The following is a 72,089-nucleotide window of genomic DNA, read 5'->3' on the forward strand; positions in this document are numbered from 1 at the left end:
CTCACGCACCTCTATACAACAAAGACAACATGTACACCTGCTACTGTGTTTAGAACGGTAAAGCTGCTTACCGAGCGACTAGGCTAACCCTTGCACCTAGCCCTTAAGGATCATACGGTACCCTTAACTTTAGGGAATAAATTACCACTACCAACAATACACTCACTGTTACACACTTTTTCTCTGCGCAGAAAATAAACGTTTAACCCAGATATTGGTAGATAGAAAAAAAATGTAAACCTCAATAGCTTTGTTCAAACACGTGGCAGCAGAACCGGAAGTGCGTATACGCTATTGTGCGATCGTCCGCATACACAATTATGCGACTACCACACAAGCGTATAATTACTTTTTTTAACTGCGTACGCAAAAATGCGTTTTAGCTGCGTACGCAAATACTGCAGCACCCCTCTAAACACAAGGTTCTATCAACAGAGGAAAAACAAACTTTTTTTTTTCTCTCTTGTCCCTGGATTCTAATCAGCGCTTCCTCTACACAATAACCGGCAGTACGCTCTCAGCAACACTGTGGTAATGAAAGACTAATGCGTCTCTCAAAAGGCGCCTCCACCCTTTTGCTGAGAGAGGACTGACCGAGTGTTATCGTGTATCAGATAGTGTGATAAACTACGAGCCCCCAACTGTTGAATCGTCAGTATTAACCTTTAATATATATATTCCTGCCTATAAACCTCTAAGATTCACCTGCCTAGAACCTCTAAGACAAAAACCTGCCTAGAACCTCTAAACAGAACGCTAATTGCGTACGCAGTATAACCGCAAATAAAGACAGGAGTGGAATCTGTGTTTCCAACGCACAAGTATTATTCAGGTAAAAGTACAGTCAGTTACACGCAATCTATACATACACAAGTTAGGCGTAAAAGGAAATAATACAGACCCAAGTACAGTTATACATACGCTGCGCCTCTGGACCCAGAGATAGACCTCAGACTTGATATCCTCAGTTCACCCAATATTCAGCATGAACTGGCAAACCAGTGTGCGGACACATGTATTTATTCCCCCCCAGACTGAAACAGGACAAAGGGAGAACTTCCTGCTGATCTCATTGGTTCCCAGAGGAGAAGCATATGTAATGACACATTTAACAGGTTGTTTCAAATAGACTTTCCCTGCCTCTAACAGCCGGAGTCTTTCTGGTAACGCCTCCTGTAACATTCCATCAACTAAACATTTTGTTGCTTGTAAGTTCTGCGATCCGTAACTTGAGTTTGCATGATGCGATCTCTCCACCGATAACACCGGGATGCTGTAAAAAGCATACGCATCAGAACTAAACCAAACACACCTTGCTTATCATGTATAATACCTTAGTTATCAAAAACCTCTATTTCTTAGCATTTAAACTAACTTAACCAACTTGAATCATACAATTTGATGCTAATGGAACCTTGTGTGCGAATATGTAATGTGTGAGTATTCGGGGTTTGATATAAGGACGCTAGATAATTTGGGGCAGATGCGTGCGCATAAAGCTACTTTTTCAGCGGTTTCATACTAAGTCTCATGCATTCGCTAATTGCGATTATTTAATAGCGGCCTTGTGGGTATAATTGTGCGTATGAAAAATGGTGAAAGAAGGGATCGCATAGTGCTAATAAAAATATCGCCACATGTACTATATTGTGAGTTCACCAAAAATGGCGCTTAGGCGGCCATTCGCAAAATGGCGTCTTGCGATCGAATTTCTAAAATGGAGTCTTGCGGCCATTCGCAAGATGGCGTCGCTGCGATTAAATTTTAAACTGAACTTGTCTCACTTAAGTATTCAGCTTCGACAGAAGGGAGGTTGCTGCCGGGCAGGAAATGAGATCCAGTGGAGCCAGTCAGGAATAAACACTGCGCATGTGCCAAAATCAAGAAATAAAAAAAAAAAACCACTCGTCAGCACTACTAACATAAAATAACAGCGCTGACAGGCAGTCAGCACTCGCAAACAACATAATGATTAATAAATACAAGCTGAAAAATGATTTAAAAAACGCGGCAAGCGCAAGAGAAAACTATCACTAGCCATGAAACTCGTTAGTAAATGGAACCCTATTTGTTTCAGGCTCAGCTCAGCAGCAGGTCATCCATCCCCAGTTGGATGGCTGATCTCCAGCGCCCTGCAACAGTCAGGAGGGGGGAGGAGGAGATCTGAGTAAGGGGGACTATGGCCCTCATTCAGAGGCGCTCGCAAAATGCGAGCGCTCGTTCTGAATGTGGGCGGCCGCTTCTCTTTTGAAGTGCGGCCTCCTGGTCGCTAGCTAAGCTGTGGGTTACCACCCCCAACTTTAGCGACCGATCAAGTCTTGACCATCGCGACCATCAGGGCTTGCGACAAGACCTTGAGGTTGGGTCTCGGCAACCGCAAGCCCCAGGGAATTTCCTGCTCTGATCGAGCAGGAAGCTTCCCACTGACATCATTGTTGATGTCAGTGCGGCCGCCCACAAAATGGCATGCGTTCCTTAAGGAACGCCCTCGTTTGTGAAACCACCCCCCCCGCCACGCCTACAAAACGGGACGAGCTGTCGATCACCATCGACAGCCGTCTCTTTTGTAGTGAGCTCCGGAGTGAGAGAGAGGGTGTGTGTGTCTGTGTTAGGAGGGGAGATCTTTGTGAGGGGCAGATGTGTGTGCTGTGTGTGAAGGGAGGGGGATTTGAGTGAGGGGGGAGAGAGCTGTGTGTGCGGATCTCAGCGAATGGGGAAAGCTGTGTAAGGACGTGGCTGAGTGAGTGGGGAAATCTGTGCATGACTGTAAGGGGAGCTGAGGGAGTGGGAGAGCTGTTTAGGGGTTAACGTGAATAAGGGGCATTATTGTTAGGCATAATGTGAATAAGGAGCACTACTGTAGCATAAAGTGTACTATAGGCATTACTGTGGCATAATATGAACTGTGGGGACTACTATGTAGCATAATGTGAAAATAGCCGAAACTGAGGCTTAACGTGAATTAATGGATACTACTGTGTGGCATAACGTGCATTGTGGGCATTACTGTGTAGCATAATTTAAATAAGGGGCACTACTGTGGCCTAATGTGAATAAAATACACTATTGTGTGGCATAATGTGAATAAGGGGAACTACTGTGTGGCTTATATTTTATTGGTGGAATTACCTTAGTGGTTTGGAATATATGTAGCCCTCCTTACCCCATTTTGGTAATGTTTATTTTTATTTACCTTTAATTTGCTCCTACATGCTGGACATGCCCCATCCACCAATCAACACTTGTAGCACCCGGCAGTGAACAACAGTGTAGAATAGACAGGAGTAGGATATAGCTAGCGGCGGCTGGTGGCAGGCAGAGAATACTGGGCGGCCCTTCTGATTGAGCCAGGAAGTATCCTCTGCCTGCCTCCTGGCTTGTGCGACCCCAAATGCCTAATAGTATACCAGCCTGGGAGGCAGATGGCACCCTGCTCCCCCAGCCCAGCCCACCTGGGGGGGGAGGGCCCCGGGACCCGGCCAGGAGGGGGTACAGCAAGGGGTGCTGACAGGCGCAGCGGCAGCAACAGCAATGATTCAGCAGCATGGAGGGTGCCTCCTTGCAGTGCAGACTATGCTGAGTGGGATGCGCCGGCCCTGATGAAGAGGTACCGATCCCATTGTACCACTGATATTCAGGTGTCATTGCGAAATACAGTGTGAATCCAATGGCTGAAGTGATGATACAATAATTATGCAGTATAACTGACCAGCTCTAGATGTAGGAGAGCGCTGGTGAAGCAGCTCCTGCAGCAGGATTTGTCCATCAGAACAGCTATGCACAAGCCTGGAGCCGGCAGTGTAGATTACTAACTGAAGGTATAGGAAGAGTGCTGCTTGTAGTGTATATGCAGCAAATATCAGCGGTGGGGAGATCTGTGTTTTTTACCCTGCACCCGCAGCTGAACTCACCGGCAAGGGTACTCGAGGTGTGCTGGCAACACTTGGGTTGGAAATTGGTGGCTGTGTTCAGGGCTGCCATCAGAAATTGTGGGGCAGATAGCTGTGTGTGTTAAATAAATAAGGAAGCGACTGAAGGTGCTTGCGGAGGTGGCCAGATGGAGGGGGAGTCAGTCAGGGAGACAGTGATGGCCAGGAGATGTATGTATGGGGCAATGCTGTAGTATATACTGAGCGTAGGGAAATACTGTATATGAACACTATACAGGCCTGGGAAATATGCTGCATACTTAGCAATATTTATTAATTATTACATCATTAGGGCAAACTGCTTCAAGTCATAATCTAAAATCTTACACATAAGTCTAATCATAACAGTAATCCAAGCACAAATCCTAATCAAAGTTACCATGTAAATTGTTAATAATTGTATTGCATAGGTGTATTAGACTGATATTTGCTAAGAGCCTGCTAATATCTTACAGCACTTATGACAATAATAACAAGATCTAAGTTTACAAAGTACATAAGCCCCACTAACTCAATTATATACAGCAGCAGCTCCTGCCCTCTTACCTGAGGGGGGATGCCGCTGCTACTGGCTTGGGTCCCGGCGCCTGCTCAATGAATCTGGCAGGCGCCGTGGCGCCGCGCATGCTTAACACCAGCTACTTGGGGCTGCATTGTTTGCAGCCCCGAGAAGCCCTGTAGGGCTGCCCGAAAAGCAGAGCAGCTGATCACAGCCTGGACTGGCAGTCCCAGAGGGAGGAAACACCTCTCCCTGACTGCCTGTCTCCAGCGTGACTCACAGGGGGTGCCTCCAATAGGAAGCCACCTCCAGTCACAGTGAAGCCTGAAGTGGCAAATTTTACTGGGGAGTGGGGGGGGGGGCTGTAGCCCCGCAGGTCCTAGGTAAGATCTGCCACTGCTTATATATGTTAATTACACTATAGCAGTAATATACATACTGTATATAACATGTTTATTCTGGGAAAATAGTTTTACACTAGGTATCGATCAGGTATTACTTTATTTGTTGTTGACTGGGAAAGATAAAGGAGCCATAGGCTTATCTCTGGTATATAAGCATACTTGCCTACTTTTGAAAATGCATTTCAGGGAGATTGTGAAAACAGCACCTATGAGAAAGGCGATAAAGTGGGCGTGTACTGCTACATCTGAGAGGTGTGTCATAAAATGTACTTACATCCAAATGTACATGAGCCCCAAAGCAGTTAGTAAGATCTACTTGTTGATGAAAACACACTGATACTTTTCGGACAATGCATGTAGCCATAGGGACCATAAGGCCCGCTCGCAAGCGGGTCGATGGTGCCCAAGTGCGCATGCGCACGACGGAGGCGGCTCCGTCATGCGCGAGACCCGAATAACGACGGCCAAACCATCGTTATGGGTCTCGCACCAAAGGGGGCGTGCTGTCGATGGTGATTGACAGCACGCCCCTTCTGGTGGGCGTGCCGGGGGCATGGCTGCCCAGACGGAGGCGTTCCCATGGGATCGCCTACCGTCTGGGGCCGGCCCCACTGACATCACTAGTGATGTCAGTGGGAGTGCTTTTGGCTCTAATAGATCCCAGGATCCCATTTGAATGTATATATATTTTTTTTTTTTTTTTTAATATAGAACAGCTACATAATGGGGGTAAGATGCAATCAGGGAAATTGTTAGACTTTTCAGGGAGTCAGGGAGATTTATACTATTTCAGGGAGTCTCTCTGACAATTGGGGAGAGTTGGAAAGTGTGTATGTAAGTGAATTGTTAATCACTAAATATGTTCTATTTGCAACTCTTAGCAATATTAATAAATAAGCCACACTTTTTGTTAGCAGTGATAGGGTTAATTTTAATGCTGATACTAATATATATTGTTTAAACACGATTCCTAAAATTACTGTTACACAATCTGCAGTGTACTGGTTTGTAATTGTACATTATATGAGAGCCAAACATTCTTTGGGTCACACTGACCTAGATTCCTCTCAATTCTTAGATTAGAGTAAAAAATAACCTTGTCGGCCTAGCGTTACTTTGCACACAGTTCAGGAGCACAACAGAAATTCACAAGAAAAAGGGGCATAATACGCACCAATTTATTTATTATAGGACTGTTTAATGTTTTGTCTTGTTCTGAACACTGTGCCTGATTCAGACCCGGTCGCAAGCACTGAGCGCTCGCAACCGGGTCAATGGTAGGCCAGTGCGCATGCGCACAACGGAGCCGGCTCCGTCGTGCGCATGCGCGAGACCCGGATAGCGACGGGCAAACCGTCGCTCCGGGTCTCGTACCAAAGGCAAACCGTCGCTCCGGGTCTCGTACCTTTGGTGGGCGGGCTGGGGGAGTGGCTGCCCAAACGGAGGCGTTCCCATGTGAACACCTCCATTTGGGGGCGGCCCCACTGACATCACTCGTGATGTCAGTGGGAGAGATTTCTCTCTGTGAGAGCCGAAATCTCTCTGGGGCTTGAGACCCTACCACAAGGGTCTCGTCGCAAGCCCGATGGTCTTGACCATCGCGACCATCTTCCTGGCCGCTCGCTATAGCTGTGAGTGGTCACCCACAGCTATGCGAGCAGCCAGGAGGCCGCTCTAAAAAACAAGAAGGCCGTCCCTGATTCAGAGCGAGCGCTCTGTCAGAGCGTCTGGCTCTGAATCAGGGCCACAAAACACTGTTTGTGAATTGTCATTACAGATTTCCTAGTGCTGAGAAGTAGATATAGGGAAACATTGTTCTTGCTATAACACTTGGGAAAGATGACCATAAATTGCAGGCATTCAGACCATTTCTCCAGCCATTAGAGGCCACCAGCATAGCAGATTTTCTTTTGCAACTAGTGTTGCGCAGGAATATCTGTAATGCTTCTATTTAGTTTTTGGCAATACGCATATATATATTGAATCTCTCCTTCCCACCCAACAGTGAAATGTGCAAATAAATCAGAACTCCAAAAATAATGTTTTGAAGGATCATAGTGCAAGCGATGTACCCAATACTAAAATACAGGGGGCTACTGGTTATTAACAGATTAGTATAATACCCCTTTCACACATGACCATATAGACCTGGGTTTTTGCTGTGTGTGAATGCAAACAAACAGGGACGAAGTCCCGGGTCCACGACTGTGCTCTTCACCAGGGTCGGACTGAGACCCGGGAATTTGCCAAGTTGAATTTCCAGGAGCTTGGGGCAAGATTCATACCAGCTCGCTAGATGCGTTCGCACACAGCCGTCAGCTGCCAAAGTATGCAAATCCCGTGATCGCACGGCAAGGCATTAGCACACCCACTATGTCTTGGCGTGCGATCGCGGTGTGTATATAGACGCCCACCAGCCTATCTGAAGATGCCCACTTTCCCTTAGTAATATACGTCATCTCCAGGAAGTGTATTCAACAATCGGTAACTTCGTATAACATCGGACCCATACGCAGCACTTGTGGCTGACCATACCCTACCGCAAGCACTGCCAGTGCTTCAGTGTGTCATTCAGCCATGTGACATGCATAATGACGCCGCGTCTTAATTATGCACACCTCTGAAACGGCATTAAGATGCACAGACACGCCTGTGTTCGCACCACCACACCCCCTTTTCCATCGACCAACCCATCACCACCCACAAACGGCTCGTCCTGTCACTCATTCTAGCAAGGTGTCTTTGTGCAGGGTGCGAGCATTTCCCTATCGCATGGACTAGTTCGCGCACGTGTACTGCATCTTATACGAATGCGCATATTGCAAACATCGGCAGGCTACGTGCGAACGCAGCCTAGCGGGCGGGTCTGAATCGGGCCCTTGGTCTGAAAGGAGTATAATTGAGTCAGAAGGAAGTTGACTAAAGAAGTAATTTCATGGAATTAAGTGGCTTCAGCCATGTGTGCAGACAGTTGAAGGCCAAAGTAGGAGAACGTTTCAAAGCAGAGTTTTAAAATTGCTTTTCTTAAACATATACATAGATTCAGGAATAAATTATTGCCTTGTTGTGCAAATAACGCGTTTATTTGTCACAGCCTGAAATGGTCCAACTCCGAGCTTTCTATAACAATCTGAGCTGACAATGCTAGGTTATAGAAAGTGCTGTATGATTGAAGCCTGAGCTTCCATTTATATATGTGGTCGGGAACTGGTAAATTGTACCCTGTTCATTTTATACACAGAGCTTGTTTGACTATTACTGAGCTTTTCATTTAACTTATTACACATAAGATGCATCAAGATGGCTTTTATCTCTATTGTGCACACTTAAAAGGAGTTCATAATGTCAACTTTGAATGGGTGCTAAATAAAGATCTTTGGAGTGACACAAAAGCTGCTCAACTCCACGTAGGGAACATCTTCAATTCTGCCTTATCTCAGTTCTTTATATCTAGTTATAGAATCTCAATTACATAGCGGGTAAGCATTGTTCATCTAGTGCATTACATTGATTTAATTTTTTTTTTTTTGCAAAAGGAAGACCGCTTCACCATTGAGAATATTTTTTATCTGTGTGAAAGGCACCATCTTGCCACACAAATCCATCCACAAAGACCGACACAAAAGGTGCAAAAGTAGTTCCGGTGCATCGCCATGGAGCATAAATTACTTGAATGCTCATTAAAGCTGCGTTTTTTAAATGCACCCCCCCTCCCTCCACCTGCAAGACAAGTATGTACAGGGTCTTTGTTGTGCTTGCTAGATGTTACAGGTAAAACATTGTAAGGCACAGCAGTAGCTATAGACTATGTGGTTTTTACTTACTAAGCCCTGGATGGAGATAAAGTGAACAGAGATAAAGTACCAATCAACCAGCTCCTGTCATTTTTCAAACACAGCCTGTGACATGGCAGTTAGGAGCTGGTTGGCTGGTACTTTATCTCCGTCCAAGGCTTAGTAAATAGACCCATATATTTGGAAAGCCGCAAGCAATGTAAATACATTGGAGGGCCATAATATACTTTCAGTGTAGTACTCTGTAAAATCCTCTTCTACATAGTAAGGGCATAGTGTAGAAAAATGAAGTGTAGGTGTGAAGCATTTGTTCTGCCTACAGAACTGTGCATGGATGTGCACAATAAAATGTAGAGCAACTAAATATTGCACATTGACTATGAGCTGACCTAGGTGAAACATTGGTGTTCTGAAGTGTTGTGGGATAGGTGCAAATTGCAATAATGCATTCTTCTATGCAGAAAATCTTCAAAAACTAGAAGTTGGCAGGGGCAGAAGCTCAGAATATCTAACATATTAATTTAAAGCTTTAAAGTCATGTGAAATAACTAGTAACACACACAGCTAGAAATGGGCAGACATACTGGGAGTGACTGAAGACCAGTGGTCGGTACATTCACATAAGTGTATGACCTGATCCTATCTGTGCAGGTGAGGACTAGTATTCACCCGATCAGTGACGGAAGCATGATGGGATACAAAAGTTCTGATTACATATTAAGCACTGAGAAACAGAGCATGGACTATGGCAGATAATCATATTCCATTTATTTGGTTACGGTCCATGCTCTGCAGCAAACAGAACAATGTGTTGTCATGCTAATTGGTGATGCCTCAGTCTGTTTTATTGTCCCTGTGGATCCCATATGTGTGTGCCCCAATATCAGCAGCCATGCAGTGAATATAAAAAAACATAATAATGCAAAATCATCTTTTATAGAATAAATAAACATCTGTACACAGGGAATGAAATTAGCTATGTTTTGGAAATATTTTACTTGAATTAACACAGTTTCCAAATCGGATCAGTTGTATGAGAAGGTGCACAAAAGAGGGTTTAATTTCCTTACATAAACATTACAGTATAAATACGCAAGGTTGGTACAAGCAAATTAGCAAATTGTATGAACATTTTCTGACAGTAAAAAAACACAATATTACATTCAGGTACACAAATGGTTGGAGGTAAGATTAGTAAGAACAAGAAATTCCCCAACAGATTATGAGGTAGATTCAGTAGAACAATAGTTTTTTGATAACTTATAGTTTAGGATTTCAGATTGCTACACACAGGGGGCGATTCAGTTCATTGTGATGTGAATAGCGCCAGGATGTTGGTCCCGGAGCTACTCAATTCATAGCAATGTCAAGTCCAACTAGAAGCACTTAATTTGGAGAATGCCAGTTCTCGCGACTTTAACCAAGTGTTTAGTTGTGAGAACCGGCATTCTCTAAACTGCCGGCCACGAGGCTGTTAGCACAGTGCTAAGCTGGAAAACAGCCCCGCACTTTAGTCGGATTTTACCTCACACCCACAGTTACTCTTTATTTACAGTTGGAGTGTAAAAATTACATTTTCATTAATTCTGTTAAAATAGTGCTTAAGGAAAAATATTTAATTCCAATTAGATGTAGTAAATTTCAGACTTTAAATGCAATAATGTATGAAGTCAAGTTATCAGGAAATATGGATTTGCTCAATGCAATAACACAGTACGCATCCCCAGTTCAGGCAGTTATCTATAAAATGTTAAGGAGTACATCGGGGCCTTTAAGTATATTTGTACATAGATTCTCGATGAGTTCATGTGGGTTTCATCAGGATGCTCAACACAGATGTATCAACAAACACCTATCCTCAAATCACACCAGTAGCCCTGTTTTGCGACTTACATGTGCCATGTGACCTTTTCTTAAAATATGCTTTTTAATCTGCTACTTTACGCCAATCATTTTGCGACAAAATACTTATCATAAACTAATTGGTACACTATTAGTGAATCAGGATGCAGAATTCAGGAAAAAGTACTCAATCTGAATATAAAGGCAAAAGAAAGAGGTCCAATACAAAGTGACCTGCGCCAATGCTTCACGCCACTCTTCGTTAGTCTTAATCTGCTGTGTTATACCAATTCCTTAGATACAAATAAATCTAAACCTAAATACAGTTAGCTGCTTAAGACATTATTAGCTAAGGGTTGGGTATGATATACTGACAACTGGAGTGTCGGCTGTCAATAGACTGACAGCGGCATCCCGAGGACTAAAATCCGGACGGAAAAATGCAAGTAGTGTTCCTCTGTCCTATTTACCTCCTAACCCTCCTTTACTGTACCCTAATACTAACCCTCCCTACCCTGCACCCTAAGTCTAACCCTCCCGGTAAGTGCCTATACCTAACCCTCCCCCCTTAGTGCCTAACCCTCCCCCTTAGTTGGTGCCTAACTCCCCCTGTCTAAAGCTTAACCCTAATCTCCACCCTCCAACAGCCTAACCCTAAGTCCCCCCCGGGTCGCCTAAACCTATCCCTCCACCCCCCAGCAGCTAACTCCTACCTGGCCCCACTATACCTACGTTCGATATGCCAGCTGTCGCGATTCCTGCGTCGACATCTCCAGCCATGTCGGGATTCCATTGCCAGTCTTCTCATACTGATCAAAATTCCCGGCGCCGGGATCCGCAGTCGTCATCCCGTCCGTCGGTCAATTTTCCGCATTTCTTAGCTAAATAAGACACATTTGTGAAAAAGTACTCAGTCATAAGAATCGTTATACACTGCGGGGCATCTAAGTCGCATCAGGTGTATTTTGGTAAATGGAGCAAAAAGAATTGTACGAGGACACATCTGTAGCTTGAATGACCAGTGTATTAGAGAATTCAGATGAAGTTCCACTGAGGCAGGGACTGATATAAATGAATAAAAAATGTCTGTAAAGCACTGCATAATAATAACGGTCACTGCTTCCAGTTTAATCATATATAGGGTGAAGCAGCCAGTGAGTGAACACTACCAGTGAATGAACATTGTCAGGTGTAATACAGTAATCTTACATTTTAGTGCATACAATCTTAGATTAGATCTACTGATAGGTAATTTCTACACCTCTCCTGGTTTGATAATAAAATTCTAACTATTCCTTCAACCTTTAAACCATAAATGTAAGTATACATACAGTAGTTCTAATAATAGCACGTCTATAAATAGTTTTTATGTTGTATCTTCTACATACACCATCTCCTTAAATATGAGATTTCCCTTCACTGTTCATTCACTGGGCGACTCACCCTACCTTTTCAGTACTTTAAAAAAATGTAGCACATTACCAAAGTGGTAGGATTGTTTAGTCCTTCTGCTAGAGTCTGCTTTTAGGGACATTGGTCTGCAGACCATGGAGGAAACTGATCAGTGTGCTGGTGTACTCCTGAGTGTGTCTACGTAGATGCCCTGCATGCACAGAGTCCTCCCATTTCTTGCCCTGTACTTTGATCCCATGTTTCTCCCAGTCCTGCATGAGCTTTTCCACCGTTGTATGATCGCTCATTGGATCATTCATGCAGTAGAAGAAGAGCGCTGGGCTGTTGATTGGGTTGTTAAAAAAGGTTCGAATTCCTTTTTCATAATAGTCTGCAGTTTGGGCTTTTAGGAGTGAGAAGTAAAGCAGCGTTCCACGCACCACCAATGACTCCAGACGAGGGATACTGATCATGCGAGCAACACCTGCAAGAATGTAAAACAAAAAGAAGTGTGAGTTCCATAGAGAGGACACAACTACTTACACCAGTATATTCAACACACACATTCATGAGTCAACCGAAGAAAGACTTTATTTCAAACACACTTATTGTTAAGTTCTAAAACCTGGAAAGTGCACAACATTGGTTTAGTTTCATTGAATCTAGAACATTGTATACAGTAATTCTTACATGGTATTTTTTTCTGTTAGAAAAATTAGTAGAGAACTGTCTTGAGTTTCAAAAATGTATTGAACAATATGAAAAAAAAAATCAGATACAGGTTGAAACCAAGGAAACAGACACCATTGCTGGGATCACAGATGCAGCAAGGAGGTGTATGTTTCCTACAGACACTTCCTGCTGCATCTGCATTTTCGATATACGGAATTGCACAGCCGCTCTGCAGTTCCACCCATCTCTGAATCAGGCCCTAAGCTCCAGATATAACTCCTGCTAATAGTTGTCCTTAAAAACTCACAAAGTTATTAACAATCTTGATTAGAAGGGACATGGTATTAAGGTTATTCCCTTGGTTTCAACCTGCATCTGATTTTTTTCCATATTGTTCAATACATTTTTTAAACTGAAGATTTGCGATGGTTGCCTCTTTGGCCAGGCTGTGGTAGCTGGAGCTTACAGCAGCCTGACTGGGTCCAGACAGCTGCGAGACCAGGAAATCTGCGTCCACCAACGCAGACCCTGGCCTTGTCCCGTCCGGAAAATGGGGGGAACCCACCCCTAGTTTCCAGGAATGCTGCCTAGGTATGCCCCCGCTCCAATGGGAGGCACTACGAGTGGACTCGCAGATGGAGGGCTGTACATGCACAGTTCTGTAACAATCAGAGATGTGCGCTAACCATCAGGTTAGCGTACATCTCTGAATCAGGCCCTTCGTGAATTGAGAAATATACCAAAACAAATAATTAGATCATGGTAACAAACCTAATAGCTGCTATCGCTATAACCATAGGGTGTGTTTGACCTGCAAACGTGACCAAAAGAATGAGATCCATTTCAATAATTGTAATTTTCTACTTCAGGGTCCATAGGGGTCCACAGGGTGACCTTGGGGTATAGCTGGATCCTCGGGCACCACGGAGTTAAAGCTTTTAGCTGCTCCCAGGATGCACTTGGGTCCATCCTCCCCTATACCCCGCCCCTGAGCCACAGGCACCTCAGTTGTAAGATGGTGCCCGGCCGGGTCACCCTGGGGGGGGGGCTGCAGGAGCAGCCCCCTAAAGCTTTTTTAACTTAGTTAAATTTATTTATTTTTTTAACTATAGTTTTTTCTCCAGAGCGGCAGCGATGGGCTGTCTGTACAGACGCCCACGCTGCCGCTCCTTCTCCCTGCTGGCGCCGCGACGCCAGCACTGAACTGGGGATCGCGGCGGGGGAAGCCATATTGTGTAATAGCCAGACTCTGGTTTCCCCCGGGACTGCTGCCGGAGACGCCGGGGAGATCAAGGTAAGCCGCGCACCGCTGATTAGCGGCGGTGCGCGGGTTCCTTTTAAATGCAGTCCCATGCCCCCGGTCTAGGGGACAGACCGGGGGCGCTAGCGGTGGCGGCGGGCTCCCCCTCCATTGGAGGTATACCCCGCCAGATCACTAGACCACCAGGGTGAATAATGCGGCAAGCGGGATGCCGGCAACCCGGGGGTTAATATGCTAGACAGGGGCTAGCCTCCCCTCGGCTCAGCGCGCCTTTCAGCTAGTAGTCTGGCGTCGCTGAGCTGCAGATACTCGGCCAGTCCTTCTCTGAGATCTCCAGCAGCCATTTTCTCCAGTGGCAGCGCAGATACTCTCAGGGAGCACGCGGACCGATCCCCCTGTGTACCTCTCCCCCAACAAGGACAGTGTACACAGCACTATAGCCCTCCCAGACACTGAATCTGGGCAGGTTGATTGTAGTGGAAAGGTGCAGTGAGTATATCTTCCTGCATGGTATGTGAATTTTGCTAGTGCTGCCTGTCTGTGCTAATTTCTACTTACTGTCAGCCTATACCTATCCCTTTCCTTCTCCTACAAGCCCTACAGGTGTGCGGGGGAAGGGTGTTTCTACTGACCTCACTTATATAGATCACGTATTTGTGAGGTCCGTCACATACAGTGGTGTGCTACACAGGGCCATATTGTGGGCTGTTGTCCAGCACACTGGTGAGTGCGCACGTTTTCTTCCTATGTCATAATTGTATATTTAATTATATAGTCTGTCATGTCTGAGGAGGAGATTGAGCACTCCGTGGCTCCGGTATTGTTCTCCTGCAGGCGCTGTTCTGCAGGAGTGGATAGGCAGGATTTGTCACAGGACGGCCTGTGCGGACGGTGCCAGGCGGTCCCTGGTACGTCTAAACCTCCTATGTCGCAGGAGCCACCATGGGCGATGTTTTCCCAGGTGCTGGTGTCCATCGTGGACAGTCTGTCGGTCCCGACTGCCGTCCCTACTAGGGCGTTACCCCAGCCTACCATCCCCCATTCCCCGGGTGTCCCACAATTATTGCAGACTCCCCCGGGGTCTCAGCCTGTTGGTCTCTATGCGGGGTTGCCAATGTATATACAGTCCACCCCTGTGGCGCAGCAGGCTGTGGTGCCGTTTCAGGCTCCTGTGGCAGCTCCTCCACCCTGGGTGGATGCGCTTTCCCACACTGTCCAAGATTTGGCGGCAGCATCTTCGGCTTTTCAGTCGATGTTGCGCAGTGACGTGCCCTCCAGGGCGTCTAAATGCACAGTTATGGCGCAGGCTGCGCATTTTTCGGACTCTGAGGGGTCCTCGGATGATGGTGAGGTGCATGATGACTCAGCCTCAGATGCCTCATTCCAGGAGGTAGACACGAAGGGCTCTATTTATTAACATTATTTTTACTAAAATAAAGTGAAAAAGGGTGTTTTCACATCCTTTTCACATTATTTTAGTTTCACCTGTAGTTATTACAGGGCAATTGGAGTAGAATTAGTAAAATTCGCGATCGCTGGGGGCGGGGCTTAGCGCCGGGCGGTGGGGCTTAGCGTCAGTGGGGGGGTAGTAGCGGTGGTCGGTCAGCGCATGCGCGGGCTCTTAGTCGCGGTATTTTTTCCGAAAATACCGCGACTAGAGTGCGGATGGGATCCGCAGGGACAGAGCTTTATCGCAAGCTCTGTCCCTGCAAGGGATTTATAGTAAATCCCTGTGATATTGCCTGAATTCGCAATGCGAATTCACTCATTAATATCACACTACAATCCGCATTCAATATGCGGATTGTAGTAAATAGAGCCCTTAGTCTTCCATCAATGTGCGGGCTCTGGTTAGAGCGGTGCGGGCCATTCTTCTGATTGAGGATGAGGCACCCACTCCCAAGTCGAGGTATCCTAGTTTTAAAAAAGCTAAGGTTACTTCTGCAGTGTTCCCCTTGTCTGATCAGTTGACGGATCACATGGCGGTGGCCTGGCAAACGCCCAGTAAGCGATTCCTGCCACAGAAGCGGTTGGCGTCCAATTATCCGTTTCCGGAGGCGCATTGTAAGAAATGGTAAACTCCGCCTGCGGTCGATTCCCATGTAACACGCCTCATCAGGAGTGCTACTTTGCCATTGCCGTCTATATCCTCGCTGAAGGATCCTACGGACAGGAAGGTGGAGACTTGTCTAAAGTCTATTTACTCTCTCTCAGGGGCTGTAGCCCGGCCGTCCATGGCCATCTCCTGGGTGGCCAAGGCCATTGAGGGTTGGGCCAACGCCTTGGAGGATACGTTTACGGATGAAGCTCTGGATGTCCAGAGGGCGTTGTTAGGACAGATGAGAGATGCTGCTTCCTACATTGGAGAAGCATCTTTGGATGCTAGCCTGCTGACCTCTAGGGTTTCGGCGGCAGCAGTGTCTGCTCGCAGATCCTTGTGGTTGAGGTCTTGGAGAGCAGACGCTGATTCAAAGAAAGGCTTGGAGGCCTTACCTTTTAATGGAGAGTTACTATTTGGTCCGGACCTGGACAAAATAGTAGATACCCTGGCAAAATCCAAGTCAGCCTTCCTCCCTTCAGCTACGACACCTGCTAAAGGTCCAGAGCTCGGCCTTTCGCTCCTTTCGGGTTCAGGGCAAGGCAAAGGGTCAGTCCTTCTCGAGGCAGTCTGCAACCAAGACCGCCTCAAAGCCAAAGAAGCAAGCCTGGAGTGCTAGGCGCCCTTCTTCCAAGCAAGAAGATGAGCCTTCTGCATGATGGGACGGGCCTCCCTCTGGGGGACCCCAGAGTGGGAGGCCGACTTCTTCAATTCGCCCAGTGCTGGCACAATCCCACCACGGATGCCTGGTTGCGAGAAGTGGTCTCCCAGGGGTACGCCCTGTCTTTTCGGCACAGACCGCCTCGCCAGTTTTTTTGCACGAGTCCTTCTCAGGACAAAACCAAAGCCTTGCAGGTTCAGGAAGCCATAGAGGCCTTGCTGATGGCGGGGGTCATTATACCCGTACCACAATCTCAATGTGGGATGGGGTATTACTCTACGCTGTTTCTGGTGCAGAAACCCAATGGCTCTCATCGCCCCATCCTCAATTTGAAGTCCCTGAACAGGTTTCTCAGGGTTCCCAAATTCAGGATGGAAACTTTGCGTTCCATCATTCTGGCGATGGAACCGGGGGATTATATGGTCTCCCTGGATATCCAGGACGCCTACCTCCATGTGCCTATAGCAACATCGCACCAACGGTTTCTGCGGTTTGCTATTCTCCACAACCACTACCAATTCAGGGCTCTACCCTTTGGCCTCTCCACGGCACCAAGGGTATTTACCAAGGTGATGGTGGTCATGGCGGCTCACCTTCGGAGCCAGGGGATACGGTTGCTACTGTATATAGACGACCTCCTCTTGCTGGCAAGCTCCCCGGAGGTACTGATCCAGCATCTCCACCTGACGGTCGCTTGTCTACAGGCGCACGGGTGGTTGATCAACTGGAAGAAGTCCTCCCTCATCCCATCACAGCGGATGGTTCATTTGGGGGCCCTGCTGGACTCTCGTCAGCAACGGATTTTTCTGACTCCAGAGAAGGTCTCCTCCTTACAGCTGCGGATTCACAGTTGTCTGAGCAGGGGCAGAGTGTCGGTGCACTCAGCGATGAGAGTTTTGGGGTCCATGGTGTCGGCATTCAACATGGTGGAGTTTGCCCAGTTCCATTCCAGGCCCCTCCAGAGGCTGATTCTTTCGGAATGGAACGGATTGCCACACAAGATCCGCTCTCAGATGCTGGTGTTGTCCTCGGAGGTGCGTCTGTCCCTGGCCTGGTGGCTACAGACGGCTCATCTCCTCGAGGGGCGCCCCTTTTGGATCCCGGAATGGGTTCTGCTCACGACAGATGCCAGTCTCCGGGGGGGGGGGGGGGGGGTGACAGGCTCCTTGTCACTTCAGGGTCGTTGGTCGGCGGAGGAAGCGATTCTTCCCATCAACATCCTGGAACTGCGGGCAGTGTACAGAGCCCTGCAGTCATCCGGTACCGCTCTTCACGGAAGGGCCGTTCAGATGCAGTCAGACAGCGCCACCACGGTGGCGTACAATCAATCACCAGGGAGGGACTCGCAGTCGAGCTGCGATGTCGGAGGTGTCCCGCGTCCTGGCTTGGGCAGAGTGCTATCTTCCAGCTCTCTCGGCAGTCTTCATCCCGGGAGTCCTCAATTGGGAGGCAGACTTCCTCAGCCGTTACGACGTGCATCCCGGGGTATGGTCGCTTCATCCAGAGGTATTCCCACTGCTCGTGGACAATTGGGGGCTGCCAGAGTTGGACCTGATGGCGTCCCGTCACAATCACAAGCTACCCGTGTACGGTTCAAGGACAAGGGACGCAGGCGCAAGTCTGATAGACACGAAGTCGGTGAAATGGCTGTTTCACCTGGCTTACTTGTTCCCTCCGATATCTCTGCTGCCTTGGGTCCTGCGCAAGTTCAAGCAGGACGGAGGCACACTCATCCTGGTGGCCCCAGCGTTGCCCAGAAGGCCGTGGTACTCCGATCTGCGGAGCCTGTCCATCGACGCTCCGTACCTCCTACCTCAACGGCGGGACCTGTTGTCTCAGGGGCCCTGTCTTCACCCGGATCTGGGTCGACTATCTTTGACGGCATGGCTCTTGAGACAGCCGTCCTGAAGTCTCGAGGCTTTTCTAGCTCCGTTATTACCACCATGCTGAGGGCGCGCAAGCCTGCTTCCGCGAGGATCTACCACAGAGTGTGGCACACTTACTTTCAGTGGTGCGAGGCCAGAAAATATGATCCCCAGGTGTTCCGGGTTTCGCGTATTCTGGCTTTCCTTCAGTCGGGTTTGGACTTAGGATTACGTCTTTCCTCACTGAAGGTGCACGTGTCTGCTCTGTCGGTGTGGTTCCAGCGCAGGATTGCTGCTATGCCGGATGTACACACCTTTTTCCAGGGTGTTTTAAGAATCCAGCCTCCCTTTGTGCCACCTGTGGCCCTGTGGGATTTGGCGGTGGTTCTTTGGGCCTTACAGGGTCCTCCTTTTTTCCTCATCTCCTTACTGAACCACAAATTAAATAATTAGAACCACCTGAGGATCTTTAAAAATGTGGCCCTCAGTAATGAATGCACCTGTGCTCCATCAAGGAGCACTGATCTATAGGAGTACAACCAGCTTCATCAGCTGGAAGAAAGTTAACAATATTAGTTTATGGAAAGTACGTTCCTAAAAACCTAAATAATCTCTAATACTACTAACAAGAGTTCCATGCAACAATAACCTTTCAATTCTAACTCAGACCCAATTAGCATTAGTGGTCCTACATATGGTCTAGGGATGACTATGCTCCTGTAAGCGCTAATTAATAGTATTTACTGTACACTGTCACTTTTGATATTACAGCACAATTTTCAGCCTATTACAGTAGGCGGATTCTGCTCACACCCCCATAGGGTGCAAGCAGAATCAGCATCTGTGAGTTAACATGTTCCAGCGGCTTCTACTCTTACTTGATAAATATATATATATATATATATATATATATATATATATTAGGGGTGAGCGGGTTCGGATTTCTGAAATCCGAACCCCCCTGATCCGAGGCAGATCCGAGTCAGGCTCGACTTTTCCCGCCTGACTCGGATCTGAAATCGAGGCAAAACGTCATCATCCCGCCTTCCGGGTCTTGTGGGTTTTGGATCCTATATAAAGTACCCGCGTCGGCGCCATTTTCTCACTCGGCTGTGGACAGTGAAGAGGGAGGGTGGGAGTTAGGGCTGGCTGGGCTGTGTAATGTTGTGCTGTGCTGCTGTTGTCCATAGGGGCTGTGTCCACTACTTCAAAGTCCATAGGGGCTGGCTGGACTGTGTTGTGCAGTCAGTTGTCCATAGGGACTGTCCACTCCAAAGTCCTGTGCAGTGTCCCAGTCCTAAAGGGGTGCTGTAGTGTTGTCCAGGGGGTGCTCTGTCCATCAGGGTTGGTGCCCCCAAGTGCAAAAAAATAATAATATTTTTTCTGTGTTTGTGAATTGTGTGCACTGTGGCTGCACGTGCATCAACAAAGGAGCAGCGCCAAGCGTGCGCCTGTGTCCCATAAGTAAAGGCCGGCTGGCTTGTCCGTTAAAGGGTGCTGTAACCCCCAAAGGGCACTCCAAACAAAATAAAAAAATATATTTTTTTGTGTTTGTGAATTGTGTGCGCAGTAGCCGCACATGCATCAACAAAGTAGTGCCAAGCGTGCGCCTGTGTCCCATAAATAAAGGGCCGGCTGGATTGACCGCTAAAGGGTGCTGTAACACCGAAAGGGCACTCCAAACAAAAAAAAAAAAAGTTTTTCTGTGTTTGTGAATTGTGTGGGCTGTAGCTGCACGTGCATCAACAAAGGAGCAGCGCCAAGCGTGCACTTGTGTCCCATAAGTAAAGGGCCGGCCGGCTCATTTCTTAAAGGGTGGTGTAACCCACAAAGTGCACTAGTCTCCAACAAAAATAAAAAATTATTTTCTGTGTTTGTGTGCGCCTTAGCCGCACGTATATATCAATATAACATAAATGGAGGACCAAACTTTCTCCGATAAAAATAAAATAGGGAAAGATCAAGAAGCACTTCCTCCTAGTGCTGAAGCTGCTGCCACTAGTCATGACATAGACGATAACATGCCATCAACGTCGTCTGCCAAGGCCGATGCCCAATGTCATAGTAGAGGGCACATACAATCCCAAATGACAAAGTTCAGGAAAATGACCTTGAAAAAAACATTTAAATCATCTGAAGAGAAACGTAAATTTGCCAATATGCCATTTACGACACGGAGTGGCAAGGAATGGCTAAGGTCTTTCCCTATGTTCATGACTAGTGGTTCAGCTTCACATGACGATGGAAGCCCTCCTCCCGCTAAAAAAATCAAACGAGTTAAGCTGTCAAAAGCACAGTGAAGAACTGTGCGTTCTAAGAAGATATCACAAATCCCCAAGGAGAGTCCAAGTGTGGTGGTGGTTGCGATGCCTGACCTTCCCAGCAGTGGACGGGAAGAGGTGGCTCTTTCCACCATTTGCACGCCCCCTGCAAGTGCTGAAAGGAGCACCCACAGTCCACTTGCTGATATGCAAATTGAAGATGTACTTCAACAGTGACAACAGGATGAGGATACTGGTGTAGCTGGCGCTGAGGAGGAAGTTGGCGAGGAGGATTCTGATGGTGATGTGGTTTGTTTAAATCAGGCTCCGGGGGAGACAGTTGTTGTCCATGGGATGAAAAAGCCCATCACGGTCATGCCTGGGCAAAAGACCAAACATTCCACCTCTTTGGTCTGGCAATATTTCTATCCAAATCCGGACAACAACTGTCTTGCCATATGTACCATATGTAAAAGGTGAAATAAGTAGGGGTAGGGACGTTAACCACCTAGGAACATCCTCCCTTATACGGCACCTGCAGCGCGTTCATAAAAAGTTACTGTCAAGTTCAGAAACTTTGGCTAAGACCGTAAGCAGTCCAGGGACACCTTAATCCCTTTTTCCTGTTTTATACAAGGAATCGGTGGATGAGGAGGATGAGGATGACATCTTGCCTCCGTAGAGCCAGTTTGTGCAGGGACACATTAATTGCCAGCTTGTTTTGTGGGGGCCCAAACGAACCAATCATTTCAGCCACAGTCATGTGGCAGACCCTGGCGCTGAAATGATTGGTTTGTTAAAGTGTGCATGTCCTATTTATACAACATAAGGGTGGGTGGGAGGGCCCAAGGACAATTCCATCTTGCACCTCTTTTTTTTTTTCTTTGCATTATGTACAGTTTGGGGCCTAGTTTTTCAAACTGCCATCCTGTCTGCCACTGCAGTGTCACTCCTAGATGGGCCACGTGTTTGTGCCGCCCACTCGTGTCGCTTAGCATAGTCATCCAGCTACCCTGGTGCAATCTTTTGGCCATAAAAACAATATTGTGAGGTATGAGGTGTTCAGAATAGACTGGAAATGAGTGGGAATGAAGGTTATTGAGGTTAATAATTGCATAGGAGCAGAAAAACCCACAAATTCTGTGATTTAAGCTGTTTTTAAAAAAAATACAGATCCAAAACCCAAAACACGGAAGGGTGGTTTTGGCAAAACCAATCCAGATCCAAAACACGAAGAAAGATCCAAAACCCGAAAAGTGGCCGGTGCGCGCGCACACACACACACACACACACACACACGTCCATAAATATTGGGACATTAACAGAATTTTCAGATTTTGGCCCCTATTCACCACCACAATGGTTTTGAAATGAAATAAACAAGATGTGCTTTAACTGCAGACTTTCAGATTTAATTTGAGGGTAATTACATCCAAATCGGGTGAACGGTGTAGGAATTACAACGGTTTCCATATGTGCCTCCCACTTTTTAAGGGGCCAAAAGTAATGGGACTATCAACTCAAAAGCTATTTCATGGACAGGTGTGGGCTATTCCCTCGTTATTTCATTATCAATTAAGCAGGTAAAAGGTCTGGAGTTGATTCTAGGTGTGACATTTGCATTTGAAATCAGTTGCTGTCGACTCTCAATATGAGATCCAAAGAGCTGTCACTATCAGTGAAGCAAGCCATCATTAGGCTGAAAAGTCAAAAAACAAACCCATCAGAGAGATAGCAAAAACATTAGGTGTGGCCAAATCAACTGTTTGGAACATTCTTAAAAAGAAAGAATGCACCGGAGAGCTCAGCAACACCAAAAGTCCCGGAAGACCACGGAAAACGACTGTGGTGGATGACAGAAGAATTATTTCCCTGGTGAAGAAAAACCCCTTCACAACAGTTGGCCAAATCAAGAACACTCTCCAGGAGGTAGATGTATATGTGTCAAAGTCAACAATCAAGAGAAGACTTCACAAGAGTGAATATAGAGGGTTCACCACAAGATGAAAACCATTGGTGAGCCACAAAAACAGGAAGACCAGATTAGAGTTTGCCAAACAAAATCTAAAAAAGCCATTACAGTTCTGGAACAACATCCTATGGACAGATGAGACAAAGATCAACTTCTACCAGAGTGATGGGAAGAGAAGACTACGGAGAAGGAAAGGAACTGCTCATGATCCAAAACATACCACCTCATCAGTGAAGCATGGTGGTGGTAGTGTCATGGCGTGTGCATGTATGGCTGCCAATGGAACTGGTTCCCTTGTATTTATTGATTATGTTACTGCTGACAAAAGCAGCAGAATTAATTCTGAAGTGTTTCGGGCAATATTATATGCTCATATTCAGTCAAATGCTTCAGAACTCATTGGACAGCGCTTCACAGTGCAGATGGACAATGACCCAAAGCATACTGCAAAAGCAACCAGAGTTTTTTAAGGCTAAAAAGTGGAATGTTATGCAATGGCCAAGTCAATCCCCTGACCTGAATCCTATTGAGCGTGCATTTCACTTGATGAAGACAAAACTGAAGGGAAAATGCCCCAAGAACAAGCAGGAACTGAAGACATTTGCAGTAGAGGCCTGGCAGAGTATCACCAGGGATGAAACCCAGCGTCTAGTGATGTCTATGCGTTCCAGACTTCAGGCTGTAATTGCCTGCAAAGGATTTGCAACAAAGTATTAAAAAACAAGAGATATGGTAAGAACTTACCTTTGTTATCTCTGTTTCTACGAAGTCCATAGGGTCCACAGGGTGACCTTGGGGTATAGCTGGATCCTGGATCCTCGGGCACCACGGAGTTAAAGCTTTCAGCTGCTCCCAGGATGCACTTGGGTCCAACCTCCCCTATACCCCGCCCCCGAGCCACAGGCACCTCAGTTGGTAAGCAGCCCAGGCCGGAGGAGGAGACGAAACAGAGAGAAGGAAGACTGGAACACACAAGAACCATACTCACAGAAATGGGAGACGGAAAACCGGTGACCAGTCACAGAGCCCATATGAAGCCAGGTGCGTCAGGGCGGGTGCCCTGTGGACCCTATGGACTTCGTAGAAACAGAGATAACAAAGGTAAGTTCTTACCATATCTATTGTTTTCTACTTCAGGGTCCATAGGGGTCCACAGGGTGACCTTGGGGATGTCCCAAAGCAGTCCAACTAAGGGCGGGGACGCTCCTGTGCTGATAGAACCCAGCGCCCAAAGGATGCATCCTGAGAGGCAAAGGTGTCAAACGCATAGAACCTCAAAAAGGTCTGAATGGAAGACCAGGTGGCCGCCTTACAGAGCTGAACAGCAGAGGCGCCACGGCTAGCAGCCCAAGAAGGGCCCACGGACCGAGTGGAATGAGCCTTAACAGAGGCTGGAACAGGTAAACCCTCCTGCATATAAGCCTCAATAATAACAGAACGAAGCCAACGGGCTAGAGTCTGTTTGTTGGCAGGCCAACCCCTCTTGTGAAAACCAAAGAGGATAAACAAAGAATCCGACTTCCTCACAGAACTAGTCCGGTCTACATAAACCTGGAGTGCCCTTACAACGTCTAAGGAAGTCTCCCCAGCCGAAAGATCAGGTGACTGAAAGGCTGGTACAACAATTTCCTGATTAATGTGGAACCTGGAAACCACCTTAGGCAGGAAATCAGGACGAGTGCGAAGCACCGCTCTGTCCTGATGAAAAATCAGAAAAGGGGGACGACAAGAAAGCGCCCCCAAATCTGAAACCCTCCTGGCAGAAGCAATTGCCAAGAGGAAAACAGTTTTAAAAGTTAGCCACTTGAGCTCCACTGACTCCAAGGGCTCAAAAGGAGGACCCTGTAAGGCCCTAAGAACCACCGCCAAATCCCACGGGGCCACCGGTGGCACAAAGGGAGGCTGGATTCTCAAAACACCCTGGAAAAAGGTGTGTACGTCCGGCATAGCAGCGATCCTGCGCTGGAACCACACCGACAGACCAGACACGTGTACCTTCAGTGAAGAAAGACGTAATCCTAAGTCCAAACCGGACTGAAGGAAAGCCAGAATACGCGAAACTCGGAACACCTGGGGATCATAGTTTCTGGCCTCGCACCACTGAAAGTAAGTGTGCCACACTCTGATAGATCCTCGCGGAAGCAGGCTTGCGCGCCCTCAGCATGGTGGTAATAACGGAGCTAGAAAAGCCCCGAGACCTCAGGACGGCTGTCTCAAGAGCCACGCCGTCAAAGATAGTCGACCCAGATCCGGGTGAAGACAGGGCCCCTGAGACAACAGGTCCCGCCGTTGAGGTAGGAGGTACGGAGCGTCGATGGACAGGCTCCGCAGATCGGAGTACCACGGCCTTCTGGGCCACGCTGGGGCCACCAGGATCAGTGTGCCTCCGTCCTGTTTGAACTTGCGCAGGACCCGAGGCAGCAGAGATATCGGAGGGAACAAGTAAGCCAGTTGAAACAGCCATTTCACCGACAGCGCGTCTATCAGACTTGCGCCTGCGTCCCTTGTCCTTGACCCGTACACAGGCAGCTTGTGATTGTAACGGGACGCCATCAGGTCCAGCTCTGGCAGCCCCCACTTGTCCACGAGTAGTTGGAATACCTCTGGATGAAGCGACCATTCCCCGGGATGCACATCGTAACGGCTGAGGAAGTCTGCCTCCCAATTGAGGACTCCTGGGATGAAAACTGCCGAGAGAGCTGGAAGATAGCGCTCCGCCCAAGCCAGGACGCGGGACACCTCCGACATCGCAGCTCGACTGCGAATCCCTCCCTGGTGATTGATGTACGCCACCGTGGTGGCGTTGTCCGACTGTACCTGAACGGCCCTTCCGTGAAGAGCGGTGCCGGACGACTGCAGGGCTCTGTATACTGCCCGCAGTTCCAGGATGTTGATGGGAAGAATCGCTTCCTCCGCCGACCAACGACCCTGAAGTGACAAGGAGCCTGTCACCGCCCCCCAACCCCGGAGACTGGCATCTGTCGTGAGCAGAACCCATTCCGGGATCCAAAAGGGGCGCCCCTCCAGGAGATGCGCTGTCTGCAGCCACCAGGCTAGGGACAGACGCACCTCCGAGGACAACACCAGCATCTGAGAGCGGATCCTGTGTGGCAATCCGTTCCATTCCGAAAGAATCAGCCCCTGCAGGGGCCTGGAATGGAACTGGGCAAACTCCACCATGTCGAATGCCGACACCATGGACCCCAAAACTCTCATCGCTGAGTGCACCGACACTCTGCCACTGCTCAGACAACTGTGAATCCGCAGCTGTAAGGAGGAGACCTTCTCTGGAGTCAGAAAAGTCCGTTGCTGACGAGAGTCCAGCAGGGCCCCCAAATGAACCATCCGTTGTGATGGAATGAGGGAGGATTTCTTCCAGTTGATCAACCAGCCGTGCGCCTGTAGACAAGCGACCGTCAGGTGGAGATGCTGGATCAGTACCTCCGGGGAGCTTGCCAGCAAGAGGAGGTCGTCTAGATACGGTAGCAACCGTATCCCCTGGCTCCGAAGGAGAGCCGCCATGACCGCCATCACCTTGGTAAATACCCTTGTTGCCGTGGAGAGACCAAAGGGTAGAGCCCTGAATTGGTAGTGGTTGTGGAGAATAGCAAACCGCAGAAACCGTTGGTGCGATGTTGCTATAGGCACATGGAGGTAGGCGTCCTGGATATCCAGGGAGACCATATAATCCCCCGGTTCCATCGCCAGTATGATGGAACGCAAAGTTTCCATCCTGAATTTGGGAACCCTGAGAAACCTGTTCAGGGACTTCAAATTGAGGATGGGGCGATGAGAGCCATTGGGTTTCTGCACCAGAAACAGCGTAGAGTAATACCCCATCCCACGTTGAGACTGTGGTACGGGTATAATGACCCCCGCCGTCAGCAAGGCCTCTATGGCTTCCTGAACCTGCAAGGCCTTGGTTTTGTCCTGAGAAGGACTTGTGCAAAAAAAAAAAACTGGCAAGGCGGCCTGTGCCGAAAAGACAGGGCGTACCCCTGGGAGACCACTTCTCGCACCCAGGCATCCGTGGTGGTATTGTGCCAGCACTGGGCGAATTGAAGAAGTCGGCCTCCCACTCTGGGGTCCCCCAGAGGGAGGCCCGTCCCATCACGCAGAAGGCTTATCTTCTGGCTTGGAAGAAGGGCGCCTAGCACTCCAGGCTTGCTTCTTTGGCTTTGAGGCGATCTTGGGTGCGGACTGCCTCGGGAAGGACTGACCCTTTGCCTTGCCCTGAACCCGAAAGGAACGAAACGCCGAGCTCCGGACCTTAGCAGGTGTAGTAGCTGAAGGGAGGAAGGCTGACTTGGATTTTGCCAGGGTATCTACTATTTTGTCCAGGTCCGGACCAAATAGTAATTCCCCATTAAAAGGTAAGGCCTCCAAGCCTTTCTTTGAATCCGCGTCTGCTCTCCAAGACCGCAACCACAAGGATCTACGAGCAGACACTGCTGCCGCCGAAACCCTAGAGGTCAACAGGCTAGCATCCAAAGATGCTTCTCCAATGTAGGAGGCGGCATCTCTCATCTGTCCTAACAACGCCCTCTGGACATCCGGAGATTCATCCGTAAACGTGTCCTCCAAGGCGTTGGCCCACCCCTCAATGGCCTTGGCCACCCAGGAGATGGCCATGGACGGCCGGGCTACAGCCCCTGAGAGAGAATAAATAGACTTTAGACAAGTCTCCACCTTCCTGTCCGTAGGATCCTTCAGCGAGGATATAGACGGCAATGGCAAAGTAGCACTCCTGATGAGGCGTGTTACATGGGAATCGACTGCAGGCGGAGTTTCCCATTTCTTACAATGCGCTTCCGGGAATGGATAATTGGACGCCAAGCGTTTCTGTGGCAGGAAACGCTTACTGGGCGTCTGCCAGGCCACCGCCATGTGATCAGTCAACTGATCAGACAAGGGGAACGCTGTAGAAGTAACCTTAGCTTTTTTAAAACTAGGATACCTTGACTTGGGAGCGGGTGCCTCATCCTCAATCAGAAGAATAGCCCGCACCGCCTTAACCAGAGCCCGCACATTGATGGAAGACTTAGTGTCTACCTCCTGGACTGAGTCATCCTGTACCTCACCATCATCCGAGAACCCCTCAGAATCCGAAAGATGCGCAGCCTGTGCCATGACTGAGCGTTTAGACGCCCTGGAGGGCACGTCACTGCGCAACATCGACTGAAAAGCCGAAGATGCTGCCGCCAAATCTTGGACAGTGTGGGAAAGCGCATCCACCCAGGGTGGAGGAGCTGTCACAGGAGCCTGAAACGGCACCACAGCCGGCTGTGCCACAGGGGTGGACTGAATATACATTGGCAACCCCGCATAGGGACCACCAGGCTGAGACCCCGGGGGAGTCTGCAATAATTGTGGGACACCCGGGGAATGGGGGATGGCAGGCTGGGGCAACGCCCTAGTAGGGGCGGCAATCGGGACCGACAGACGGTCCGCGATGGACACCAGCACCTGGGAAAACATCGCCCATGGTGGCTCCTGCGAAATGGGAGGTTTAGACGTACCAGGGACCGCCTGGCACCGTCCGCACAGGCCGTCCTGAGACAAATCCTCCCTATCCACTCCTGCAGAACAGCGCCTGCAGGAGAACAATGCTGGAGCCCCGGAGTGCTCAATCTCCTCCTCAGACATGACTTAGGAAGAAAACGTGCGCACTCACCAGTGTGCTGAACAACAGCCCACAATATGGCACCGTGTAGCACACAACTGTATGTGACGGACCTCACAAATACGTGATCTATATAGGTGAGGTCAGTAGAAACACCCTTCCCCCGCACACCTGTAGGGCTTGTAGGAGAAGGAAAGGGATAGGTACAGGCTGACAGTAAGTAGAAAAAAGACACAGACAGGCAGCACTAGCAAAAGTCACATACCATGCAGGAAGATATACTCACTGCACCTTTCCACTACAATCAACCTGCCCAGATTCAGTGTCTGGGAGGGCTATAGTGCTGTGTACACTGTCCTTCTGCAGGGGAGAGGTACACAGGGGGACCGGTCCGCGTGCTCCCTGAGAGTATCCACGCTGCCACAGAGAAAATGGCCGCTGGAGACCTCAGAGGAGGAGTGGCCGTGTAGCTGCAGCTCAGCAACGCCAGACTACGAGCTGAAAGGCGCGCTGAGCTGAGGGGAGGAGCCGCTAGACAGGGAAGGCTTCCTCCCCTGGCTAGCATATTTAACCCACGGGTTGCCGGCATCCCGCTTGCCGCTTAATTTACCCTGGTGGTCTAGTGGTCTGGCGGGGTATGTCTCCGCTGGAGGGGGGGCCCGCCGCCACCGCTAGCGCCCCCGGTCTGTCCCCTAGACCGGGGGCATGGGACTGCATTTGAAAGGAACCCGCGCACCGCCGCTAATCAGCGGTGCGCGGCTTACCTGATCTCCCCGGCGTCTTCCGGCAGCAGTCCCGGGGGAAACCAGAGTCCGGCTATTACACAATATGGCTTCCCCCGCCGCGATCCCCAGTTCAGTGCTGGCGTCGCGGCGCCAGCAGGGAGAAGGAGCGGCAGCGTGGGCGTCTGTACAGACAGCCCAGCGCTGCCGCTCTGTAGAAAAACTGTAGTAAAAAATAAATAAATAAATTTAACTAAGTTAAATAAAAAATTAAAAGCTTTAGGGGGCTGCTCCAGCAGCCCACCCCGCAGGGTGACCCGACTCCGGCCGGGCACCATCTAAAACTGAGGTGCCTGTGGCTCGGGGGCGGGGTATAGGGGAGGTTGGACCCAAGTGCATCCTGGGAGCAGCTGAAAGCTTTAACTCCGTGGTGCCCGAGGATCCAGGATCCAGCTATACCCCAAGGTCACCCTGTGGACCCCTATGGACCCTGAAGTAGAAAGTGAAAGTTAGATTTAGGATTGTTTAGTTTGTCCCATTACTTTTGGCCCCTTAAAAAGTGGGAGGCACATACAGAAACCGTTGTAATTCCTACACCGTTCACCAGATTTGGATGTAATTACCCTCAAATTAAATCTGAAAGTCTGCAGTTAAAGCACATCTTGTTTGTTTCATTTCAAAGCCATTGTGGTGGTGAATAGAGGCCAAAATATGAAAATTCTGTCAATGTCCCAATATTTATGGACCTGACACATATATTATATATATATATATATATATAGTCAAATTGCTGGCACTCCACATAAATGCAAAATAAATTACTTGCCTTGGTGCCTTCCTGGAAGTTCAATAGAACACCCACTTACATATGTAGAAAGGGAAAGGCGGCACTCACAGGTCTGAAGAAATGAAAGAATCAAACTTGACAACTGTGTCTGCCTTCTTCAACGCTTCAGTCTCACATGACTTTTATCAAGAACACTATGATAAAAGTCATGTGAGACTGAAACGTTGAACAAGGCAGACAGTTGTCAAGACCTGCGAGTGCTGCCTTTCCCTTTCTACATATATATATATATATATATATATATACACACACACACACACACACACACACACACACACACACACCCACACATCTATATACATACACACACACATATATATTGATTTTTATTATATGGTTATGTTTGTTAAACCCATTTTTAATCTGAAGTCAGTTCTCTGCTAGTTATTATCTATTAAAAGTTTATTGGTTACCGCAACGGCACTGGGTGTTTTGGGGATTTGTGGGATATTTCTATTTTTAGGGTAGAACCAATGACTTCTACCCATATTAACTGCAGCTGTGGAATCCTTGCTAATTAGATTTAATTAGGTTTCTAGTGCTAATTGAAGCTTAGTTGGTGTGTGTGTGTACCCACAGTTACCAGGGCTTTGAAGACCCATTTAACTCTGCCCACTCATTTCAACACCCTGTACTTTAAATGGAGTTCATACACTAAAATGTAGCAGCCTTTCGAGTAAATGGGCCATAGAAAAATGAAAAACCACAATGCTGGTTAAAGCGCTCATGCTACCCTCAGTAACATGCTAAAACTGTGGCAGGGCATTCTGAGATTTGTAGTTCCACAACAGCTGGAGGGCAGCATTCTGAATACTCCTGATGTAAACAACGCACTCAGTCACCTGTGCTGTGAAATGCCTTGAATGCACTGAAGTGGAACAAGTAGCCATGGAGAGAAAATAAATAAAAACAGAAACTCTAACTGCACAAATACTAGCATGAAGTTTGGCTTGCCTACCCTCCCGATTTGGCCGGGAGCCTCCCGAATATCGGGTGCCGCTCCCAGCCCCCCCGGAAAGGCAGGCAAGCCTCCCGACACCCGCCAGAGTGAATGTAGAAACCCTGGCAGCGGGGGGGCCCGGTGATTCGCGCTGAATCGCATCCTCGTGGCCCCGCCCCCTGCTTCACAATGCTGTTTATGCCGCCATTGTGAAGAGGGGTTGGGGCCGCGATCACGCCCACGGCCCCGCCCCCAACACGGCAGTATTTTCTGGCCAGGCCCCCCACTGAAAGCAGACATTCAGCTCCCTCCTGGAAGGAGGGAGCTGAATGTCTGCAAGTATGGCATGAACGCAAATAGAAAGAAATCAATGGAGGACACATGGAGAATGTTAATAGAATAAGCAGCCTCCAAAATACACTGCTGGCAAGGCTCTGACTGCAGACAATACCTGGTATGGGATCAGTGTAACCACAAAAAGTTTCCTACCCATACTATATTACAATAGTTAATAAAAATGCATGTGAGAAGGATGATTTTTTTTAAAGTCATTGGACTTTAGGCAAGAAAATTGACCCTTTCTACATCAGGGTCCATAGGGTATCCACAGGATAGGTGATGACGTCAGGCATCGGGCACCATAGAGTTAAAGTTTTCAGCCTCCCAGGATGCACTAGGGTCCCCCTCCTATACCCTGCCCCCGAGCTAAGGCATCTCAGTTTTCGTTGGTGCCCGGCAGGAGTCGGATGCACCTGTTTAGAGGGGGGCTAAGATTAGCCCCTGAAGTTTTCTTCACAGCAGCTGTGGCTGCTCATCTGGAAGTACAGCATGGACAGTCAATGCTGACGTCCATGCTGTCTTCCCTACACCCCCGCCGGTACCAGAACGCCGGTACTGATCCGGGGATGCTGGTAAGCATCTGGGGGTCACAGCTAGCGGTGACCCCAGATGTTTGGGACAATGGCTGGATTCAAGGGGGCAGCAGGTAAGCAGCGGGGTCCCGCGGTGGGTCACTGCTGAGCACATGGTCCAGAGTCTGCTGCCTGTACTTTCACTTTCTACTGTCAGCCATTTCACTGTCCCTGCTCTTCTTCTGCTAAAGCCATTGCGGTGCAGTGATTGCAGGGTGGTTCTCCCACTATACTAACAAGTATCAGTGAGAGGGGTCACATACTTACCATCATATCTGAGAGTGACTTTCCTCTCCAGCTTATGTGTACTACGTGTAAGGTACCAATAGTAGGGTGGGAGGGTAACGCGGAGGGGCTATGTCGGCAGTGTTATTTATTGGCGCAGCCAATTACTGTCACGGCTTCGGTACAGGAGCCGCCCTGGGCTTGTTTCGCCAAAGCGCTTACAACCCTGGTGGGCCAATTAGCTCCGCAGCCTGCGTTTTCACAGATGGGATTGTCCCAGCAGTCAGTGGTGTCGTCACCCATGCAGGGTTTCCCGAGACAATTGATGGTACCCCACAGTCTCCCTATTTCCCCTCCCCAGGTCTCTCAGAAGCCTGCGTGGGTTAATTCACTGACAAGTTCTGTACAGCATTTGTTGGACGTGTTACAAGGGGAGTCTGTGTTGCGGCCACATAAGCGGCCGGTGGCGTCTTTGTCCGCTCCTTATGAGGATGACGACGCGACGTCTGATGATGGGGAGATTCTGGATCTTTCTGACCAAGAACCTCTCCGTATTAAAGAGTCGGACACTAAGTCCAAGGTTTATATTCCTGGATTTATTCGGGCAGTCCGTACGGCTTTAGTGATTGAGGATGAAGATCCTCCGGTGTCCAAGTCAAAATATGCCTTTTTTAAGGATATTAAGGGTGACGCCACAGTGTTTCCTCTTTCGGGTCAGTTAGTAGACCATTTAGAGGAGGCGTGGAAACACCCTGGTAAACGGTATCAACCTCAGAGACGCTTGGCGGTGGCTTACCCGTTTGCAGACAATTATTTTTCTAAGTTGGAATCCCCTCCACAGGTGGATTCTCATGTGACACGCCTGGTCCTAAGTGCCACGTTGCCCATGCCCTCCATGTCCTCCTTGAAGGATGCTACGGAACGTAAGGTGAAGATCTGCCTAAAGTCCGTTTATTCCCTCGCGGGAGGGGGGGCAGCCAGGCTGGCTATGGCCATTTGTTGGGTAGCCAGAGCCATGGAGCGCTGGGCGGATAGTTTGGAGGCGTATTTGGATTCCGACTGTTCGGCTGAACAGACCGAGTTGGTTGGCAATCTCCGGGATTCGGCCACTTACATTAATGAAGTGGCCTTGGACATCAGTACCCTAACTTCTCGGATTTTTTCGGCAGCTGTAGCTGCTCGTCGCACCTTATGGTTGCGATCTTGGAAGGTGGACGCTGATTCCAAAAAGGGCTTGGAAGTTTTGCCTTTTAATGGAGAAGTCCTATTTGGTCCGGATCTGGACAAAATTGTAGCCACGCTGGCGGCAGCCAAATCTGCATGTCTCCCGTCTGCTGGAGTTCCTTCCAGTTCAGGTACATCGTCCTTTCGGCCTTACAAGGCCCAGGGTAGGCCTAAAGCACAGTCTTTTCCCCGACAGGCTGGCCCCAAAAAATCGGCCAAGCCCCGGAAACAGGCCTGAAGTACCAGACGTCCGGCCCCTAAGTCAGATGACAAGCCTGCGGCCTGACGGTCCGGGCCTCCCTTTGGGGGATCCCAAAGTGGGAGGCCGCCTGCTGCAGTTCGCCCAGTGTTGGTCGGTAACCACGACAGACAATTGTGTTCACGAGGTGGTTTCTCACGGGTATGCCCTCTCCTTTCGGCACAGGCCCCCATCCCGATTCTTCACCACAGGTCTTCCATCAGACCGGAACAAAGCCATGGAATTGCGGAAGATTTTGCACACTATGCTCCAGACTGGAGTTATAGTGTCTGTTCCATTCTCCCAGAGGGGCCAGGGTTTCTATTTCAATCTGTTTTTGGTGCAGAAACCCAATGGGTCGTACCGTCCGATCCTCAACCTCAAAGCACTCAACAAGTCCTTGCGGGTGCCGAGGTTTCGGATGGAGACCCTACGGTCCATCATTCTGGCGCTGGAACCTGGGGATTACATGGTGTCGTTGGACATACAGGACGCTTACCTGCATGTCCCTATTCTTTTACGCCATCAACAGTTCCTCAGGTTTGCAATCCGCAACGATCACTTCCAGTTCCGGGCGTTACCTTTTGGCCTGGTGACAGCACCACGTGTGTTCACCAAGGTTATGGCGGTCATGGGGGCTTCCCTGCGGCTGCAGGGAGCCCGCAAGTTGCCGTACCTAGACGACCTTCTGTTGGTAGCAGGATCTCCAGAGCTCCTTCTACGCCATTTGGATCTGACGATTGCGATACTGCAACGGCACGGCTGGTTAATAAACTGGCAGAAGTCCACCCTGATCCCGTCTCAGAGGATTCTACACCTCGGAGCCTTATTGGACTCCAGACAGCAAAGGATCTTTGTGACGGGGGAAAAGATCTCTGCCTTGCAGTTGAGGGTGCGCAGTTGTCTGCAGAGTCGCCGTGTGACTCTGCACTCGGCGATGAGGTTACTGGCCTCCATGGTGTCAGTATTCGACATGGTGGAATATGCCCAGTTTCACTCCAGACCTCTGCAGCAATTGATCCTGTCCAAATGGAATGGACTGCCTCAGAGTCTAAAATCCCAGACGATGGTGCTCACTCCAGAGGTTCGCCTGTCCCTCGCCTGGTGGTTGCAGACGACCCATCTCAACAAGGGTCGTCCATTCTGGGTGGCGAATTGGGTCCTGTTGACAACGGACGCCAGCCTTCGGGGCTGGGGAGCAGTCACGGGTCCACACTTGTTCCAGGCAGAAACAGAGCTTCCAATAAACATCTTGGAGCTCCACGCGGTTTTCAATGCTCTCCAGCAGGCACATTGGGTTCTCCAAGGTCACCCCGTGCAGGTCCAGTCGGACAACGCCACCACCGTGGCCTACATAAATCGGCAAGGAGGAACCTGAAGTCGGGCGGCACTCGTAGAGGTATCCCAAATCCTGGTTTGGGCGGAACGCAATCTCCCGGCCATATCAGCAGTATTCATCCCGGGAGTCCTAAACTGGGAGGCGGACTTTCTCAGTCGCCAGGACGTTCATCCGGGGGAATGGTCTCTGCACCAGGACGTCTTTCAACTTCTGGTGGACGGATGGGGTCTTCCAGAGATTGACCTCATGGCGTCACGGCACAACAACAAGTTGCCGGAGTACGGGTCTCGCACAAGAGACGAAAAGGCTTCTCTGGTGGATGCTCTGTCCGTCCAGTGGACGTTCCGGTTTGCTTATCTATTTCCTCCGTTTTCCCTTCCACGGGTAATCCGGAAATTCAAACAGGACATTCCTCTGCGGTTGCCGTTACGACCGGGCCTACTGTCACAGGGTCCTTGTCTTCACCCGGACCTGACTCGGCTGTCTTTGACGGCGTGGCTGTTGAGACGGCCATGTTAAGGACCAGGGGGTTTTCCAGCTCTGTAGTGCAAACTATGCTAAGGGCTCGGAAACCATCTTCTGCAAGGATATACCATTGTGTGTGGCATACGTTCTTCCAGTGGTGTCAACCAAGAGGTTATGCTCCTGGGGAGTTCTGTCTGTCTAGGGTGTTAGCTTTCCTACAGGCGGGACTGGACCATGGGCTTCGCCTTGCATCTCTGAAGGTGCAGGTGTCTGCCCTGTCTGTCTGGTTCCATCATAGGATTGCTGCAATCCCTGATGTGCGCACCTTTATGCAAGGTGTTCTCCGAATTCAGCCACCTTTTGTTCCACCGGTGGTGCCTTGGGATTTGGCTGTGGTCCTGAGGGCTCTCCAGGGACCGCCGTTTGAACCACTGGGCTCAGTGGACCTCAAATGGCTGACAGCTAAAACAATTTTCCTTCTGGCCACTGCTTCGGCCAGACGTGTTTCTGACTTAGGGGCTCTCTCCCGTAGACCCCCTTTTCTGATTTTTCATAGGAACAGGGCGGTGCTGCGCACTCGTCCTGGTTTCCTTCCTAAAGTTGTTTCAAGTTTCCACATCAACGAGGAAATCGTTGTGCCGGCTTTTAGTTCACCTGATCTTTCAGTGGGTGAGGCCACTTTGGACGTTGTGCGGGCCTTAAGGATTTATGTTGACCGCACTTCTTCGTTTAGGAAGTCGGACGCCTTGTTTGTCCTCTATGGCTTCCGTAAAAAGGGTTGGCCTGCTTCAAAGCAAACTTTGGCAGGTTGGATTCGTATGGCAATTTCTGAAGCTTATCTTCATGAAGGCCTTTCGGTTCCATCCTCTGTAAGGGCTCATTCCACTAGGTCTGTGGGTCCTTCGTGGGCAGCTAGACGTGGTGCCTCCGCAGTCCAGATCTGCAAGGCTGCCACGTGGTCCTCTGTCCATACCTTTGTGAGGTATTACGCGTTTGACACCTTCGCCTCTCAGGATGCTTCCTTCGGGCGGCGGATTCTCCTTTCAGCACAAGAGCGTCCCCACCCTTAAAGGATACTGCTTTGGGACATCCCCAAGGTATCCCGTGGATACCCTATGGACCCTGATGTAGAAAATATGAGATATGGTAAGAACTTACCTTTGTTATCTCTATTTCTAAGAAGTCCATAGGGTTCCACAGGACTCCCGCCCTGTCGCACCTGTGCTGCAGATGGGCTTTGCTCTGGTCACCGGTTTTTCCGTCTCCCTCTGATGAGAATGTGATTCTTGTGTGTGTCCAGATCTTTTTTCTCTCTCTTCCTTCTCCTCCTCCGGCCTATGGCTTGGTACGTAACAGATGCCTTGGCTCGGGGGCAGGTATAGGAGGGGGACCCTAGTGCATCCTGGGAGGCTGAAAACTTTAACTCTATGGTGCCCGATGCCTGACGTCATCACCTATACCCCCAAGGTATCCTGTGGAACTCTATGGACTTCGTAGAAATAGAGATAACAAAGGTAAGTTCTTACCATATCTCATATTTTTGCTTCCAGGCGTCCATAACATAATTGCACCTCAGGGGGCTCCACCATTTTGTACATTTTCATGTGGTGTCAATTTTAACAAATAAAAAAATTATATTTGTTCTAGAAATCAAATAAATATCTTTAATATATGGACATGATACAGGAAAAAACTGTTTTCCCTTGACTCTGCCAGGAGTTAATTTTCATGAATTCAACCCACAAAAAAAACCCTTATTTTATTGTGTGATTTTGAAAGCTTACAGGTATACTACATAGGGTTGATGTACAATACTGTATGGTTTGATTCATAATAAAGTATATTTGCAAAAACCGCAGATGTGGGTCTATCGTTTAAAATTAAAAATTTTTTAAAAACAAAAATGTTCTCACATGTATGTGGGGCATAGCATGTTATTAGATACAACATGTAAATAAATGACCTTACACTAATAGCACTGTGGCAGTGATTATCTGTACATGTAACTAATCATTTATTTTAGACATGGTAGATTATTATACAACACCATGAAATATAAGTCTCTTATTCACCTGTTGCCATCTTTTCCATACTGCCGGCCACGAGGCTGTCGAACACCTGCCCGTAAATCCTCTCCAGCATATCCCGCTGTTCCTTGGACGAGCGCACCAACATCTGTGCAAACATATAGCCTCCAATGGAAATTGCATGGACGTAAAGTCTGCGGGAGCAAAGGTCCTTTTCTCCCATCAGTAGATCTATTAACTGTCCTGCATACGCTAGCCCTGTTTTGGGCCATAGAAAGTGCAACATTGAGCTCTCTGCCACGAGCACATCAAAACCCAATTTAAAGTACAGCTGAATATACTTTTCATGGGATCGAGACTTTGAGCCCAGCCAGGGAAGGAAGAGTAAAAGTGGACGGGAGGTCTGACAGCTTACAGAGTCTGAGGGATTGGTGTGCAGCGATACCAAGTTGGAGTATTTCTTCACATTTGGAGGCAGCAGTGAGGTAGTCTGAGTTTGACCTTCACGGACAGTTCCAGAAGTTATATTCACAGCCAGGTCAAGAGGCATGGTACTGGTTTGGTAACGGAGGTAATGACCCTGCAGTAATTAGAGAAGAACATATACAATAAATTGCATATTATCACACTGGCCTGAACTCTTATCCATCCCATCTGTGTCAGTAATGTTACTTCCATAACACACACACACACACACACACACATATATAGTCTCCCAGAGCTGGATTATGAGTTTGGGGAGCACGGAACACGTATGTTCCATGCTCCCCAAACTCCAGTCACACAGACTGTTATGCCAAGAGTCCTGCACTGTCATGCCAAAAGTCTTGCACACTCAGTCATGTCAACACAGATATGCACAGAGCCATCCAGACTGGAGGAGGCACAAATATATGCACAGGATGACACATATACTGTACAGGATGGTCTGACACACAGATACACACAAGGGCACACATACTGTGTCCCGGCTCCCTCTCACCTTTCAGGCAAAGGAGTGGTCACTCTGAGGTCTGCAGCAGCTCTACCCCCTCCTATCTCCCATGATGCATGCAAGAGCCCCACCCCCGACTAGGACTCCACCCTCTTCCTTCCCAGCCTGCTTACAGCTCCACAGTTGTAACACACAGCAACAGTAAAACTATAATATATATAATACAATAGACCGATAGTCTTTCTGTGACAGAAAAGCATTGGATATTTCAATATTGCAGTATCATCAGTTGTTTTGTATATATATTAAAATATAGTTAACTTTTTTTATTACAGCAGCATAAAAGGACCATGTGGAGGGTCCTTTTATGTCACCAGACCCATCTGCATGTCCCTAATGTGCCACCAGTAGAATCTGGTGGCACATTAGGGACATGCAGATGGGTCTGGTGGCATATAAGGGCATTAAGTGGAGTCCGATGGCCTATAAGGGACATGCATCATATTCTGGTAGAGCATAAGGGCCTGTAAAGGGGTTTGCTGGCATTTAATGGGTGTCCGGACGGGTCTGGTGGCATATAAGGGTCATGAGTAGGAGTCTGCTGCTCTTGCGCCATTTATTTTATCATGGTGCATGAGTCTACTGCCTTGGGGACAGGGCCGGCAACAGAATTCATGGGGCCCGGTACACACATTTTTTAGCCCCCCCCATCCTGAGTCCCTGGCAGGTACAGGTCAGTTGTTTGAGAGTCTGCCTTACCTATATGTTTTTTCTCTACAATGGGGAACCCTTGAAGCAGTTGTTCCTCCCTAGGGCTGCAGTTAGTATTCAGTTTTCAAGAGAGAGGAATATAACCAACGTGACTGTCATGTAGGAGAGATTTGACCAGAGAGAGGGTGACGGGGAGAAGCATTGGATCACAGGGAAAGGTTGACAGGGAGGGAATGGGATTGAAATATGGGCGGCTGAAGAGCAGCGACAGGCCGACAGGTGAAGATCCCGACACCTGGTGGTAAGTATGCTATCCCTCTGCCCTCCCCCCCCCTACCCCTTCCTTAGGGGTGCCTATCCCTAACCACCCCCTTAGTGCCTAACCTCCCCCCATGGGTGCTTAAACCTAACCCCCCCCTCCCGCACCCTAAACCTGATGCTCCAGGGGGGGGTCCATAACCCTAACCTACCCCTCTAGTGCCTAACCCTAAGCCCCCCTTCCCCTAGCCTAACCCTAACTTTCCCAAGAGGGGTGCCTAACCCTAAGTCTCCCCGGGGGTCCCTAAACCTAACCCCTCCATCCCCGGGCTAAGTGTATACTTATCCGGCAGAGAGGACGATCGGTCCGGCGTCGGGATTAACATAGGCGTCAGTATTTCACCTACTTGTTAAATGCCTTGTTGGGATTACGATGTCGGGATTGAGACCAGCGGCCACATAACTACATCCCACAGGGAGGGTGACAGGGAGAAGCAGTAGGTGACAGGGTAAAGGTGAAATGGAGAGGGTGACAGGAAAAGGCAGAGGGTGACGGGGAGCGGGTGACAGGGAGAGGCAGAGGGTAACGGAGAGCGGGTGAAAGGGAGATGGTGACGGAGAGCGTTTGAAAGGCAGAGGGTGACAGAGCGGGTGAAAGCAAAGGCAGAAGGTGACGGAGAACGGGTGAAAGGGAGAGGCAGTGGGTGACGGGTAACTTCCCCTGGGCAGCACAGCAGGGCCAAGCCAGAGCCCAATGGGTACACAGGCCACCTCTCAACTGTTTTTTGCGCCAGGGACGGTCACTAGAGTGTGACATCAGGCCCCCGGCAACTGGAATGCTCAACAACGTTTCAGTTTATCAGTGATAATCCAGCAATCCAGCCTATTGAGTGATTTGTCCCTAGTGCCGCACCTTTGGCCGCTTATCTACGAATTTTGTGAAGGCACCGACTGCAGTAGTGAAATTTCTTTGGAAGTGCCAGACATGTGGTCACACACACACACAATATACCAGCAGTTATCCTATAGACACTAACTACAGTATACGACTACACATATTCATACATATACTGTATATACAAGCATTTATCCTAGAAACTAAAACTACATGACTACATGTGGCAACTAACTTTGTTTATTACACCTTGTAACCCTTGTTTGAAATGCCTGCTGATATATTATTACAGATAAGGGTCTCTTGCTTACATGTATGGTTTCAGCTTATTACTGATATTAAGGGTTATGTGCAGCCACTTAAAATCAGGTTACAAATCACTGAGCAAGGAGAATGGGTTGGTTTCTTATCACCAATTTACTAAACAGATTTTCTTCTACATGATATATGGTGATTTACACAGCAGACAAATTACGGAAATATGGAACATGTAACAATTGAATCTCAAGTAGGATATTAAAAGTGCTTAAGTCTTACTATTATCCAGAGCTGAGTCTTGGCATTCATCAGACATTGCCCATTCACTTTGCTTCACACTTTTGCTCCTTTCCTTTAGGTCTGTTATAACAGGCACTTCCTATTTACAGTCAGTACACAAGTCAGAAAAAGGCATGCTAACTAAGATCAGAAAGATATTTGAGAGCTTGAACTTTACAGTAAGTTAGGCTGACAACAGATAAAACAAATCTTGCTTACCCAGCTTTTTTTAACTACCTTTTGCAATACACTAGCTCTAGTACCGTGTTTCCCCGATAATAAGACCTACCCTGAAAATAAGCCCTACCCTTACTTTTGTAGCCCGGTCTAAAACAAGCCCTACCCCGAAAATAAGACCTACCTTAATCTCTCTTTGAGCTGGGAACGTTGCAGAGACCAGCGTTCCCAGTCATGCAGTGCGCGGGTGATGTCATGACGTCACTCGCGCACTGAGGATCCTATACAGCCGCGCCTGCTGGATCATGTTAGATCCAGTCAGCGCGCAAGTGAGAGGGACATCCCGGACGGCGGCGACTCAGGTAAGTACCGTACTGTACTGGTGGGGGATCAATTACAGGGGGGCTTGCACTGCAATAAGGGGGCCTGCATAAAGAACACTGCTACAGGGGGGGGGCCTGCATAAGAGGCACTTATACACAAGGGAGGCTGCATAAGGGGCACTGCTACAGGGGGGCGGGCCTGCATAAGGGGCACTGCTACAGGGGGGGCCTGCATAAGGGGCACTACTGTCAATGTTAGTTAAAATAAGACCTACCCCAAAAATAAGCCCTATGGTGTTTTTTGGAACCAAAAAAAAAATAAGACAGTGTCTTATTATCGGGGAAACACGGTATCTTGAATTGTAAAATTATGCTTCTGCTGTTATCTGTATATACTGACAATTTCAATTCTAGTAACTATGCAAAGAGGTTTAGAGAGTTTGAAAATTTGCAGAATGAGACTAAATTGTCCTGGATATAATGTTTATAAAGAATATTAGTAAAGTAATTATTTGGCATTAATGTATACCACACTATGTAGGGGGAATTCAATTAGCCATGAGATATGCCCCACTACTAATTGATCGCACAGCGTGTGGAAAAGCTATTCAATTAATTTGCGTTAACAAGCACTAACCCATGGATTCCGCTTAAAGTGCAAAATCAATGAGTTTTCCCGACGTGTTTAAACCCCAGAGGATGCCATTTTACACTGACTATTCCTTGCAGGTCCTATTTGATCCCAAATGCTGGAAAATAGACAAAAATGGTCGTTCAGACAAGTTGGTTAAATGTTTGATTTAAACAATTTGTTTAAATAACAGTTTTTGTCTGTTTTCAAGGGTTTTGGAGAAAATGGTTGATTGTCATTTGCTCCCATACCTTACCAGATTTTAATTCCAACGAACCAACTAGTTGGATGGTTGGATGTAATGCTGGCCTAAAGCTGGCCACACATCTAAAGATTATCTGTCCAACCAGCCAACTAGTAGATTGTAATCCTTACCAGATTTTCATTCCAACCAATCAGCAACTTGCTCCCAGACGCTGAAAAATGGACCAAAACTGTTGTATGAACAAATAGTTTAGATCAAACATTTAACAAACTTGTCTGAAAGACCATTTTCATCTGTTTTCTGGCATTTAGGAGTAAATTGCTGATCATCATTTACTCTCATTCCTTACCAGATTTTCATTCCAACCAATCAACAAGTTGGCTGGTTGGATGTAAGTTGTTCTAGTGTGTGGCCAGCTATACACGGGACGATTGATCACACGATTTGGGCAGTTTCTACAGGTTGGACAGACCAATCATTTGAAAATAGTTGTATTTTGAGTCTTCTGCGACCCCGATGCACGTCCTCGCCGTCTAGTTGGATCGCAGATCAGATGGTTTTGCAGAGAGATCTCAACTGATCGTGTAGGAATTGACACACATTATGTGATGTGATTGATCAAATCGTATGGTCTTATGTGAAATAGTTGCATTTTAAATACAAATCGTCCTGCATCTGAAGGGAAGAATTTTCAAGGGAAATCGTTCAACTGATCTGACCAACTTTTGAATTTCACTGTGTATGGCCACCTTAAGTTGGTCTAGTGCACAGGTTCTCGTTCCTCAGGACCCCAAACAGTGCATGTTTTCCAGGTCTCCTCACAGAATCACAAGGGGAAAAATTAGCTCCACCTGTGGATCTTTTTTTAAATGTGCCAGCGAGTAATGAATACACCTGTGCACCTGCTGGGTGACCTGCAAAACGTGAACTGTGTGGGGTCCTGAGGACAGAGTTTGACAACCACTGGTCTAGTGCAGTGGTTCTCAAACTCGGTCCTCAGGACCCCACACAGGTCACGTTTTGCAGGTCACCCAGCAGCTGCACAGGTGTATTCATTACTTACTGACACATTTTGAAAGATCCACAGGTGAAGCTAATTATTTCAATTGTGATTCTGTCAGGAGACCTGCAAAACATGCACTGTTTGGGGTCCTGAGGACAGAGTTTGAGAACCTGTGGTCTAAGTGTATGGCCAGCTTTACTGGATTCCCCCCTGTGTGTTATACCCCTTTTACACCGAAGCTAAAACCCGGGTACGAACTTTGTTCCAACTCCGGGTCAGACCCAGAATTTAGGTGGAAAAGGGGTATTATTGAGCTGACTATGCTTCACCTTTCCCCATATACTATCGAGTTAGTAGAAACAGCTTAACAATATCTGGTTAAGAAGGGGATAATAATCATATATGATATGGCAAATAATAAATATTGTGTACAGTAGATCTATTACTGCAACACACTATTAGCATGACATCCATTATTGACAACGCAAAGTCCACAATACACACTAAACTAATTAGGAATCTACATTTATTGCAAGACAATGGTTGCATACATTATAGTAATACACAATTTTTTTTATCTAAAATTTAAGAGCCAGCTCAAATGTTTAGGAGCCAGGCTATTGACCACAACTAACATTTATGAAAACTTTTAAGACCACCACACATGCCGCTTCAATGCCTCTCAGACTTTCCTACATGCCCTCATATTCGACCACATGCTCATCTCTGGTGCCCAATTCATAGTACACTGCAGTGCAGGACCCCAATACATAATATGCCACACAGATGGGCCCTAATACATAATATGCCACACAGCTGGACCCCAAATATTATTATTATTAATATTATTACCAGTTATTTATATAGCGCACACATATTCTGAAGTGCTTTACAGCCCCAGTGGAGCTTACAATCTATGTTCCCTATCACATGCTCACACACATACACACTAGGGTTAATTTATGCTTGGAGCCAATTAACCTACCAGTATATTTTTAGAGTAATAAAGAGTACACCACACAGCTGGGCCACAATACATAATATGCCACACAGCTGGACCCCAAATACAGAGTACACCACATAGCTGGGCCCCCAACACTTAAGCTGGCCACACATCTAGAGATTATCTGTCCAACCAGCCAACTAGTTGATTGGTTGGAATGAAAATCTGATATGGTATGAAAGCAAATGACAATCAGCAATTTGCTCCCAAACGCTGGAAAATGGACAAAAACTGTTGTTTGAACAAATTGTTTAGATCAAACATTTAAATAACTTGTCTGACGACCGTTTTCATCTGTTTTCTGGCATTTAGGAGGAAATTGCTGATCATCATTTACTCCCATACGTTATGAGATTTTCATTCCAACCAATCAACTAGTTGGCTGGTTGGATGTAAGTTGATCTAGTGCATAGGTTGTCAAACTCGGTCCTCAGGACCCCAAACAGTGCATGTTTTCCATGTCTCCACACTGAATCAAGTGAAATAATTAGCTTCACCTGTGGACCTTTTAAAATGTGTAATTGAGTAATGATTACACCTGTGCAGCTGCTGGGTGACCTGCAAAACGTGAACTGTGTGGGGGTCCTGAGGACCAAGTTTGAGAACCACTGGTCTAGTGTGTGGCCAGCTTTAGTAGAGCTGGCACAACTTGACCCCCAATAAGTGGGTGGATCCAAAAGTCTGTATCCTGACGTAGTAGTAGATGTTGATCCATATTGATTTTCTTTATGTATGTACTAAAGCACAGGTTCTCAAACTCGGCCCTCAGGACCCCAAACAGTGCATATTTTCCAAGTCTCCTCAAAATCACAAGTGAAAGTATTAGCTCCACCTATGGATATTTTAAATAGGTCAGTACACTTGTGCATCTGCTGGGTGACATGGAAAATGTGAACTGTGGGGGGGTCCTGAGGACCAAGTTTGAGAACCACTGTACTAGAGATCTTATGTTGCCCATACACGGTGAGATATAGCAGCCGATGCGATGTACGATCCCATGCAGCGCTATGCGGGTGGGGGAGGAGGGTGCCGGCATATTGGGCATAGCGTGTGTGGGGACCGCCCGATATGTCGGCCGTCAGATCCCCCGTCGCATCGCAAGGTGCATATCGCACCGTGTATAGGCGGCTTTAGTAGAACATTGTGGAAAATTACAGCACAATTCTTCTTTTATTCTTGCAGATATTGAATAATAAACGGAACAATATCACTAAAAAGTTGGGAACAACATCACTAACAAGCTTTTCAGACGTAAATACCCAGCTTCAACCCGGCTCATCACCTGAGATACCGAGCACGGGTTGAAGTCGGGATACCCCTTTCACACAAGGGGGACGCCCAGGGTTATTTCCGGGTCGTCACCCTTTACACCAGCATTCAGTGGGCGCTTGGAGATGATCTCATCTCCAAGCGCCACTGTCCCCGGCCAATCAGATTGTTTAAGGCGCGACCCAGTTCTAAAAGACCGGGATAGCACCTTTCACAATAGAGCCGGGCTGTCTACCTGAGTCGTACATCCCGGAAAAAGACCCTGCTAGCTAGCAATGTAGCGGACCTGAGACTGTCACCCCGGAGTTGCGCCTTTCAGACCCGGGTATTTGGCATAAGTCTAAAAGGGGTATAAAAGTTGAAAAATTGAGAAAACTGAAATTCAAAACAGTAATTAAATATCTGCAAATGAAGAAGATGACGCCTACTAAAATTCACACTCAAGCTATAGTAACACATTCATGGGAAGACTTATGCGTCTGATGACGGTGTCATGACTGCTGTACAGGACTGGTTTGAGGACCAATCACCTGACTTCTTCCTGAACGGAATCAAGAGGTTGGAGCATCGATGGGAGAAGTGTACTGACGTAAATGGAGAGTATGTTGAAAAATAACTGTCATTTGAACTTAAATTTCTCTGCTATTCATGGTCAGGACACCGATTTTTGGATCCACCCTCATACATTGCACACCACACAGTTGAGCCCCCAATACATTGCACACCACACAGTTGAGCCCCCAATACATTGTATGCCGCACAGTTGGGCCCCGAATACATTGTACACCACACAGTTGGGCCCCCAATACATTGTACACCACACAGCAGGATCCTCATTCAGCATGACTACCACTATTTGCCATAGTCATGTAGTGTGGTTCTAAACAAAATCTCCCTCTCATCACTGACAGGCTGGGAATTCAGCAAATTATGCGGGAATACCTTATGCTTTAACCACACTGACAAGATAAGGTAGAACTGTCTGCAAAAACACCAGGATTTCTGGGCTGCTTCTTCCGACTACAGCAACGTTTTTCAATCGCGTTTTTAAGCAGTCCTTAAGTGTGCCGCCGGAGATGCCTGCCAGTGCGCAGCCACTGCCAGTTTCACTTCGAACCTGGGCAGTGCAGGGCTCTTCCAGGTGACTCAGACGCTGCCTTGGCCGTGACCTATAAGACACGGTAGCGTGACCTCATAGGTCATGAATGCCGCATCACCGTCCTGCTCGCACTCACTGCTCTCTCTCTCTGCAGAGTGTGTGTCTGAGACTACACACCACTGAGTGCTGTGTGCCGATGCCACTCGTGGCTGAGGGACAGGAATTACTGGGAGCTCCTATCTGTGCTACAATCAGGTCAGGTAAATCTTTTATTGGGGGGTTGGGACAATCATTGAGGTTTTTTTTTTCTGTGAGGGCTAATGTCTTTGATTTTATTTAGTGGGGGCCAATGTCTTTGATTTTATTTTGTGGGGGCCAGTGTATTCTTTTTCGAATGGATTACTGATGGGGTGTCTTGGCAATTTTAAAATCGTGTTCAAAGTGCCGCGAGTTGAAAAAGTTTGAAAATCATTATACTACAGTAAATGCCAGTATTAAAGCGGCCCATACACAATATGCACCATGCAACGCGACAGGGGATCTGACGTCCGACATATCTGGCGGTCCCCACACACGGTGCGATCAGGTGGCTGACCTCCAGATATCCCCCACCCCCACATAGTTCTGCATGGGATCGCACATCGCATCCCCAGATCAACTGAATGTGCAGTAAGAGCTGGGGGTGCAATGTGCGACCCCCATGGGAACGTGCACTATCCGATGTCATGCCCATACAAGGTGCGATATAGCAGCCAAATTGTACCAATCCGTCGGATCAGCTGATTAATTGCACCGTGCATGGGCCGCTTAAGATCTTAGTTATCATGGTGATCGGCCCTGTATTTGCGTGAGTGGCAGATATCAATAAGAAACACAACCTTAAGGACTGTCATTCTAGCTAGCATTTATCATGTACAGTACATTTTATAAAATGGTAGGTAAAATCTGATTTCTGTTTAGCTGCTATGGGCAACCTCTCAACTTGCTCACTCTTTGGAATGCTTGATACATCTGCCCTAGGTGTAGAAGATTATTTTTCTTCAGTGAAGGAATTTGCCATGTGGTGAGCTGCCTAATAACCATGTGAGGCAGACCCACTCCAACGTGTAGAAGCTCTGAATATGGCAAAAGCCAGTAAGCACAGTACATCATTTCTGCAGAACAGAGCGGTCTTAACTATGAAGAAAAGGCAGTCATTCATGAATATTATCACATTATACAAAGGTGAAAATTATTACATTAAAAGAGCATTATTTATTATTAATTGGCTATTTTCAATCGACTTTTGAGCAATTCTCTAAAGTGGTGCCACTTTGTCAGCCCTACAAGACCACCCAAAAACCACACTGTTTTATAACCACTTTAACCAGTGTTTACACTTTAAATGATTAGCTATTTATTATTTATTAGCAATAGCATGGAAATAGATCATATTATTGCATAAAGCTGCATACACACGTAACGATGTTAGTAACCAACGATTTTCGCTCAGATTTTCCCTTGAAAAAGTGAACGAAAATCGTTTACAAAAATTGTTGGTTACTAAATTTATAAACGATTTTCACGAACGATGAACGATTTTTTAATCATGCATACAGTGAATGGACATCGTTCATTCTGTACATGAACGATTTTGTAAACGAAAATCGTTATGTTGGACAGTCAGAATGGACGATGAACTACAAACGGGAGCGCCCTTCAACGATTATCGTTCACCCCCCCCCAAAAAATGAACAATTTTTTTAAACGATTTAACGATAACGACGTCATTATAGTTAAATCGTTAAAAAAATCGTTACATGTGTACCCACCTCAACACTTTACTATTTTTCTAGTTACTATAAGTGTATACATCACCTTTTGTCTTGCATGTGTTGAATAATAAATAATACATAATATTGCTTTATCAACAGGAAATGAGCCAACTCTTACACAACATCACAGAGACCGGCAACACCTCCGCCTAGTGCTTGGCAGCTGCCACAGCTGCAATACAAAGCAATTAATGCCAGCTGAGTAACATTTGCATTATTGTTCTCAGCAATCTCCGTATGATTTGGATAATACAAAGCAATTCCGCATCTTGCTGACACCAATGCGCTATGAATTACTGTGCGCCTCCTCTCGGAGGATATGCTTCTCCCCCTGGTCGGCAGTGTGTGGAGGCCCGGGGGCTTCTCTTTTATGCATCAGCTGGCTGTGACTGCTGACCACTTACCGTACTCAGGAAGGGGAGGGTGCGGCAGACGGCACAGCGAAGGGCCAAGCTTCCCCGAAACATCATGTTAGCCGGTTAATGCAGAGGACAAGGCAGATCTTTACTGAGGGAGCGTCTGCAAATAACTTCCCTTAAACTAACACCTCTAGCATATACAGCATGCAATGTGTTCGAGGTTCTCTACTTTTGGTTTTTAAACAGGGTTGCAGTGGCATCTGTCCAGGGCCGGCGCAACCCGCTCAGCAAGTCCTGCAGGGAGGCTGCAGCAGTTCTTTCTTCTGTTTGAGGGGGGGATTGTGAACGCTAGAGGCAGGGGTGCTGATTAACTATATGCACAGTGCAGTATGTGCAGTCTTTATTTAGGATCCAATGTACAATGATCACTCTTCAACTATGTGCTTTAACCTTTACTATTTTTAGCTAAATAAAGTGCTACAGACATATACAGTATGAACATAATCACATCCAAATGGTGACTGCTGCATTTCCTACAAGAATCGAGAGCAATGGCAGGCAACGTAGAGCCAGAGCCGGAAACTACACTTTTTGGTGCTTTGTGCCAGAAAGAGCATTGGCGCCTCACCCCATATTTTAAATAGGGACATCAGATAGTGTACCTGAAAAAGGGCCATGGCCTCATGGGGAAGAGATACGGGAGGCCAGGAGATGCTGGGGATAATAGAAGAAGAAGCTACAAGTGAGAATGATAATAAACAAGAAAATTGACAGGCTCAAACAGCGCCCTCTGCCCTGTGCCATGGCACAGGTCGCACCACCCTAGTTACGGCCCTGCATGGAGCTACAGCAGCTGGCTTACAGGGGGTGTGATGGTTGAGACACATGGTCGACTAGCAATAATGTATCCCTGGAATAGTATTCAAATGTTGGCTACTAGGCATTCAGATGGTTTATTTGTAGACGGTCCCTTGTGCTTAGCAGCTCTGTATTGAGAGGCCCATTACAAGAGAGGGGTATGGAAAGTGTGCATTATGGGAATGTTTAACAGTGTTCCCTTTTGTTTTTTTCTGGTTTGCAGCAGTGTTTTCACTTGTGTTTTGGGTTTTTTTCCCTGGCTTGCAGCAGCCTGTTTACAGTTAAAGCTGTTAGACAGAAAGAATGTTAGACAGGAAATTTGACCATAAAAAAACAGTTTGAGACCAGGAACTGTGACAGTTTTGAAAGTGGAAACCCTGATATTTAATCTCTTCAGCAACCAAGGAAGACGTTCTGCTAATGGAACGACTCATTTTTTATTTTGTGTGCATAGGCCCTGATTCACATACAGTATGTACACTAATGCCGTCGCAGCTGGAAATCTATATGCTGCAAATGTTGCTGCTGCCGGGATTTATATCGAGACGCCCACCAACGGCTTCACAAATCCATGCCACCGGAACTGAGACGCCGGAGTCATTTTTACTATGTACGGGTTCGCAGTCGCAGACAGAGACACGCCCTGAAAATGGTTACAACACAACTGCATTTGAGTCGCCAACCACCCCCGTTGCTGCCCAAAAATGGTCCCGGCCTTTCAATCACTTTGCGAATAAATCCTTTCTGCGAGTGGCAGCGAAAATGAAACTTGGCGCATGCACAGTGTGACTCAGGCGCATGCGCAGTCCACCGATAATCGTTCAAACTGCATAGACATCAGCATTGTGTACATCTCTGAATCGGGCCATAGACATAACATAGATAATTTAGGCTATATGCTTGAATTTGCTAGCGTGAGTTATTGCAGTGTGATAAATAGATGTTCTGTTATTTACATGAATTGAGCCACACTCAGGCTTCCATTTGCACAGTGTATGTGTGAAGTGGCAATGCTGGCTTACACAGGGACTCCCTGCACCGGCCTTACCAGCTTCCCCAGTGCCATACATATTATCACCCCAGCTTAATAATATGACCCTATCTTACAGATAAATACTGTACATCTTTTTTTTGTGTGGAACTAAATAAGTGTTTGTGGCCTTTCTCTGCCATTAGTGATCTGCTGTAAAACTTGCTTTATTTCATCCAGAATTAACATGTACAACTTGTTACATATTATTGAACGATAACTCCTTAAAAAAAAAAAAACTAAAAAAAAAAAAAATATATGAAGTCAGGTGATAAAATAACAAAATATTGTTTAACTGCTCTTCTTATGGGGTCTAGAGAGGCAATACTAATGTATTATTCAATTCATTGTGAGTTGCAGGTATGACCTGAGTTCAAGCACGTATGGAGATACCAACAGGCTGCGGAGGGATCTGAACAGGATTGGAGGGACCTAAAAGGACCTAATTCCAATAGGAAGGAGCAGGGGTCTAGGAACTGTCACCATGGTATCATGTCACAATGTCAAAACTAGAATGTCGACATGGTACAATACGTTGACAGGCACCAGGTCGACATAATCAGAATGTCGATATGTTCACAATGGCGACATCTGAAAAGTCATGTGAAATGTCGACACTCTCAGATTGACGACCGATCGAGTTAGAAGCTACCAACAGGGTTAGGGTTAGGCTGCAGGGGGATGTTAGGATTAGGCTGCAGGGGGAAGTTAGGGTTAGGCTGCAGGGGGAGATTAGGCTGCATGGGGAGGTTAGGGTTAGGCTGCAGGGGGTTAGAGTTAGGTATGGGGCAGTTATACTTACCTGAACACCAGCGCATCAAATTACTCTGCCGGAACTGACAGTCACATGACGGTCAGGACTCAGAAGAAAACCATGGTGCTGCTGCAGCCATTGGTACCCGGTAAGTAACTGCTGGGCCACCAGGGACGTTAGGTCAACATTCTAGCATGTCGACATTTCAACCATGTCAACATTCTCATCAACCTGATGCATGTCGACATGAGAACTGTCAACCTAAAATACCACACTCTATGGAGACGGCATGCCACATAGGGACTGAAAGATAAGCAGGAGACATCTGTTTTATCTCTTGGATTACCTTTATAATAAATGGTCCCATTACTTAATTTCTGCAAAACGTAACTGAAAATTTTAATTTCCACCTATATTTGTTGAAACTAAGGGAGAATCATGCCACCATGAGGGGGTTATGGGTGGTACAATTGTAGTGGACCAGACCAACGGCTTTCCTGCCAGCACTGATAATTTTGACCGTAAACTACTTCACAGTCTGCATGTGTATAAGAAGCATTTCACGTCTGGTATCATTTGTGCTGGCAGAGCTGGATTAAGTGGAAACACAGGTAACATATGCCTTCCCTCAGAGCCCCTGTTGCATGCAGTATCCTAGCCCCACCCAGCGGAGTATCTATAATGGGTGCAGGGTGCATTCTGTACCCATTTCAGTTGTCTAAGCTTGGAGTGAGATAAAGTGAATGGGGATAAACTACCAACCAATCTGTCATTTAACAGGCTGTGTTTAAAAAATGACAGGAGTTAATTGGTTGGTACTTTATCTCCATCCACTTTATCTCTTTCCAGGGCTTAGTACATAGGGCCTGATTCAGAGCCGCTCGCTCTGAATCAGGGCCTTTTTTTTTTTTTCGGAGTGGCCGCTCGCATAGTTGTGGCTGACCACCCACAGCTATAGCGAGCGGCCATGATGATGGTCAAGACCATCGCGACCATCGGGCTTGCAACGAGACCCTTGTGGTAGGGTCTCGTTCATCGCAAGCCCCAGAGAGCTTTTGGCTCTAACAGAGCCGGAAGCTCTCCACTGACATCACTTGTGACGTCAGTGGGGCCGCCCCCAAACGGCAGGCGTTCTCATGGGAACGCCTCAGTTTCCGCAGCCGCCCACCAAAGAGGGCGAGCTGTTACTCAACATCGACAGCTCGCCCCCTTTGGTTTGAGACCCGGAGCGACGGAGTGCCTGTCGCTAGCCGGGTCTCGCGCATGCGCACGACGGAGCCGGCTCTGTCGTGCGCATGCGCTGTGGGCCACCATCGACCCGGTTGCGAGCACTCAGCGTTTGCGACCGGGTCTGAATCAGGCCCATAGATCCATCAGTCACTTATCTCCTACTCCCACTCCATTCTGTTGATTTCTTCAGAAATATGGTGTTGGCGCCATATATCTGAAGTAATAACAAATATGGAGCCAGCGCCTTATTTTCGAAGATAATGCTGGATTATTGTGCATGTGCAGAAGACTCTGACATAGTACCCAAGTCCTTGTAAAGTATAGCGCATGAAGGTGGGAGGGGGCCTGCGGACCAGAAACGTAATGAAGGTGATAAAGCAGGGGCAGTGTCTTGAGGAAGGGAGGAAGTACTCCCGAAACACTTTGGCCACTTGTGACAGGACTGATCATAATAAATGTTTTTTTTGTGTGAAGATACTACACTATGGGGCCTATTCATCAACAGTAAAAAAACGTTTTTAAGGACATTTTCCTTAAATAACGTTATTTTGGTATTCATGAACAGACTTAGCACAGTATATATCACAGATATCTCCTTGCTAAGTTCCCCTGCGTTAATTTCCACACTCCCCATACACAAACTTAACGCATCTGTAGGCAGTGCTGCGCATGCGCTGGTTTTACAGATGTAACAGCGCATGCGCAGCACTGTTTCCAGATGCGATAAGGTAGTGTAGGCAGGGAAAAGTATCTATTTCCCGAAAAGCTGTCATCGCAAAAATGACAGCTTTTCGGAATAGATACTTATGGAGAGGTGGAATGAAGAATTCCACCTATAATTAGGTAGAACTCCATGCGAGTTCTAAACCTAATTATCGCCATCGAATTTTTAGGTTTAATGAATAGGCCCCTCAGTCTGTGGCATCATTTTTTGTTTTACATGTATTGTATGATTTCCACTTGTGAAAGACCCATCTACTGATGAGACGAATCGTCTATCTCATAAGGGAAGTATATTTAGTGTTATAAGACACCAGCGCACTAGAGCTTTCAATACCTGTTACAATAGTACAACAGTGTTTAGTGTGAAGTATTGCACATTTATTTTGCTTTAAAAGTAACAGACAAAAACATATTCATAAAAAGCTTACAGTTAATATTAGAACAAATTATGTGTAACCGCCATATTACTCTGCTAGCAGTCAAGAACCTTTACCCCAATAATATGGCCAGATAAAGGAATATTGTTGCCAATATACCATTGGTGGTATATAGGTGCCTATTCATCATAACATAATTATCACCTGTGTTAATTTTATTTTAAACCTGGAAGTTTAAAAAATGTTTTGGAGGCATTCATCATGCCTCTCTAACAAAAGTATCACTTCCGAAAAGCTGCTTTTTGTGGATTCAGCTTTTTGGAAAAGTAATACTTTTCCCCATGTTGCTGAGGTAACCACAAGGATTTCCTCACTGCTGCAAGCCTCTCCCCTCTCTATTCCCTGGTCTCTCACCCCCTTAGCCCCCCCTGCCACCCCCGGTGTCCAATCCAGCCATAACGGGTGTCCGACTTGGCCCGCACCCACCCCCCACAGGTGTCATCCAGCCCCCCCTTCCCATGTGGGTGTCTGGACAACCCTCCCCCCGCAAGTGATCGATCCAAACACCCCGCCCCCATAGGGTGTCCGATCCAACCAACCCCGCGCGGGTGTCCAATCGCCCACCACCCCTGCCGCCGCATCCACTCTTCCCGGCTCACCTGTCTTCTGACGGTAAGTCCGAACCACAAGTCTGCGGTGCTCCGGAGCTCTCAGCTCTGGGGCTCTGCAGTGCAGACACAGCAGGGAGGGATCCTAATAGTAAATCTTCACAGGTTGTCGTGTAAACAGCAGCCTGTGAAGATTATAGGGGCTGAACGCCATCTCAGAATAGCAGTCAGTATCACCATTAATTTTCACCTACTTTTGTAAAAAATAAGTGATGATGAATAGGCCCCAATGCAGCAGTGAGGAAATCCTTATACTACATGGGGAAAAGTATCACTTGTCCGAAAAAGCTGACTCTGCAAATAGAGCAGCTTTTCGGAAGTGATACTTTTGTTAGGGAGCCATGATGAATGCCTCCTAAAACATTTTTAAACTGGCAGCAAGTTTAAAACTTAATTATCACTAGTGATTATTATTCTATGATGAATAGGCCCTGTAGTGATAGCTCTTTTAAAGCACAGGTTGCTATATCTGGGTGCATTGCACAATTGTTTGTTTCAAATATCCTTCCTAAGGTTCTGCCTGACTGCCAATCTTTCATCTGTTAGTGTTTAAAATGGAAAGGGTAGTCCGCACTGCTAGTAACAATAGTGAGGGTCCAACCTCTGCTGTTCAGGCCTTAACTGTAATCTGAACAAGACTGATCCCTTCAAAATATAATTTAGAAATGTGTTCATAATCATCCTGCACTAAGGCAGGGAGTTTGATCCTTGAATGTAGCCAGTAGTTCTATAATAATATATATGAGCCCTAAAGGGATCTGAACCCGGACAGAGTTGGTGCTAGGTGGAGTTTTACAACTGAGCTGTTAGACAGCTCTTCCTTGTATACAGAGGAACTACGGAGTCCTGCACCAGCAGTAGCGAGCTGGACACTAGAGCTAAGCCTAGTAAAGACTGGTAACATTATGACATTCCTAGGGTGCAAACGTAGATTGGTTAGAGGTATTAGCAGAGCTTTTAGCTAAGGGAGAATGTCTAGACAAAGGCATTGTTATACAGGCTTAAACATTGAAGGCCCTGTCAGGGGCCGAGCCACTGGGGAACTAGCCTGCTGCACCCTGGTGGAGCGTTTAGGCCCAAGATTAGTGTTTACACACTAAGGGGTCTATTCATGTACTGTACAACATGAAGCTACTAAAAGATTTCGCTAAATATCGCATCACATCGATACGTTATATAGTGACGACTTCAGACGCTGTCCGGCCCCTCCACTGGATGCAGTGAGAAGACAGACATATCGGGAGCCTGATATGCTTGCTCCTCACTGCGCAAGCCCCGGCGTTCAATAGCAGCAGGTCATGTCAGACCTGCTGCAGTGGACGCTGGGAAATGGGCCGGAGCCATTGCCGGGCAGACAGTAGGGAAGTATGCAGCTTCTCTGCTCTGATCGGCTTGCGGTACAGATTATGCCATCCTCAGATGGCAAATCTGTACTGCAGGAGAGGAGCGGAAAGCTGAGCTTTCCATTCCTTTATGAATCGCACTCATCATACAAAAGTATGGTGATGCGATACAGGCATGGAGCGGGGGTGCCGCTGGAGAAGTAATCCACTTCTCCATGGTTAACTTGCTCCATGAATTGCATGAAGCAGGGAAGAGCCCTGATGATGTCAGCTAAACAGGGCTCTGCTCTGCTTCATGAATAGAACCCTTATTACGATGAGCAGACCCGATAGGAGTCTGTGAGGAGATTCCAGCAGAGGGCACATAAAATGGCCTGAGAGGAAGATTGTGCACTGAGCTATGAAGCTCATGCTATGATAAAGGTGGCTTCAACATAATGAGAGACAAACTGCATGTTTTGTGAGAGCCTCTTGCGGGGAGCCTCTGCCCCTGTTTATGTCCCCACTGTGCGCTCTGGGGTCCAGCCAGTGTTACTGACCCAGTCGCCAGTGCACCGGCCACCAAAGCAGGCTACTGATGGCGTCAGTGCTACCTCTGCAGCGGCGCTGCCGCCCGCCCAAGTGAATATAAAAAAAAACTAAAATAAAAGTACAAAAATAAAAACTTAACCAGCTGCAGAAAGAGCTGAAAAAACATGCCAGGCTCCGCTAGGCACCAAAATGAACTTGCTGCTGGATGCAGGGGGTGGGATATAGAGGAAGAAGGGCCTGTGCTGCTGCTTCAAACGTTAATTATTTGGTGCCCAGACTCCTCTAGCTCCACCTATACCCATGGTTCCAGTATCAACCATGGAAGAAAGAGAGAGAGTGTTAGGAGGGGAGGAGGGCATTGATCGCTAATCACAAGTCTGCATTAGTTTATTATTTCATTCTAATTCACGCTTCATACTGTATTCAGAAAATTTAATTTTTTCAGAATTAAATCGGATCTCTGATTTAACATTGGATTAACACAAAACTGTGTGCCTTACACAAATTGCTATTTTATATAGCCTTGTCCAACATGGGTTGGGGAGGACATGAAATCATGTGGCAAAGTTGACACAGGCACCACATTTTATTATTTTGATTTAGTATTTCAAGTGTTAAATAAGTTTAATTGATGATGGGAATCAACAGAGGTTGGTCAATGACATACAATCCGTTTGTAATTTGACTGGACCACCAAGTTTTGGGAATGAAGTCGGGTGGCAAAGTGGGCACAGGTGCTATTTGAATTATTGTGAATAAATAGCTGTACTTTTGAAAAAAAAAAATTATGTGGAGAACTGTATGGTTGATCTTTCCACTTCATGCTGGGCACTAATTATTTCAGTTCAGTTATGTTCAGATATGCAGTTAACTGAAGCTTGCCAAATTTCTGGCTGCCTGCTCCCGGAGGCGGCAGCCAGATTGACGCTGCAGGAGATGTGGCGGTGCGATCGCGTCGTCGTGGTCCCACCCCCGCTATACAATGAACCACCAGGTAAGTCAGGGGGTGCTGGGGGGGTGGCAGCCAGACCTGGAGACTTGCTCTCTCTTCCGGGGGGCATGGAGCGCCACCAGATTTTCCCTTTGTGGTAGAGTCGGCAAGTATGAATTAACGTCAGATTTCTTGTATGTGCTTTTCTTACACTATATACTTTAGGGTTATCACCTTTTTATTTTCAGAATCCTGTACAAAGGGTGTGTGGCCAAAACCACAGGGTTTGACTATGGGAACTAATGCCATCTTCATATGACTTTAGCATGCTGAGCCATGCACCGTCCTATTGGGATCCCTGTGCCTCTTCTGGTCCTCCTGTGCGTATGCATGAACTGAGTTCAGCATGTAATAGTTAGCAGCAAATGTAAAAGTGCTAAGGTTTGTGGGACAGCTGCTTTTTGGTGCAGCTGCCCTATTGCTCTGGTGCATTTGTGTTTTGCCCAACTCATGGTGAGCAAGAAAAATATTTTCCGCAAATTATAATGAATAAGCCCCTTAGCGAGCTGCCCCTCCGGACTTCTTTGTGAGCTATATAGTCACACTACAATTTGACCCTGTAGTCATCTTACAACAGCAAAATTGGTAAAACATAGTGGTTAGATTTATATAAGCCAGACAATACAAAATTTCAAATAACCTATTCCTTTCCAACTGCTGTGGAACTAAAAGTTCCAGAATGCCTGGAGGTTAGATGCAGCTGACTGGTGATTGGTGCAACCAGTGTCCTTGCAAGTACCATTTTCTCATAATAGTATTGCAAAAGCAGCAGTCTAGCTGCTCTTTGACATGGAAACCTATTTATTTATTTATTTGCAATTTTGTTTGTGATTTCTTGATATTGTCTATGCATTGAGAATAAGGTAACACTAGGTGGCAGCAAGTACAAACCAATAATAACTAGATAGTAAGAGACAGAAGAGGGGGGCGCACAGTTATTTAGCTACATTTATTGAACATAGCTCATTCAGTAAGGTTATTAAATGCATAAAAAGTGTTAAAGTATATCTGAAAGATTTCAAAGGCAAGACATAATTTCAAATAGTGATCCGGAGTAAGTCCTGGTGCAGGGATTGGTGAAGGTCTCACTTCAAGTCACTAACCAATGCATTTCATCACTCACACTGTCAGGAAGATGACAGGACATGCAGAAGGCTCATATAACACTGACATTGCAATCTCTGCCAAGGCCAGTGCTAGGTTTCTCGGCACCCTAGGTATAGCTTCAGTCTACCACCCCTCCTCCTCCAAATACCCACTTGCCAGCCCTACACACAATTGACTTCTATAAAATAGAAATAACCACTCTTACCTACTCATTAGTGACTAGCAAGGTATCAGACCAGATGCACTTATGTATGCTGTAGATGACATGTGTGGTCAACTATGAAATGAACTGGCTGGAAATTTTAATTTCAAAATCAAAAAAAGTGTGCACTGCCCCTAAAATAGCAGATCATTTGCGTACATCTAGTTTCACTTTTTTTTTTCAATCAACAGAGAGCTGGCATGTTAGTCCAGTTTCTTCTTCAGTTTTTAAGAGGAAAACTTTAAAATTTAATTTTAGGTTTCTCTCAATTATTCATATTTTGGTACGTTTTCATGCATTGTACCATATGTATGGCTGCATATTTCCCCTATCTTCAGCACAAATTTTTTTTCACAATAAATTCTGTCTATTAGAGCTGCAGACAGCTCCGAATATGGAAACTTTAATTACACTATATTGTAATTTCCTCTCTACTCAGTTATACACAGCTACAGCCACACAGCACTTGTATAGCACCTGAAATAGTGGAGATATAGGACAGAAAGCTCATATGATAGAACACAGCGTGACAGTTATGACTCTTATGACATTACTTGGTATGAATTCAATTCTGCAATCTGAACAGAGCACTTCTGTTGCCTAGGAAACATGCAAGTCACAAGCTCAGGCTTCAGAGTAACTCAAGGTAGAAAAGCACAAAACTCTTACTATCTGCCTTCTAGAACAAACCATATATTAAACAGATTTAATTAAATAGAAACCTGTAGTTTTTATGCGGGAGGTGAGCTATATAATTTAGCTCAGTAATCTACAAGCTCTAATATATATTACTGAAGTGCAAAATTGGGTATACTTGAGAGGCTCATTTAAATGACAGGTCTGCATTTCAGGACACCTTTAAAGTTGAGCGTATGTAAATTATGGATACTTGTCAACTCTCCCGCAATGGCCGGGAGGCTCCGGAAAATCAGGTGGCGCTCCCAGGCCCCCTGCAAGAGAGGGCAAGTCTCCTGTCTGGCCACCACCCCTCCCCCTGCTAATGCTACTTTAGCAGAATACAGTACTATTAACATCAGGATCGGAATAAGGGCCACATGGGTCTGTGACTGAAAATGTTTAAGGGCCTATACCATACAGTACTTGTCTACTCTCCTGGAAGTTTCAGGAGACTCCTGAATTTGCGGGCAGTCCCCTGGACCCTTGTAAGAGTAGGCGGACCTCCTGCATTCTGCCCATTTCCTACCAAAGTCGGTACAATGGGGAGGATAATGTCGCAAATCGTAGGTAAACAATTTGACGTGTTTCTATAAAAAAAAATTTAACAAGTAGCGCCGGGCCCTGACCCCATCTCCAAGTCAGATGCACCTCTCCCCTGGGCTCCCGGAGAAGAGAGTGCAGAGTGCAGAAGTAGGCAAGTATGACCTATACTGATAAGTAGAGGAACTGTGACCAGTGCTGTGGGTTTGGCCAGTGCCATGTAGGCATGTACACCCCCTACACGGTCAGCCCCAATTCCTCTCTAAGTATATAAAAGTATAAAAATGACATCATTTTTTGAGGAAACTAAAAATAGTAATGCAAATGTAATACTTGTGATTTATGGCTGTCAGTGTGGCAAGCTGGTGGCAGCTCTTCGTCATACTGTCAAGGTGATGGGCCTATTTTTATGTGGAGGCCTGGAGCTGTAGTCCCATCCACCCCATTGTTAATCTGGCCCTGACTAGTATTATCATTAGGTGTAAGTGTACACTCTTGTAAGCCTGATTTGTAACTTCAGATCTGTGCAACTCAACAGATGTGAATATGCTTTTTTTATCATGATTATTTTGCAACAGAATCTTTGTGCATACGGCATTCAAATTGTCAAAAGTGGCATAAATATATTAAAAACAAAGATATCAGAAATACCAGACTGATACTTGAAGATCAATAGTTTGAAATAACCTCACATGGTATCTCTGAAAATAATCCTTATAGATGAAAAATATAGTTTTAATTCTTCTTACTGCTACATTTGAAGGATCCTTATAACCATATATCAGAGAAGAGGCATAATATGTTTTTAGAAATCTGGAATACAAACTTCTTACCTTTGAATTTGGCGTATCTACAAATAGGTTCAGGGTGTGTGATGCACATAGGCCCCTGGGCCCTGGGGGATGTAGTCTGGAAGCCGATGGTCTAAATGTCGACCGCCGGCTTCCAGACTCTCAAATCCCAGCGTGGTACTAATGACAGACGTCGAAAACTCGACGCCTGTCATTAACCATACGCTGGAAGACTGACGCCCGACATACCGAACGAAGGTAAGCCGGGCGCAGACAGCCGCGCGGGGGAGGGGAGGGTTAGGTTTAGGGCTCCCGGAGGGATTTAGGGTTAGGCACCACCCCGGGAGGGTTAGGCTTAGGCTAGGGGAAGGGGGGGTTAGGGTTAGGCACCCCCGTGGGGAGGTTAGGGTTAGGCACCCCCGGGGGACTTAGGTTTAGGCAGCGGGGAAGGTGGGTTAGGTTTAGGCACTTAGAGGGGGGATTAGGGTTAGGCACCCCTAAGAGAGGGTTAGAATTAGGTTAGCGATACTTACCTTAGGGACGATCGGGATCTTCACCCTTGCCGGGCTGCCGCTGTTGGGATTTGAACCATGTGGCCGGCGGTAATACCTACTACACCCGGCCCTGGGGGGCCCACACCACACCCTCCACCCATTGAATATACCTACCTTGCAGCTTGCGCTAAATAAATCTCTGGAAAAATGGTACCAGCGCTATATAGAACCGGTGCTATTTTCCTGGAGCTATACTCATATGCAGTAGGCTATGGTACTGCACTGCGCATGTTCCGCCATGAGGAGGGCCCAATTGGAGACTGCACACAGGCCCTCTCCTGTCATAAGATGCCTCCATATATCTGTTGGAAAAGGATAGATATAAAATGCATCTGATTTTCTCCTAATACCCATTCATCAAGGAGTCAGGACACACTTTTATTCTTGCCAATACATCGAGCTGCCAAACTGTACAGAAAAAAAAGTTATAGTGACATTAATTTTCTTTTAATTATAGTGACTTTGATGGTGTTTTTCTTCTTCTATATTCTACTTCCTCTAATTGTATATGTGTGTGTGTGTCTAATTGTATATGCATGTGTGTCCTTCCTCTATCAGCCATATGATCTCATCCCATCACTTCTGAATAGGGGGATGTGATGATTTTGCAGAATGAGTGTGTGCTTCGGGAGTGGTTAACTGAGAGGATCAGAGTGGGGGAGAGACTGACGTCACCCCATTCATCGCTCTGTCATCTCTGCTCACTGATTCCCAGGGTCTGTACCCAGCTTTGTTGTAATTTATATATAAAATGCTCAATGAGGTGTAACCACAGCACTATTGTATTCAGCAGGGAGTAGAGATCGGAGTAAAGTTTGAGAGGAGTTTAGGGAGGATCGGTGGTGACATGGGATGTGTGAAATGAAGCTGATATTACAATGTGATTAAATAACCCTTTAAGGTACCATAATCTCTTTAAATGTAATGACACATTTAGATGCCATTACCAACAGTTTGTATCATTTAAATGTTAAGTTAGTTGTGCAGAATGTCCCTTTTTTATGTTTTGTTGCTGGAGCGGTGTTTGTTCTCAATGGCTTGTCATTTTCCTCTATACTGCACACACTGGGTACGTTTCATGTTAACTGATGTTTATAGTTACAAGAGTGAATGGAATTGATGGGCAGCATAAAGGGAGAATTAGCTGCTGTGCTATTATACAAACACAGTGGCAGGCCAAACAGTGATTTTAAAGCAATGAAACAGAGAATAACATTTTATTTTTGTAAACATATCAAAGCATGAAGCATAAAAAGTTCCTTACATGAGAGAACATATAGACTAATACAGAATAGTGCATGTGTCAATATACTGTGCCCCGAATAAGAAACTGACAATATTACTTCAGAATCCTCCTTTGGTTGTGGCCATATGATGTTTATGAATATGAAAGGAGTAAACAAGGAATAAAGATATTAATGTACATCAGTGGTGAGTAACAGGTGCCCCTCTGACCATACATTTGCGACTGCTAGCTCCTACCTGCTTTATTTGTCATACTCGTAAATAAATCAACCTAGCATCTGGCGGGTCACCTCAGCCTCCCCACCCCCTCAACAGGTCTTCATTACTCTCCCCTGATGACCCATTATACTCATCACCCGGTTCCTGTTCCTCTTCTCTCCCATTATACATGTCACATTTAAAGTTCACGGCACGCATAATGGAAGCTGGGGCACACTCCGTGCTCATTAGCTTCAAACATATGCTAATAGTTCCAAAGCTTACCCGAGCATAAGGATGCCCACCGGTGCCTTCTCATATGCATATGGTGTCACTTACCTGCGTAAATATCGGTAACATTGACCCACACAGATCAGCCATCTTGCCCTTGTGGCAAGTCTGACCTGCAGCAGACTCAGCAGCTCTCCTGACACACAGAGGGCTCTCATGCTGCGTAGGAGATCGCAAGAGCTAATTTATGCATGCCCATGTAACAGCATTTAAACAGTCAGACGCGCCTGCATTTTTCTGACCACCCTCCTGTTACCACCCCCCAAACACTGACAACCTGTCACTCACTTTGCTATGGATTCCTCTGTGCGTGCGTATTCAGATTGCAATCGCTGCACACACACAGTGCGGCTTATAGGCATGAACGATGGCAAACAATCTCTTGATCTGCGTACATAATCGCCATTACGCCCGTCTCTGAATCAGGCCCATTGTGTGGTATTTTGGAGGTTAGAGAGCTGCCCATGCGGCCCCTGTTGTATATCAGTTTACCTAGTACAGCTGTGTATGGTTAATTACAGAACTCACTGTTGTATTGTATCTGCAGTATATGTACATAAAGGTTTATCTAGAAACTGTAAATTATTACCATCTACTTCCCTGGTGGGTTTTACATCTCTCTGCATGCTGATTTCATTATAATAACTCATAGGATGCTGGTTGGCAGTAGTACATGACTGTAGAAGGTGACAATATCAGCTGGATCAACCAGAAGGAAGGTTAATGCATATGTAAAACACAAGTGGTTCTGTAGTTCGTTGAAAAATCAAAACTAATGTATTCATTATATAGGAACCTTAGCGTGGCGTGGATTAATTCATGCACTTTTATCATTGGTCTAGTTGCTTCTAGTAGAGGTGGGCCATGCCATTGATTTCAACGCTTATCAAAAAATATCCCGCCCCACATTAACTAGCGTTGCGCTGTGATGCCAGTGCCCTGCCTGTCCTCCAAGCAATGATATTGACTCCATGCTGGCTATCCCAGAGGACTAGATATACAGGGCTCAATCCTATTAGGTGAGAGTTTGTTTCATGAAACTTGTAGACATCGTACAAAACAGCGCACACCCGAGAAATGCAAGATCCGATTAGAAATAATTGGTGGTAGTCGCAGCAAGGTTGCGCAACTTTTCTACAAAAAGCAACCTGGGAGAAGAGCATAAAAAAGTGGAGAAACCATTATGGACACCTAAAAAGTGGCAACTGAACTAGCAGGTATATATAGGAGGCTGTAAGTAGCCATAAGGGAAGTACTGGAGGTTTTTAAAAAAAATGTCAAATGGCTGATCTTTGCACTTTTTATTAATGGTTGAAAAATTATAGCGAGCAAGTGTTTTTCATCTAATTGAAGTCTTTCCAGCATTGGATTCCACAATGCGTCTTTAATCCATACTTGCCCACTTTTGAAAAAGCATTTCAGGGAGATTGTGTAAGCAACACCTATGAGCGCGCATTAAAGTGGGCGTGTACTGCTACACAGGGGTTAACGTGGGCAGGTACGGGGTGGAACTGAGTTCCGTCACCTCCCAATGGTAGGTGGAACTATTTCCACCTCCACCAAGTTCCTGCACAGAAGTCCCACAGAGAGCCACTCACTGCCTGCCTAGGGAGGCTCAATTTCTTCAGAGGTCCCTCATTTCAGAGAAACCAGCATATAGGTAAGGAAAGAATCAAGCGAAGGCAATACATAGGGGTTGCAAAAATATGTGTGTGTGTAAAGAACACTTGTTTTGGATAGTCAAACTAGCATGTGTGGGAGGGGGGGTGTTGTAGACGGCAGGGGAGATGAGTTCCACCACCTCTCCAGGACCACTTTAAGCCCTGCAGTTACATCTGAGAGATGTGTCATAAAATTTACTTGCATCCAAAAGTAAACGAGCCCAAAAGCTGTTAGTAAGAGCTATTTGTTCATGAAAACACACTAATGCTTTTCAGAAAATGCTTATAGCCATAGGGATCATTGGCCCTGATTCAGAGCCGGACGCTCTGACCAGAGCGCTCGCTCTGAATCAGGGCCCCACCTTCATAATTATGGAGCGTCCTCCTGGACGCTCGTATAGGTGTGGGTCACCACCCACAGCATATACGAGCGTGCAGGGTGATGGTCGCGATGGTCTTGACCATCGCGACCATCGCCAGTGCGAGCAGAAACCTGGAGTGATTTTGGCTCTATCAGAGCCAAAATCACTCCCACTGACATCACTAGTGATGTCAGTGGGGCCGGCTTCTGACGGTAGGGCGTTCCCTTGGGAACGCCTCCGTCTGGCAGGCACGCCCCCGGCACGCCCACCAAAGGGGACGTGCTGTCAATCAACATCGACAGCACGCCCCCTTTGATCAGACACTACGGATCAGACAGTCCTTCGCTCGTCGCGTCTCGCGCATGCGCACGACGGAGCTCCCTCCGTCGTGCGCATGCGCAGTGCACACCATCGACAGCCACTCGCGAGTGGGTCTGAATCAGGCCCATTGTGCCCTATAACCAATGCATAGAAATGATACTAATGATCCCATTTGATTGTATATATTTCTGTTTTTTAACAGCTTCATAATGGGGGTAAGGTGGAATCAGGGAGATTGCTAGACTCTTCAGGGAGACAGATAGCTGCTATTTCAGGGAGTCTCCCTGACAATAAGGGAGAGTTGGCAAGTATGCTGTAATCGCAGTGCGATCATCGCGCATGTGCAGTGCGGTACATACGCATGTGCAGTACGCAACAATTGGCCAGTCTGCATACGCAGTTGCAATTGTGATCCATGCTGAATCAGGCTCTGTGCCCTGACATTTTTACACTATAATAAAGATTTTCCTTACCTTTTCACCTGCTCAGGGGGATGCAAATAAAAAAACTTACATTTCCTCAGAAAAATCAACGCAAGTTTGGAATTGGTTTGCAATTGGAATTCACAGTGCGAGCTTGCCGGCTCCCAGGACCCAACTCACATGTAATAAGATTGAGCCCATCATTTTGTAAAGAAAAAGCTGTTTTTGTTTATTAGCATTTATGGTTACTATTATTATTGTTGTTATTATATTTGTTGTACAATAAAAATTTCATTTTCCCACCCACCCACACACAGGCGGATCAGGGTGCAGTGATTCCTGTGATGTGCTGCTTATGGCAGATTTATTTATTTATTTATTCACATGGATGGCAGCAAATAAGGATGTTGTTATGCTACCTGTCATCAGAGCCAGCCCTAGGCATAGGCATTCTAAGAAAATGCCTAGGGGCATCCCACGGCTGTCAATCTCCCCCTATGTGCTGCTGTCACAGTCGGAGCTCAGCTCTGGCAGTACAGCGGTAAGCCCGGCCGAGGTGACTGTGGTGACAGCCAGGCCAGAAGAGCTTTGCCACCTGAAGCCCCACCTACCTTGAAGCTCCGCCCCCGGGTCTTAGCAAACTCCATCAGCAGTCCATCCTCAGTTGTGGTAAGCTCCGGCCCCGATTCATGCTAAGCTCCACCCCTGTTTTGCACTCAGCTCCGCCCCAAAGTTGTATTCCACGTGTTGCCTAAAGGTCCATCTGCAGGTCTGCTGAAGGAGGCCTGCTCTCCCACCCCTCACCCAGCTTTCCCTTGGCAACTGAATTGGCACGTCTGCAGCTTGTTGTGAGAAAACCCAGTAAAGTAGCAAAGTCTGCATAACCAGAGGTGGGTGCAATGCCTGGCATCTGCATTTGTATGTATGTGTGTGTGTGTGAGAGTAATATATATATATATGTGTGTGAGTGTAATATATATATATATATATATATATATATATAGATAGATATATGTATGTATATATATATATAAATATATATATATATATATTAATAAATGGAATCGGTGTGTAATACAGCCGTACGTCAACCCGGCGGATTAAATACAGACGGTGGAAGCCCGCCAGGTGGAGATACCGACCTAGGTAAGTATTAACCCTAAACCTCCCCTCTCCCCCCCTAACCCTTCCATAGGGGTGCCTAACCCTAACCTCCCCCCAGTGCCTAACGCTAACCCCCCCGGGGGTGCCTAACCCTAACCTCCCCTTCCCCTAGCCTAACCCTCCTGGGGGTTTGCCTAACACTAAGTCTCCCCGGGAGCCCCTAACCCTCCCCCCCACGGCTATCCGCTCCCAGCGCCCTGCTTAACTTCATTCAGTATGCCGGGCGTCGAGATTTCGGCATAGGGATAATGATAGGCGTCGGGATTTCGACGCCTATTATTAGACCCATGCCAGGATTTCACAGTCGGGAAGCCGGCAGTCGGCATTTCGACCGCCGGCGGTCGGCATTTCGACCGCCAGCTTCCTGACCGCATACCTTAATAAATATATATATATATATTTATAGATATATAGGTAGATATATAGATATATACACACACACACACACACACTGGTAAATTGGGAGGGTATAGGAGCAGGAGTTTGAAGGGGGACAATTCTTGTCACCGAGGGGACCAGAGCTAGGACTGCAAGGGGTGACAAGTGATATGGAAGGATTCACAAGCCCTCCATGCATCGTATAGAGGGCCTGAGGGCCTGATTCAGAGCCGGACGTTCTGACCAGAGCGCTCGCTCTGAATCAGGGCCCTCCTACCTAAAAATGGAGCGGCCTCTTGGACGCTCGCATAGCTGTGGGTTACCACCCACAGCTATAGCGAGTGTCCATGATGATGGTCAAGACCATCGCGACCATGCGGGCTTGCGACGAGACCCTGTGGTAGGGTCTCGCTGCCCGCAAGCCCTGGAGTGATTTTGGCTCTATCACTATCAGGCCCACTAGTGATGTCAGTGGGGCCAGCTTGAGACGGTAGGCGTTCCCATGGGAACGCCTCCGTCTGGCAGCCACACCCCCGGCACGCCCACCAAAGGGGGCGTGCTGTCACTCACCATCGACAGCATGCCCCTTTTGGTGCGAGACCCCGAGCGATGGATTCCCCGTCGCTCGCCGGGTCTCGCGCATGCGCACGACGGAGCTCCCTCTGTCGTGCGCATGCGCACTTCGGCACCATCGACCTGCTTGTGAGCGCACAGCGCTCGCGAGCGGGTCAGAATCAGGCCCTGAGTCAGCTTGGATCGCAAGTCTGTAGATGCATGCACCTGGTCAATGATTGCATCCTGTGCACGCATCGCGCGTGTGCAAACTGGCTGCTGCGATTGCAAACGTAGCATATACGCAGAGCCATCAAGAAATGATTGACAGGAAGTGTTGTTTGGGGGGTGCAAAAGGGGGGTGGCGGGGGGTGGTCGGAGGAACGCAGGTGTGTCTGTGTGTTGGAACGCCTTTACAGGGGCATGCATAATTAAGCCCCTGCTACGGCATACGCAGCCAGAGGTCTAGATGGCGACAGTATGTTTCTCAGTTTGTGAGTCAGGTCAAGCTCCCACAAACTGTGCGTATGGGTTCGATGTTGCCGATGTTTTAGCTGACTTGCGGATGTATGTAATGGGAGGTGGCTTGCTTTATAAGATGGTGGGCATCTTGGTATAGTGCTGCAATCGCGGGGCAATCACATTTATTTTGCATAAATTCGCAGCCGGCCAGGTGCGTGCATCCGCAGACTTGCGATCCAAGCTGAATCACGTCCAGAGTACCACCGAACCTCCTCTGTGCTGTGTGCTGAGGCACCTTACCACTTTCAAAGGGACAGTGCTAGCACACACAGGCAGAGCAGCAGGGCCTGGATTAGCCTTCACAAGGGCACCAGTCAATTGGCTTGTGGGGCCCCCTAAGATCCCACCCTCCTTCCCCGTGCTCACCATCCCATCCCCTTTGCTGTCCATCCAGTTACAACTGTGCTCTGCGGTTCTGTGTAACATCGCAGGCATGCTGCTCTCCAAGTTCTAGCTGCACTGCACAATCGCGCTGTGTACAGGATCTATATATTTTTTTTTTTTCCTTGTGGCTGGTCTTAAAAAGTATATTTATATATATATCTCTAGATATCTATATATCTATCTATCTACTAGGGGGCACCAGCCAAAGTCTTGCCTAGGGCACCAAATTGGCTAGGGCCAGCTCTGCCTGTCATTACAGAGTGCATAGTCTGGTCTACATGTCAGTAGTAACACATTGATAGCAAAGTTTACAGCTGACTGATCTGCACTCAGTGACATCAGAAGCCTCCAACAACAACAAAGAACTGGCTGAACTTGGTAAGCAGAGATTCCAGTGCACCAATGATCACGGCATTTAGGCAGCAATTACCTGAATGGCTGTGAAGTTTTTTATCCTGTGCGCTGCAATTGTACTTGGTCACTCACCATACATTCACAGCCATGTAATGGCATACTATCCTGCTGAACATGAGTTGGCAGTAAGTAAAAGTAATGTTCTTTATGTCACATCGAGCTGGCAATGAACTTGTTGATGTTTTCTAGCATAGCATCAGATGGGGAGGAGTCTGTAGTCTCTTCTATTATGTATTGTGTATATGTTATTATAACCTGCTGAAGCGGACAAATTATCCAGGAGACTGTGGATCAGAGATAATCTTCAGCTTCTATATGTTATGCAGTGCATCCTATTACTATGGTGGTGATCCTGAGATTCTGCCACAGGCGTCGCAAATCTTAAATATTAAGGGGTCTATTTACTAAGCCAGGGGTCTTCAACCCATGACCTGCGTTCTCAGAGACAATAGCCTGCCAAGTGGAAGAAGCCCATTCGCAGCCCAGACCAGAGATAAAAGGACCTCACCAAGGACACAGCTAGTGAGGTACCCCATCACCTCCATCGGATACCAGGAATCGAGGGTAATAACCTTAACTCTCCCACCACTAGTGAGGTACATTTACCTCAATCGGAGACATGAACACCACGGGAAAGAGACTGCCTGTATAATTTGGAAGTACACTAATAGAGTTGCAGGACGCCGCTCTCTGATTAGTATATACCTGAATTGGAACATTTAATATCAGACTTTTGTGTCTGGGTATGGACATACAGTCAGGTGCATAAATATTGGGACATTGACAGAATTTTCATATTTTGGCCTCTATTCACCACCACAATGGCTTTGAAATGAAACAAACAAGATGTGCTTTAACTGCAGACTTTCAGATTTAATTTGAAGGTAATTACATCCAAATCAGGTGAACAGTGTAGGAATTACAACGGTTTCTATATGTGCCTCCCACTTTTTAAGGGGCCAAAAGTAATGGGATTATCAACTCAAAAGCTATTTCATGGACAGGTGTGGGCTATTCCCTCGTTATTTCATTATCAATTAAGCAGGTAAAAGGTCTGAGGTTGATTCTAAGTGTGACATTTGCATTTGGAATCAGTTGCTGTCGACTCTCAATATGAGATCCAAAGAGCTGTCACTATCAGTGAAGCAAGCCATCATTAGGCTGAAAAATAAAAACAAACCCATCAGAGAGATAGCAAAAAACATTAGGTGTGGCCAAATCAATTGTTTGGAACATTCTTAAAAAGAAAGAACGCACCGGAGAGCTCATCAACACCAAAAGTCCCGGAAGACCACGGAAACAACTGTGGTGGATGACAGAAGAATTATTTCCCTGGTGAAGAAAAACCCCTTCACAAAACAAGAACACTCTCCAGGAGGTAGGTGTATATGTGTCAAAGTCAACAATCAAGAGAAGACTTCACAAGAGTGAATATAGAGGGTTCACCACAACCATTGGTGAGCCTCAAAAACAGGAAGACCAGATTAGAGTTTGCCAAACAACATCTAAAAAAGCCATTACAGTTCTGGAACAACATCCTATGGACAGATGAGACAAAGGTCAACTTGTACCAGAGTGATGGGAAGAGAAGAGTATGGAGAAGGAAAGGAACTGCTCATGATCCAAAACATACCACCTCATCAGTGAAGCATGGTGGTGGTAGTGTCATGGTGTGGGCATGTATGGCTGCCAATGGAACTGGTTCCCTAGTGTTTCGGGCAATATTATATGCTCATATTCAGTCAAATGCTTCAGAACTCATTGGACGGCGCTTCACAGTGCAGATGGACAATGACCCGAAGCATACTGCAAAAGCAACCAAATAGTTTTTTAAGGCTAAAAAGTGGAATGTTATGCAATGGCCAAGTCAATCCCCTGACCTGAATCCGATTGAGCATGCATTTCACTTGATGAAGACAAAACTGAAGGGAAAATGCCCCAAGGACAAGCAGGAACTGAAGACATTTGCAGTAGAGGCCTGGCAGAGCATCACCAGGGATGAAACCCAGCGTCTGGTGATGTCTATACGTTCCAGACTTCAGGCTGTAATTGCCTGCATAGGATTTGCACAAAGTATTAAAAAGTGAAAGTTAGATTTAGGATTGTTTAGTTTGTCCCATTACTTTTGGCCCCTTAAAAAGTGGGAGGCACATATAGAAACCGTTGTAATTCCTACACTGTTCACCTGATTTGGATGTAATTACCCTCAAATTAAATCTGAAAGTCTGCAGTTAAAGCACATCTTGTTTGTTTCATTTCAAAGCCATTGTGGTGGTGAATAAAGGCCAAAATATGAAAATTCTGTCAATGTCCCAATATTTATGCACCTGACTGTATATTACCTTAAACAGTAATGAATGCCACACATTGCTAAATTAGAGAGAAATCCATGTGCACATTGAGTTATCATATGACGTTGTGTTTATTTTACCTAATAAGGGATCAGTAAAGTCTTTATACCAATCTTTGCTTCCTTCGTTCCAAGTACAATGCTCAGAATACGTGCACACATTTAGGTTGAGAGCTATATTGTGTTATTTATTGTGTTGAATTTTTGTGAGTTTGGTTAGACTTACTGTCCCTCGGGCTTCGTTTAATTTTTTAATGTGGCCCTCACTGTCTTAAAGGTTGAAGGCCCATGTACTAAGCCTTGGATGGAGATAAAGTGAACGGAGATAAAGTACCAGCCAATCAGCTCCTCACTACCATATCACAGGCTTTGTTTGAAAAATGATAGGAGCTGGTTGGTTGGTACTTTATCTCCATCCACTTTATCTCCATCCAAGGCTTAGTAAATAAACCCCTATGTTTTTAGCTTATCGTGTGACTCATTGGAGTGAGTCAGTGGAGTCAATCAAGTCTGGTCACACGAAAACTGGGTACATGCTATATGATGAAGCGACCCTGCGATGGTGCGATGTAATGCATGATCCACTGTATGACAGTGCAATGTGACGTTATATATTGCATGTAACAGCACCATGTCATTCATTGCATTGTCCCATCTGCCGTGCAGAACAGCAGATGGGACAATGCGATGAACGACCATCGTGAACAACAGATTGGGCGTACACAACAAACAGTGATCCGCATCGTAATGATATATTGTACGATATACTGTATAGTGTGTACCCATCTTTACTCTGCTTTGCTGGTGATAGTCTGATCTTCCTTGTCAAACGTCTGCAACTCCTGTACTTTTGTTTTGTTTTGCTTACCTTGAAAAAGACTCTAAGGGGTAAATTTACTAAAGTGAGAGTTTTTAGAAGTGAGTTTTAAAAGAGATGTTGCCCATAGCAACCGCCAGACACCCAATAGCAAAATAGGATCCAATCAGGTGAGCTTCCCCGCCCATCCCAGCACAGCCAC

At 46.9% G+C, this 72,089-nt stretch overlaps 1 protein-coding gene across 5 annotated transcripts; it reads right to left on the minus strand.

Moving 5' to 3' along the window:
* Positions 1-1,205: 1,205 nt before the first annotated feature.
* LOC148529094 (transmembrane protein 53-like) lies at positions 1,206-48,713 on the minus strand. 5 transcript variants are annotated; one of them, XR_015877838.1, is made up of 4 exons: positions 48,475-48,713; positions 37,257-37,791; positions 11,201-12,344; positions 1,206-1,273 (listed from the first exon to the last, which is right to left on the minus strand). XR_015877838.1 is itself a non-coding variant. In XM_088468858.1 (4 exons), the coding sequence occupies exons 2-4, from the start codon at positions 40,574-40,576 to the stop codon at positions 11,980-11,982; spliced, it is 930 nt and encodes a 309-aa protein (XP_088324984.1). In that variant the 5' UTR covers positions 40,577-40,646; positions 48,189-48,408; the 3' UTR covers positions 11,164-11,979. The 5 variants fall into 5 exon arrangements, 4 of the variants coding, with proteins under 4 accessions (XP_088324984.1, XP_088324983.1, XP_088324985.1 ...); XM_088468858.1 differs by lacking the exons at positions 1,206-1,273; positions 48,475-48,713 and adding exons at positions 40,547-40,646; positions 48,189-48,408 and having other exon boundaries at positions 11,164-12,344; XM_088468857.1 differs by lacking the exon at positions 1,206-1,273 and having other exon boundaries at positions 11,164-12,344.
* Between the last annotated feature and the right edge of the window lie 23,376 nt (positions 48,714-72,089).

The sequence above is a fragment of the Taudactylus pleione genome, unplaced genomic scaffold (assembly GCF_031769625.1).
Source record: "Taudactylus pleione unplaced genomic scaffold, aTauple2 ptg000086l, whole genome shotgun sequence".
Taxonomy (NCBI): domain Eukaryota; kingdom Metazoa; phylum Chordata; class Amphibia; order Anura; family Myobatrachidae; genus Taudactylus; species Taudactylus pleione.

Bases quoted from the DNA above. Each gene is read 5' to 3' on its own strand.
- LOC148529094 (XM_088468857.1), bottom strand. From the start codon at position 48,540: ATGATGTTTCGGGGAAGCTTGGCCCTTCGCTGTGCCGTCTGCCGCACC. The intron at 37,792-48,474 runs GTAAGTGGTCAG...TAATTACTGCAG, and splicing joins CCCTCCCCTTCCTGAGTACG to GGTCATTACCTCCGTTACCA. The intron at 12,345-37,256 runs GTGAATAAGAGA...ACATTCTTGCAG, and splicing joins TATGGAAAAGATGGCAACAG to GTGTTGCTCGCATGATCAGT.